Genomic DNA, 72,089 nt, shown 5'->3' with positions numbered 1-72,089 from the left:
TCCACCCGGCACGCCTCCCAGGGGGCAACGCTCTGCCCACCAGGGGGCAATGCTCTGCCCCTCCAGGGGGTCGCTCTATTGCGACCAGAGCCACTCTAGCGCCTGGGGCAGAGGCCGAGGAGTCATCCCCAGTGCCCGGGCCATCTTTGCTCCAATGGAGTCTCGGCTGCGGGAGGGGAAGAGAGAGACAGAGAGGAAGGAGAGGGGGGAGGGGTGGAGAAGCAGATGGACGCTTCTCCTGTGTGCCCTGGTTGGGAATCGAACCCAGAACTTCTGCACGCCAGGCCGATGCTCTACCACTGAGCCAACTGGCCAGGGCCCAGAAATATTTTTGAAAGCCTTTTTGAACTTCTGTGAAAACTCTGAAAATGTCTATCTCCCTTGGCCCTTTAATTTAATTCTGGAAATTCATCCTGAGTAAATAATACTAAATATAGAACAGTTGGAGGTAAACAGTAATACCACTTAGAAAACATGATAAGCATTCAAGATTATGAACATCAGTAGATACAAAAGGAAACAGGGTTATGCTGTTAGCCTTTTGTTTAAGAAATAATTTGTATTCACAGGACATAGAATTTTGCTATGAAGTTTGGGAGAAAATGGTTACACAGTATATATTTTATATGATTCTAAGTATGTGAAATTATACATTGAAGGGAATAGCTGGAATAAAATTCACCATGAATAAAGCTGGTTGCCTTAGGGTGATGGAATTAGAGGAGAAGTCTTCCTCGATTTTTCAACTTTAGCAACATGTCCATATTAAGCATGCAGTATTAAAATAGGGAGAAACAAAAAGCAAGTACAATTTTTAAAATGTTTTAAGGCAACCTCTCAAAATAATTTTATTTGGGGGAGGAGAGGAGGGGTGAGAAAGAAGCAAATTGACTGCAGTATTTTTGCACGGGGTGTGTGGGGGGGCACTGGAGAGCAGTAGCTCCATGAGGGAGCTTTATAAGGACTCAGCTGACCTACAAGACATTGGGGAGAGATGACCTTGAACACCTCAGACAACATTAAACTCCAGGTTACAGCTGACTGGAATCCTGAGGTTTTATTGGCCCTGAGCCAGTCTGCAGCCTGTTCTAACCACCCTAGTATTTTATAACATTGTAAAGACTGTATTGTTTCAAACATTTCAAAATTTTACACACAACCTGGCAGTCATCCAAAGCCATTTCCAATGGGCCAAAACTATCAGCAGCCACCCACCTCCTTGGCCATGGCTGTGTGATTAATGACGTTGGAACAACGGGGTCCTCCATTAGGATCATCTATGCTGGGACACCCCGGGACAAATACAATCTTTGAGACTTGTAAATTGTCTATACATTTTGCAGCTGATTTTTTTTTAAAAAAAAAACCAGAGATGAAACATTATTAGTAAGTCAAAGTCTGGTGCGGTGTAGCTTGAATTGGCTGAATGCAGCAGGCTTTAATTTAATAAAAAAGTGAAGGATGCTCTTTGTCACAGACACTGTTCTTACTTCAGGATATTTGTTATGGCATGTAACTTTTCTAAGCTGCTCAAGTTCCCCCGCATCACCCCTTCCCTTTTTTTCCATTACTCCCTTATACTGACTTACAGTTTATTTACCCCATGGGCTTAAAACTGAAGTTAAAAAAAAAAAACAACCCAGCCATAATATTAAATATTCTCCATTGATATGTTTTATTTTGAAGTGAACAACATACACATGACTGTGTTTAAATTCTTCACATCATAATTTTAAGAAGTTACTTAATATGTTCCAGTTCTATTCTAAGTAATGACATTAATTCACTTAATCTTTGCAACAGCCTGTGAGGTGATCATTGTTATGATTATCATTTTATAGATGAGAAGATGAAGGCATAGAAGGGCGAAGAATCTTACCCACAGTTATTCGCAAGGTTTCCAGCTGGTAGAGCCAGAAAATGAGCCAAAAAGAGTACATAGAGCGTCTCTGATTAACCAGCCACCTTTCTGCCTATGGAGCTTTTGAGTCTCACATTTTCTAACACTTGTCATCAGTGATATTAGATTTTTTTATGGTGAATATGTACCAAATCTGTCTTCACTACTTAATTAAAATAGAAGATAGAAAGTGTTCACTGAGAAAGAGAAATTTTCCCCAAACCTGTTATTCAGAGAAAAGCATGTCTATGTTGTTTTTTTTAAATGTTTATTTATTTATTTATTCATTTTAGAGAGGAGAGGGAGAGACAGAGCGAGAGAGAGCGAGAGAGAGCGAGAGAGAGAGAGAGAGAGAGAGAGAGGAGAGACAGAGAGAGAGAAGGGGGGGAGAGGAGCTGGAAGCATCAACTCCCATATGTGCCTTGACCAGGCAAGCCCAGGGTTTCGAACTGGCGACCTCAGCATTTCCAGGTCGACGCTTTATCCACTGCGCCACCACAGTCAGGCAGCATGTCTATGTTTTGATACTACTTGTCTTACTGGGTCTCTGGAAAACAATAGCTTTCATTTCTTGTTTGTTTATCTGGCTGAGAAAATATTATATCTTTGTTTCTCAAATTATTTTGGTCTGACTGATTCAATCATTACCAGAAACATTTATCACTATCCCTATCAGAGTTCTGTGTCACCTCTAGGAATGTTGTTTATGAGGCTGACCTTGTGGAAACTGAAGGGACTGGGCAGTCAGGAAAGAACTGACTAATTCCCATCTTGTTCACTATCTCTCTGGAGGGTGGGAAATGAACATAGGATTTTACTAGTGGCCCCTGAGACATTCCAATCATTTGAGGCCATAGCTTTCATTCAATTAGATAAACCTCGACTATGCATTTTTCAACCGAATTACAGTATATAATAAAAACATGAGCCACAGATGTCACACACACACACACAAAAAGACTAACACCGTCAAAAAGCCCCATCTGAACCCTTTATTCCAGCTCGGTTCCCAAGGTTGACAAGATTCATCAGAAAATTCATCTTTTGGTTTGGTTTGCTTTCCTGAAGGATCAGTTCATTTAGCATGGCTCTGCCACATGATACTCTCATTCATGCTGGGCATCTATGGTCTTGTTAGGAGAACCCTGGAGGACATTATACTAAGTGAAATCAGCCAGTCTCAGATGGACAAATCTTGTATAATTTTGCTTCGATGAAGTATCTAAAATATCATAGAAGCAGAAACTAGAAGGGGGGGGGGCAACAAGTTGCTACTCCACGGGTATAACGTTTCAGGTGTGCCAGATGAATAAATTCAAGAGATCTGCTGTACAGCATCATGCCCATGCTTAGCAACACTGTATTGTGCACTGAAAACAATGTGTCAACAGGGTAGATCTTATGTTCAAAGTTCTTACTGCGATTTAAAAGAAAAAGAAAGGCAAGACGTGGACTTGTCTCCAAATTAGATAGTGGAGGACAGGATGCTATTCCAAGGGTGCCCGGTAACTGTTTTCTCTCAAGCACAGTTCCCACTCACAGAGTGGGTGGCCTGTGGAGTGAAAAGAGGGAGGGTTTAGGTAGCAGTTAGGTGTGGCTTTACTCTGTTCCCCCCTTCTTAGTGCTGTGGCGATCCAAAAGGTTAAGCAAGATGCTGACACTTCCTCTTCTCATTTGTAACACCTCCCTTACGAGATTTTCATAAGGGTAAGAAATCATATTTCACAGTATGCAATAGTGTGTCTGAAAAATAGTTGGCCTTCAAGAAAGGGTCATGAGTATTATTTTATGTACATGTGGTTCCTTTGTCATCAACCCACTGGAGATAAGGATACGGTGATTCCTCTGCACGTACCGGGCACCTTACAGGAATGAATGAAGCATTAAGTATGGCATTTTATTATTACAGATGCTGTGTTAATAGGATAATTCGTAGTAGTACAGGTAGTAATGACATACATTATCAGTACTGTTTCTATGAAAAGATTGGGTTTGACATGATGAAGGAAATCATGGTAGTTTCTGAAAAAAAAAAAGAACTTATATTATTTCATTCCTCTTAGGAGGCATTTTCTTTTCCATATTTTCTCAATACACTCTTATCCAAGTAAACCATATCTCTGATGGAGCTGAAACATAGATTCAAGCCAGAACATCATTACAGAAGAGTCAAAGGTTTATACATACTGTAACATAATCTAGCCTTTAAGATACTCAGAGAATGGAAGGGATTAATCCCAACATCCTTCAAATGTTGATGTGGTACATGCTCTCTAGCAACAAGCCAGAATCAATGTTTAAGGTGCAGGCATAAGATAGTAACTCTAAACCTCTATTAACAATCCCTCATATTGTTTCCTGGCTTCCATTACAAGCCAGCTAGGAAACCAAGCTTCTATTTCGGTGGCTGGTGTGATTTGTAAGTTGTTTTTCCATAGTGATGATTTTGTCAGGTTCAACCGTACTGCCCAGAGATTTCGGCACTGGGAGCCTGAATGTATCTTGATGTGTTTGCTTGTGCTAACTCAGGCATCACCACTCACCAAATGAAAATCTTTTTGTTGTAGATGGAGCCTGAACAAGAAACTCACCCACTTGGTTGGATAAAGAACACTTTGAACATTTGCTTATTACAGCCGTCTCAAAACATTGGGGTGGGAGTTAAGCCCACAATTTTGTTTTAAATTAAGTGCTCCTAAAAAGCGTGAGACTAATAGCACCAATGAAAGCCAGTTATTTTTCTGGCAAGCAATATGCGAGTTTCCCCTCATCGCTAAGCCAGTAAAACTCAGCATTACTGTGGCAATTTTCCTACTGCTGCAGTGCTTGGACTGGGTCTATGCAGCACCGAAATAGCCAGATGAAACGTGAAAACTTCAGTTGGTCAATAGGTTGCTGCCAAATATTATCACATATTTTGGCATTGTGTGATGCCAAGTTAAACTCTATAAAGGATGTTACATGGATTCATAATATTCAGGATGGAACAAGAGAAGGAATATCAGATATCTTTTCAAAGGGACATCACAATCTACATCTGTAACTTTTTCTATTCCTTTTATTATAAACTGAAGCAATCCTTTTTTGGAGCCATCACAATTATGTACCCTGGGTTTTTAGACTATACCTCACACTTGCTCTAAGCAGCATACAAGATGATCATCTACCCATGTAAGATAGTCAACTTTCAGGGAACAGGATCTATCTCTCAACAATAATGAACACTTGTTGCATTTTCACCACATTTTAAGCACTGTGCTAGATGGTCAGACAGAGCTAAAAGGGAGGCACAGTTCCTGCTTTCTAAGAACAAATTTCATTGGGGAGACAGAATACATATGTACGAATGACCAATACATTTTAAGGTAAAACTATGTTTGCTAAAATAATGAACAAAGATTGCTACTGAATAGCGATTTTCAGCCAGTGTGATGCAAGAATTTTTTTAAAAAACACAAATATCTGGCAGTTTAGTCAGGGGCACTGGCCTCTTTTCCCTTAGATTGTCAAATACACACAAAAAAATGACAACAGCCAGCACAACCATAGCCATCCAGTGTGAATGCCCTATCTTGAACCATAAATAAATATATTGGTCATAGAGTTGCATCTTATGGTCAAGTCATATGATAAGGTTGCGCCTGATTGATTAATTCTTGGTACCAGAAGTTCTTATATACAAATAAAAGCACCTGAATTATTTTCTTATTTATTTATTTTCTTATATTTTTAGGTAAGAGGTGGGGAGATGGTGAGGCAGACTTCTGCATGTGCCCCACCGGGATCCATCTGGCAACCCCATCTGGAGCTGATGCTTGGGCACCAAGCTCTTTTTAGCATCTGAGGCTGATGTGCTCAGACCAACTGAGCCATCTTCAGCACTCAGGGCAATGCTTGAACTAATAGAGCCACTGGCTGATGGAGGAGAAGAGGATAAAAGGGAGTGAGGGAAGGAGGGAAGAAGCAGATAGACGGTCACTTCTCCTGTGTTCTCTGACTGGGAATCAAATCCAGGATATCTGTATGCCAGTGCAATGCTCTTTCCACTGAGCCACCAGCCAGGGTCAGCACTTGAATTCTTTAAAAGTCACTTTGGAACTAAAAGGAGTAGGTAATTGCTATTATTTGTGTGTGTGGAGGGGGGGTAAATCAAAATTATACCTAGTTGGTTTTTTTTTTTTGTCAGATCAGCAAAATATATATTTTTGGTGTGCCACAGAATTTTGGTAATTAGTTTATGTGTGCCATGTGATGGAAAAGGTTGAAAATCGCTGCTGTTAAATGTAGTAGAGAATCCACCCATCAGGGAGGGTAGCAGACACTACAAAGGCTTTGCTGAGGCTGGGAAGTTCAAATTGGGTCTCTTAGGAAATTGGGTGCCTTGGTAAGTAAAGACCAGAACATGGGAACTTAAAGCCAAGGGGAGGAGTAAGACATTCACGTGCTGATGCAGTTTGAGGACTGCAAATTTAAATCTCTGTAACTCAAACAAAGTGAAGCATAGGCTTTTCATAATAATAGCACTGGTTTCCCTATACTTTTTAATAATGCCTTATAAATAAATGTCCATTTAGAACACTAACCAGCAGTCCAGGAATTATATGTCATCAATGTTGGACCCGTTGTTAACCTTCCTATGTTGTGATTTGTCTTTTGTTTATAGGCTTTTTATTAAATTTTTATTTTGCAATATAGATTCATACACAATTGTAAGAGATCATACACAGAGACCTTTGCCCTAGCTTCCCACAATGGTAACAGTTTGCAAAACAAAACTATAGTATAACATTACAATGAGAATAGTGATACTGCTACAGTCAAGATACAAGACATTTCCGTAAAGCCAAGGCCCCCTCTCATTGCCCTTCGATAGCCACACCCACTGCCCTCCTGCCCCAGCACCCTCTTTAATGTAACTTGCGGCAACCACGAACCTATTCTTCAATGCTGTGTTTTTGTTATTTCAACCGAGTTATGTATAAATGTTCTAAAAGTATGATATATAACCTTTGGATTTTTTTCATCCAACATTATCCTTTGGAGAGTCATCAAAATTGTTGTATGTGCCCACAGCTATTCCTTGGTATTGTTTGCATAGCCATCCATGTTACAGATGCACAAATTTGTTTAACTGTTCACTTGTTGAAGGATATCTGGGTTGTTTCCAGTTTGGGGCTTTTCAAAATTAAGCATCTATTTGCATAAAACAAGTTTTCATTTCGCTGGGATGAATGTCCAGGAGCATCACTGTTAGGTCATAGGCTAGTTCTATAAGGAAACTGTCAAACTGTTTTCCAGAGTGGCTGTACCATCTTATATCTCCACCACCAGTGGCCAAGAACTCTTTGCTCCACATTCTCACCAGCGTTTGGTGTGGTCAAGTTTTCTTTCATTTTTCTTTTAGCCATTGGGATAGTGCATTTCATTACTGTTTTCATTTGCAGAGCCTTCCTGGTGTCTGATGACAAGTGTGTTAATGAGCCCCTTTGCCCTCAGCATGCCTTCTCTGGTGAGGTGTGTCTGCATCGCCCCCTTCCCTTCTGGAGTACCAATGACATGTGTGTTAGGGCTCAGGCTGTAGTCTCACATGTTTCTGAACTGGTCACTTACTTTTTCAGTCTATCTTAGGTCAGTTTTTCAGATTGGGTAATTTCAGATTGGGTTATTCCCTTACATTTACTAATTCTTTTCTCTGCCGCCTCCATTTTGCAACTTGTACATTTTGGGTATGATGGCATTAGCATCGTGATCTTATTTCTATCTTTCTGTTTTAAGTAGCTTTTTTGACACTGTGTTAGCAGAGGAAGGGAGAGCATGCCCCCTCATTACTGCCAGGAGATAGTTGAAGTTTACGGTTTTTTATATATTTATTTTTTATTTAATTAATTGTGTTTACATAGATTCTAGGGTCACCCCAAATGCATCCCCCCCATATTCCCCTCAACATCTCCCTTGCCCCCTTCCTTACAGCACTCTCCCCCCTTCCCTTCAGGTTTATCTCACAGAGGTGAAGTCTAGGTTTTAATCATCCTTTGCTTACAGGGCTGAGGGTAGGGCCACAGAATGTTCTATGTTTTTTTGACTAGAGTGTCACTGTCTAAAAGTGTTCTTTCTTGTGAAGCTACCCTTTTCTTCTTAGTCATTTGACCAAAGAAGTGGGTTTTTTATCAGAGTTTCCTGTGCCTGGATTTATTGGTTTTTCTAATTTTTTTTTTTTTTTTTGTCAAATGAGAGGTGGGAAGCAGAGATGGTCTCCTGCATGCACCCAACTGAGATCCACCTGGCAAGCCCCCTACCAGGCAATGCTCTGCACATCTGGGGCCACTGCTCTATTGCTTGGCAACTGAGTTATTTTAACACCTGAGGTGAGGTCACAGAGCCATCTTTAGCGCCCAGGGCCAACTTACTCAAACTGTTTGAACCATGGCTGCGGGAGAGGAGGGGAGAGAGTTAAGAAGCAGATGGTTGTTTCTCCCGTATGCCCTGACTGGGAATCAAACCTGGGACTTCCACATGCCAGGCTGATACTGTACCGCTGAGCCAACTGGCCAGAGCCTTGGTATTTCTACATCACTGGCTTCTTAGCTCCACGTCTGGGATACTCTGAGCCAAGAATGCATCCTTTAGTTGTTCCTGGGATTCCACGGTGCCTGGCCAATTGGTTTTTTCTTTCTACTATTCAGAATCTTTTTGCATTTGCTTTACATATATCATACACACACACACACACACACACATATCCAGAGTTTTTTCAGAATTAGGAATCTCTTCTACCTCTTTTGATCCAAAGATAAATGACCAAAACTATTAAACTGTGGTACTTTACAGATATGGCCTCATTTAAGCCCAGAACAACTCTTTATAGCTTCACAATTTCAAATTGTACTTTGCAAAACTCTCAAATTTTGATATTTATTCCCATTTTATGCCCCACAAATGCAAATATCTAATAAACATATTTATATAGATGGCCCATTACCAACTGAGAGTCATCCCATTTGAATATAAAATAAAAATCAACAAGTAGACCCTGGCTGGGTGGCTCAATAGATAGAGAATTATCCCAGCATGCCAAGGTTGCCCTGGTCAGGGTGTATATGAGAAGCAACCAATGAGTGTACAACTAAGTGGAACAATAAGTTGATGCTTCTCTCTCTCTCTTCCTTTCTCTCCCCCTCCCTTTCTCTGAAATCAATGGAAAATTTCTTTAAAAACAAAAATAAATCCATTTTTCTTATACCTTCAAGTCACTCAATTTCTTTGCCTGATGATACAGTTTCACATACCCACGTTCTCAGAACTGCTCCTGGGAATGTCCACTTTCGCTGCCCCCATCCACTTTGTCACCCAAATCTGCCCTCATCCCTCCCCTTGCCTTTTACCTCACACTTACGTGTTGCTTTTAATATCTTATGCCATTGCATTAGCCAAGGTCCTTAACCATGGAAATATTTTTCTTCATGTTCTCTGTCACCTTTGGATACCTGCTGTGATCCATTAATAATACACCAGCCTTCCTGAGCCAAAGAATCATTCAGTTTCTGAATCATCAATTTTCCACCTCTGTGCCTTGGCATATGCGACATAAAAGCCTGCCTTCTTATCTCCAGATAATCAATAATTATGGTCTTTGGAGTAAAAGATCAAAGAAATTCTTCTGCATAGGTTTTGCTGATTCTACCTAAATAGGCAAGTACTTTACTGCTGACCACACATCTTATTTCAATAACTTCCTATCATTGTTTTATATGTAGTACATCTCCTATGCAGCTCTTGGAGAATAAAACAGGCATGTTAGTTATCTTCATTTACTTCCTAAAAATCTCACCCCCCCACACATTGTATGCAGTAGTTGTTGAATGAATGAAGAAAAGGAAAAATAATTCACAAAGCTTGCTTTGAGATAGGATTCATCTTTATTTCCTGTCTCTCCCATGGCCTTTGTCTCTTCATAAATAAAACTTTCAAGCCAAATGATGTGCACATCTACTAAACTCCATGAGAAGATGTTGTCAAATGAAGAAAATGCCCTTGAGTTCAAAGGTCTCTTAATATATTTTTTTAATTTTTTTAATTTTTATTTATTTACTTATTCATTTTAGAGAGGAGAGAGAGAGGGAGAGAGAGAGAGACAGAGAGGAGAGAGAGACAGGGGGGAAGAGCTGGAAGCATCAATTCCCATATGTGCCTTGACCAGGCAAGCCCAGGGTTTTGAACCGGAGACCTCAGCATTTCCAGGTCGATGCTTTATCCACTGCGCCACCACAGGTCAGGCTAGTTCAAAGGTCTCTTAATAAGGATGAAGAGGCAACGTATAAAATGCTTTTTCTCTCAAAATTAAGAAAGGGCAACTGCAGTTCCATTTGTGAAAAGTGTGAGTGACGCATGATGCCTGAGATGATATAATCAGTGACAAAGAGCATCATCTTCCCACTCAGCAGCTTACACGTTGTCCCCAGGCAACCACAATACAGCCACATTAATATATCAATCCAACTATGTAATTTTAGAAGAGCACATAACCTCTAAAGAGAGTTGCAGACAAGGCTTTTGCTCAGTAGTGACTCATTCTAGTAGTTGACTTTTTTTCCTGGATTCAACCAAGGAAGTCTGAGTAAGTTTGCTTTGCCACGTCCCAGAGAAACCCAGGGTAACGCTCACTCAGCCTTTGCTGTGAACAGAGGCCATCAGATCACCTAAGAAACAGCAATTTGTGGACTCCTGCTTTTATGCAATGATGACCTTGGCTTTCACAACCCAAATAGAATGTGCCCCAGCTCATGAAGTCAAGGCAGTGTGGTAAACAGAGCCTGCGCCAACAGGACATCGTTTCAACATCCCCTGGCATATAAAACACATTTGGGCCGGGCACACACATCATGTGCTGGGTTTTGGTATGGATCATCTGCGAGTTCAGTGGCAGCTATGTCATCAATCCATCAGCCTCCGAGAAGCAGCCTCCAATGTGACTTTGTCAGCTCCTTGTTCGACTCCTGAAAAGTCCCTGACACGAGTCATTTTGGAACATAAACAGTGTTCAAAATGGTCTGGAAACAAAGCAGAGGCCAGTTGTCACCGGAAGGTGGGAAATAAAGCATTTTTATGATACTGTTATTGTTGTGCTGATGGTTGGTTTCCAATACAATGTTTCCTCTACCGCCCTGTCCACTTCCTTAAAGTTATTGAGCTACCTAAGAATCTCCAGAATCGCCTTCAGGTTCCATCATAAATTCTTGTCATCCTGCGTGGATCTTTCCATTTTTAGAATCTAGACTTCTATACCTCGCCACTAAAAATTGGTTGGTACCAGTTGACCAGATTGACCTTAAGGGTTCACCTTAATATCCAGCTGATGGACCTTGGCATTTTCAGAGTAAAGGTAAGTTTTTTCTCCTTGAACATCTCCACAGAATTGATTGCAATTGAACACACTCCGGTGGGGTTTCCTATAATAAACTAAATGGACATAGCTTGGAATGTGGTTTATGTATACAACCCCAACACTTCGGGAAATGAACACTTAGCCTAACATTTTAAGTTATTGGCTGTAGTAATCATTTAATGCCTATATTTGGTAGAAATTCTTCAATTAATATTGAATTCTTCAAGGTCAGGTACCAGGAATGATCTTTGAGCGTAGCATTATGCTGGGCCCGCAAAAATGTTTAGTAAATGCTTGATTAAATGGATTTGTTCTGGCCTTATGATAGACTCCCTGGAAAACCAAGTGGTTGCAAGTCACTATCATTGTTGACTAAAGTGAGTGGTACCTGGTTCTTTCTAATAATGCCTGAATAGATTAAATTTTGTGGCTAGCTGCCTTCAACAATTTTACCATCTCAGATTATTTTGCTGAAGAGTGATATATTTAGGGGGCACGTGCAGCTCAAACATCAACTGGTACAGTGATGCTGTCTTCAAATACCATGGTTTTGAAAAGCTTGAAGGATGTGAAGGTAAGGGCAGGTTAAGAGAAGGTCATAGCTCCTAGCATCACTTACCATATTTTTCACTTGGCTTCAACTCAGTCATTGGCCAGACACCTCTATCCAGGTTTGGACTCTAATGGCTATTTCTGACTGAAATGGTTGGGTAGGTGGGTGGAGATTATGGACCTAAGCTGTTCACATTCAAGAAATATGAACTTGGAAATTCAGGCTGTGCACCTTGTTTCATATTCTGCTTTTTAGTCTCAGCTTTTCATCTCTGGGACAGCTTTCTAAAGATGATATTATATCTCGAGGGCCTAATTCAGGCAAACATTAGCTTGAGATGGATAAAACAAATGTGAGATCTTGTAATAAATAAATAACACCACTTCATGTGAACCAGCACTCTGGGAGGCTTGAACATAAAATACAGTAGGCTCAGAAATATGGAGACCATAACCACAGAAAGAAAAGGTAGACCACGGTGAGGTCAGAAATATGATGTAGTAAATGACACAGACCAAAAAGCATTTGAAAAGAAAGCTCGGCCCTGGCCAGTTGGCTCAGTGGTAAAGCGTCGGCCTGGTGTGTGAAAGTCCTGGGTTAGATTCCCAACCAGGGCACACAGGAGAAGCACCCATCTGCTTCTCCATCCTTCCCCCTCTCCTTTTTCTCTGTCTCTCTCTTCCCCTCCCACAGCCAAGGCTCCATTAGAGCAAAGTTGGCCCGGGTACTGAGGATGGCTCCATGGCCTCCACCTCAGGTGCTAGAATGGCTCTGGTTGCAGTGGAGCAATGCCCAGGTGGGCTGAGCATGGCAAGAAAAGAAAGCTCTACTCACCATAGCAAATTCTAAAGCAGGTGATTTGTATTTTTATAAAGCTACCATGAATTTGTGAGACCCTGCACTGGACCACACCAAGTCACTCTCCTGATTTGAGTGAGAATACTTTTATTATATTGGACAAAACAAGTGCATTAGCATTTTTCTATGCAGGGGTGATCATTGGTGTCCATATATTATTACAGTTTTTAATGGTATTTCAGAATACAGTTGTCCATATCATAGTTCACTTTTTACAGTCTCACTGTATTGCAGACTTTTTAATTGTATCTATCTAATTTTGTATCGAGGATTTTTTGCTATATCGTGGGATTTTGTGGTATATAGGTATTTTTATATATTTATTATTTTAATTATTTTTGCAGTTAAATAAGCAAAATAAGTGTGGGAAAGGTTAATAACAATGTGGGAAAGGTTTATAACAGGGGTCCCCAAACTACGGCCTGTGGGCCGCATGCGGCCCCCTGAGGCCATTTATCCGGCCCCCGCTGCACTTCTGGAAGGGGCACCTCTTTCATTGGTGGTCAGTGGGAGGAGCATAGTTCCCATTGAAATACTGGTCAGTTTGTTGATTAAAATTTACTTGTTCTTTATTTTAAATATTATATTTGTTCCCGTTTTGTTTTTTTACTTTAAAATAAGATATGTGCAGTGTGCATAGGGATTTGTTCATAGTTTTTTTTTTTATAGTATGGCCCTCCAACAGTCTGAGGGACAGTGAACTGGCCCCCTGTGTAAAAAGTTTGGGGACCCCTGGTTTATAAGAATATGGGGAGGGTTTATAAAGCCCTAAAATATATATATAAATAATAAAATAAATATAAGTTTGCTACTTTGCGGATTTTCACCTATGGAGAGCCGGTTGCAGAACCTAACCCCTGCGACAGACGAGGGGCCACTGTAAGTAGAAATGTTGAGATTATGAAACATTTAAAATTTGGACCACTGTCAATAACATTTACTAAATAATATTAAGCCCTCATTTATCCTGGATATCATGAGAGAATAAAATGAAAATTATGCACTTTTTACAGAGCTGAAGCATACCTTTTTGGGTGAATTTTATTTTGAATTTGAAATATTTGGAATTAGAACCTTAAAATGTATGAAACCCTCCTCTATCTTCTTAAGGTCCAAGCTCTGGTATATATGAGTCTTCACTGTGAGGCTATCTTTACAATCCACTGGCCAGAGAAGAAAGGAAGGACTTGGACTTATATTGTGTTAGGATAGGAAATGTTGGTTTCATGTGGGCCGATTCCTGTCACTTTATCCATTGAAAGGATATTACATGGTGTCTAACTGATTTTATTCCACAAAAAAGTCTGTGTTGCTCTTATTGGTTATTGTGAGAATAAAATAAAAATGTACATAAATATATAGTGGATACATTAAAGCTAATATAACTTGATTTTTGTTGCTGGGAAGATTCCCTGGGAAGCATCCTCAAAGCAAAGCTTAGTGTGTGGCATGTTTTTATGAAGGGCCCTTGAAATAAACGCCTGTGGAAGGGAGTGAGAAGAGGGAGATGTCTGGTGACAACTCAGCTTTCAAAGCAGCTCTGGCTAAACTTGCAGGGAGCTCTGCAGCTAGAGTGGCTTTTTCGAGTTGGCCCCAGTTGAACATGGTGGCCAGGGTTCTTCCAAATCCATCAGTTACTGAGTATGGGCCACAGGAGAGCAGGGCCTTGGTGAGGCAGCTGCTCACACCTCAGGCCATCTTTAAAGGAGGGCGTGTTTGTAACAGGAATTGAAGGAGGTAGGGATGGCAGTCTTAGTGCAGAATCTAAGGTGGCACCAAAAGCTCAGTGCTCAAGATAACTAATTATTTAATACTATATACTACATAGTATAAAGTTAATATATATACTATATATAAATTTATATTATACTATATATACTATATATAAATATACTCTATAAAATATATAAATACAAATAAATCTACTTATATATTTATAATTTATATAATAAAATATATTTACACATAGTATATATATTTAATACTGTATATTTATATAATATACACATGCAAGTGTATATATATATGTGTATATATATAAAATTAAAATTTATGCAAAAAAACCCATAATGAACAAAATATTAGAATAGAAATGAAGACAGGCCATTGTTGGCTTGCTGGCCCTGTGATAAAGACAGTGGTCTCCTCTGGGATGGTGGTTCTCAAATCCCACCGTGTTAAATATTCACAGAGTAAGTTTCAAACAGTGAACAATATTGTGCAAATAGATTGAGCAATAAGACTTTGTATTTTATCATGTTTTTGTTTTTTGGTTTTTTATTAGAGAGCTCTTATTAACTTTTAACAGCTGGTTCAAAATATGCAAAGGTATTCTGATATGTGTATATAAGGCACACATTTATTTATTTATTTATTTATTTATTTGCTTCAGGCTCTAATAGAGTTCCAGAAACATTACTGAGCGCCAAGGCGGTCTGGCTTCTGACACAAGTCTTCCCTAAGACAAGATCTAGGTAGAATTTCCAAATGTCCTCACAATATCCTATATTGTTAAGTGATTGAAAATATCAGCCAACAACGAATTTGATGTCTAGTAAATAATACATATATTTGGTGGCAGATTTTAACCTTTACTTCAGGTAAATAGAGTGACCAAACTCATTACTCATTCGTCGGTTTTCCTCGCTAATATTTAATATATGAGGTACGGCTTGATATTAGACAAATGACTGACTTGGGTTCTATCTTTAAAAAATAAAAATAAAAAAGACTAACTGACTATGCTAACCACTGAGTGGTCTCCTAGAATTTTTGTTTCTTTCTTTGTGAACTGAGGAAACCATAGTAGGTAATTTTTCACATCTCACCCAACTTTCAGTTTTGAATATTTGATGACTGACACTTGTTAGGATGATCAAAGGCACACTTAAAGAACAGAAACTCTTTTGTGTACTCAGCAAATCCTTCAGAACTTCACTTCATAGAATTGTTGGTTACTGCCCAAAATGGCTTCAGCCCCCCACATATTATGAATTACTGCTGTTTATTTTAGTATTCCTGTTATATACTCATCTGGGTAGTAGCTGTTATAAATTGATGGTATTATTAAGCCTACTTCTAATGATCTTCCCCGCCAATCTGCATTACTTTCTTCCAAACTTCTAATCACTTTGATGTAACTGGCTATGGCCATGTTTACTAAAGAGGCAAGAGAGGAGGGTGCAAATGAATTCTGAAACAGCACCTATAACACCCTCCAGAAATTCACATAGTTAAGCAACAGACTCAAGATGCTGAGAAGAGAAATTAGGTGGTAAACAAGCCTGATAAAATTCTGTTTAGTGTTTCATTTCCTGTGCCTATCTTCCCCCAAAAGATTCTTTGCTAAGTGAACACCCATTGCCCATATTCTGAGAAAAGCTGGTGTAACTTGAACATGAATGACCCGTGAGTGAGAAATGCCACGGCTCTCTGTTGAGTGAAGTGCATGAAATCCATTGTTCAGGGTCCTCTTTGCTCCCTATTCCTTGGATTCACTTAGGATCATTGAGATGGTGAGGGAGCTAGCCTCGGATTTGCCAACTACCTAGGATTCAGCTGTCAGTTTGAGTACACAAAGCTAGAAAGTAACACCCAAATAAGTAAGAATTGGTGATGAATGGCTCCCGTGTTACTTGTGTTACCTGTGCTTGGTGGAACCGAATCCCCATCAGCCAGAATTGCTGCTTTCATTTCACTGGCCTCAAAATGTCAATATAGAGCCAGGAGTGTGTTGATCCCCCTGTTCCAATTCCTTAATCTGAAGAAGAGGAAAAATGGTTCATTTCACAAGTGGTTTTCAGGAGGAAGTAAATTCTCAAAGTGCAAAGAGTGATTGATTAATAGTGTTGAGTTTGTTTGTAGGAGAACTTGTCTGACTTGTTACTCTGGCTGTCTGAATAGAATACTTTGCAAAGAAAAGACAAGAAACACACACACACACATGCAGCAGTGCCTACTAAGCAAATCCTATTTGGAAGCCCACTATTGTGACTTCATAGACACATCATACACTACAACGTGATGTGCAGAACTTACTGGCCATCCTTTTTTTAACCTGGCAATGTCATCCTTTCATTAAATACTCATGTCATGTGTGCACTTCTGCTAGTGCTTCTCACACCTTCCAGAAAGGAAAAAAAAAAGTTATAATAGATAAAAAAAATTTCTGTTGCATAAAATGAACTTATTGTTGATAATCTTATAAATGTTAAATATATTATATATATTTATCTCTATCAGTTGAGTTTATATTTCATAGGCCAAAAGACTTGGGTAGACATACATAGGGGATTATGCTTCAATATGGTTTGTTTTTTTTTTCTGTAAGGGGACACTTTCAGCAGTGTGGTTTTCAGAAGTTTAAAGCTTATTCTCAAAATACCTTACTATATTAATAGGAGTCCATTGACTATACTTAGGAACGCCTTCCTGCCAAAATAGTTTACCAAAATGCCACAGTATGCTGCAAGAGCAAATAATAATTAGCATTCATTAAGCCGCATAAGTCCTGCCTTTAAGGGCTATAATTAATATAAAATATTCATATATTATTTAACATCAGATTATTTTTATTTTTTATGTATTGAATTTATTGAGGTGACATTGATTAATAAAATTATTTAGACTCCCGGTGTACAATTCTATAATACATCATTCGTACATTGTAGTGTGTGTTCACCCCCCATGTCATGGCTCCTTCCATCCCCATTTATCCCCCTTTACCCTCTTCTAACTCCCCCCACTCCTGTTTCCCTCTGGTCATCACCATATTATTGTCTGTATCTATGAGATTTTTTTTGAAGACTATATTTTAAAAGCCTATTTCTTAATTGATTGTTTGTTTGTTGGGAGTATAAAATCATATATAGTGACGTACAATACTTGCATTTGTAAGTTGTGTAGTAGAAAGTGTAAGTAAACTGTTGGTATTTCTATATGTGTTCATTTTTATTACATCTGTCTACCTATCTCTATAATTATGTAATTTAATTTATTCAAAGTGGCCTTTTAATACAATTAAGTGTCAGCATGATAATTACTTTAAGGTAGTATCACAGTATGTGAAAATCAGCATGTTTACCCAGTCAGTACCAACTGACCTCTAATTATTCTGATTTTCCTTTATTATTCTTTGAAATTCCCTATTCATTCAAGTAAATCTTACAAGTTTGAAAACATCATTCAAATCACATGTATACACATTTAATTTATACCAAATTCTGAATCAGTTCTCTCCCCCCCCCGAAAACAATAACACTGAAATGTGTTTGTTCTCCCCCTAAGATAGGCTCACACTCTTGGGAATGCAGAGACGAATCCTTACGAATCCAGTTTTCACTGACTCATATTTTTTGACAAATGTTGGTAATAACAGAAATGGAAGGATAAAATACTCTAGTGGAGACTTAGTTGTATGTGAGGGCTTTTTAAAAAATGTTTCCAGAGACCGTTCATGCAAAATACAATTCTACAGACACGGGAATCCACCCTGTCTGGGAGGAAGTGACAGAGGGCAGCTCTGAACAGCCACCTGGTGGGGTGCCCGCCTCTCCTTCTCTTCCCCAGGTGTCCTTAAGTCTTTTCACATCTCAACATCAAGTTCCTTCCCTGAAACATAGGCATCACAGGAAGTGCCTTTATTTCCTTAGGGACTTTGCAGGGAGCAAATGAGATAATCCATAAGACAGCAAGCTATAGGCCCCCAAGTCTCTAAAATACCATGAAACTTTGTCCACTAGGGATTCCTACTGGAAAAGTACAAAGAAAAAAGAAAACACCTTTTTCTGCAGACCATGGAGAGAAGGCTTGCTCTCCTCAATCTTTTTTACTTTGATTTTGTGTTTGAGTGTGTGTGTGTGTGTATATGTACACATGTGTTTGCAAGACCAATATATAAGTTAAACACAAGTGAGGCGAAGACAGGGCCTCCTGTGCTTACACATTTTCCAAAGTCTCAGTTGTAAAATATGATAAGTTATTAATCAATGTCTGTTTATTTTAGTTAAGGTAGCTATTCTCTATGGGATTTGTCCAGACCGTGTAGGGAAAACCCTTCAGGAGCTCTCCATCCGAAGGCCGCACATGCAAATTATAGCCAGCAATTGTGAAGGTCCTTCTTGGCCAGCTACAAACTCCCCCTGGCTTGGGAGAGCATGAAGTCTTTCGTGGGGATGTCAACAGTGATTTATTATAAGCAGAGTTAATTCTCCCTCAATTTAAAGGCCTTGCATACAACATAATAACCCCCCACCTCCTCACAGGGGAGCTGCTTAGCCCATGATTCTCCAGACAGCTTCACCCAGACACTGGCCATGGAGAGATGTCAACTGTTTTCTTTGGAAATTTTTGTTGCGGGGGATGGGGCACGAAGTATAATTAGTCAAGCATGGTTCTCACCCAAGAAAGCTTCAATGTGGGGGAAAAAACAACAACCAAGGTGTGTGTGTGTGTGTGTGTGTGTGTGTGTGTGTGTGTGTGTTCTGTATCTACATTAATATAACTCTGTGTGTGTCTCTATGGAACTTAAGGGAGCTTCTTGGCAGCTAAGCCAGAAGAAGTCATAAACTCAGACTTCTGTAATGAACTAGTTAGACTTTTACTGTACTGGGCTTGTTGCGCTTTTGTTCTTTCTGGCCTCATAAAATGAGTTGAGGTGAAGGAAACTTGGAGAAGTTTCAGAGATGGCCTCAGATAACTTTAAAGTTGGAAAGTGAGCCCTAAAAGCAATATTTTGGTAGTAGCAAACATGGAGAGAAGTGAGCTGACGGGAGCTTGGGACAGCATCTTTAATCACGTAAACTTCTCAGATGCCAGTAATCTGGTCTTCTCTAGTTTTGTTTTTACTTTTATTTTTTTTTAGAGGTAATAAGTAAAAGTGAAGAGTCTAATCCATAGTTGTCATGGTTTAGCTGTTGCTGTCAAAGTAATGAGTGCTTCTAATCTGCTTTTAGGATTTTAATCCTCATGCTAGTAAAGCTTTATGATTTTTCTTTGGGCTACGTTCATCTGTAATGAGGCAGACGTGTTCATTTCTCCCAGTCTCTCCTCTGTACCAGTTAAAATATTCAGTGTCTTCACCCAGGTCTCTGTAAGAAGGAGAACCTATCTGGCTCTTTATTTGAAGATATCTACATTTAAAAGCGAGAGATGTTGTCCTGCATGTTTTCATAGCATCTAGTCAATGATAAGGGGTATTTTTTTTTCCTTCTGAAAATGTTCAGTATTAGGTGGGTACTGGTTTTTCAGCATTACCTAACTGCCTTAGCCTAGAAGGAAATATCAATATGATGAAAAATATATATTGACATACCTGGTATTGATAGATCTATAACCATTGAAAACACTTTCAACAAATGAAAAGAAAGCCACTGAAGTCTTAGAGGGAAATCATAGAAAGATAAAGAAAGCATTGCCCTCACCTCCAGCCAGCAATGTTACCATTGCTATTGAGATGGTGAAGGAGGGACATTGTAAGTGTAATTTTAAAGTTAACTATATATCAAGGCAGGGTTTCTGAGCATCAATACTATTGAATTTTGGGAGCTGCATCCTTCTTCTGTCGGGCGCCCTTTGAATTGTAAGAGATACAGCAACATCCCTGATCTCTAACTGCTTGATGACAACAATCTGCTCTCACTCCACTCCACCCCCACTCCACCCTCTCACCCCTGTTGTCACTAACTCACCAACGTGTAACCACCATAGAAATCTCTGGACATGCCAAACGGCTCTTGTGGACAAAGAGTTTTATGGACAAAAGTCACCCTCAGTTAAGGGCCATTGGTGTAAGGAGATGATTCTACCCTCTCTGGGTTTCTGACTAAGGTGAAGTAAGAAATGCGGGGCTCAGGGTCATGACATATTTGTGTCTCAAAACCCCTTATATCAGTGGCTGTGATTATTGTTAGTGTTCGGTAGATACAAAGAGGAACACCAAAGAATCTGGAAATGAGAGAAATGGAATTGTACTCAGAGAGTTAAACCCTAACATGAGTGCATAGACATGCAGCCATCTGGTTGTTAAATTTCCTTCTCACTAAGCAGAAAGCTCATAGCAATTTTTCCTTAAATTGAGGCCCCATTAAGAAGTCCTTAGATTCAGAACACTTGCCTAACTATTGTACTTCTCGCACATGTTGTATCCGGATGGCCATGGAAGTGTCCTGGGCACTAAAATCTTTTAAACTTCGTTCCCAAATTCAGGCTGACCATAAGCCAGGGGTCCCCAAACTACGGCCCGCGGGCTGCATGCGGCCCCCTGAGGCCATTTATCCGGCCCCCGCCACACTTCCGGAAGGGGCACCTCTTTCATTGGTGGTCAGTGAGAGGAGCATAGTTCCCAATGAAATACTGGTCAGTTTGTTGATTTAAATTTACTTGTTCTTTATTTTAAATATTGTATTTGTTCTTGTTTTTTTTTTTTTTTTTTTTTTTTAATTTAAAATAAGATGTGTGCAGTGTGCATAGGGATTTGTTCATAGTTTTGGTTTTTTTTTTATAGTCCGGCCCTCCAACGGTCTGAGGGACAGTGAACTGGCCCCCTGTGTAAAAAGTTTGGGGACCCCTGCCATAAGCATTACAATGAAAAATTACTTGTGGAGGACATTTCGGCTTGGCATTAACCTTCCTAATCGGATCTTTCTTCATCTCCATTCTCCGTCTGCTTTTGCTTTATTCTCAGCTGAAATATTGGCTTTGTGAGGACCTCTGTTCTCTTAATAGATGCTAACTTGCTCTTATCCATGTTTTCTTTCTCTCTGAGTGACTCTCTCCCTCCAGTTTCCCTTAGTCTATGAGTGCAGATCCTGATGTTGCCACCTATTAATTTATTTTCACAGCCGTATTGAGTACCAACCACTTTTAATGCTGTTTACACCATTTTAGAGTTTATCTTTCACCATGTTATGCTTCTTGATGAAATTTCTTCGACTCCTGAGGGCTTGTGTCTAAGAACACATACATCACAGTTATTCTCCCTAACTCAATCATAAGTTAGACGCAATAAAAAATGGTTTTTGTAATTGTAGATTACAAAAACAGAGCCAGTCGTCACTAGGATGGTAAAATTCAAGGATGAAAGTGGAACACTTGGCACAGATGCCTCCTTGATTCCAAAAGGAGTAGTTTATGGTCCAAAGAGTGTACAAAATTCCTCTCCAAGTATCTTATGTATCCAGGCAAAGCCTAAAGCCTAGCGATTGTGTCTGATGACAAATGAGAATGTTGCTGTATGCATGCCCCTGGCATCACTTTATCAGAAGGAATCGGGGTGAGTGAGGCTGGCTGATGCTATTTCTCCTCTGAGTTTATGCCCAGAGACTTTCTACTCAGAAATTGTAGTCGCCAGAACTTTTCTGCTTCAGCCAAAGTTGCTTTCGTTACAAATAATAGAAAATCACTTATTATAGTTTAGGCTGAAAGGGAAATGTGTTAGAAAGATGCATACATCCAGAGGCAGGAAGTGTCAGAGTTGTACCCAGATGGTCCCTGTGAGGTCTCCTTCTGTGTAGACCCTTCAGATAGATGCTCTACCCTTCTCTACTCAGCTCTATGAGCTCTATGTCCCTGAAAATGGCCAGTGTGAATGCCATCTCATAGCTTTCTTGTCCTCTGAGTTTTTGTTGGATTCAGCCAGTGGGGTGAGGTTGGGGTATGTGATACCTTTCTATAGGTTCAACTCTGGTGACTTCATCTCCCAGCCAATGGCCATGTCTTCCTGAAATGAGCAGGTCCCTATGTGGAGTCACTGGACTCCATCATTCCAGCAGTAATCACTGATCTTCTCACATGCCCTTATGAAACCCTGTTAATTAAAAACTCAAATTGTCACCCTGGCCGGTTGGCTCAGTGGTAGAGTGTCGGCCTGGCGTGCAGGAGTCCGGGGTTCAATTCCCGGCCAGGGCACACAGGAGAAGCGCCCATCTGCTTCTCCACCCCTCCCCTGCTCCTTCCTCTCTGTCTCTCTCTTCCCCTCCCACAGCCAAGGCTCCATTGGAGCAAAGTTGGCCCAGGCGCTGAGGATGGCTCCATGTCCTCTGCCTCAGGCGCTAGAATGGCTCTAGTCACAACAGAGCAACGCCCCAGATGGGCAGAGCATCGCCCTCTGGTGGGCATGCCGGGTGGATCCCGGTCAGGTGCATGCAGGAGTCTGTCTAACTGCCTCCCCATTTCCAACTTCAGAAAAATACAAAACAAACAAAATGAAAAAAACTCAAATTGTCTCTATGTGAATGTGGCATCTGTTTTCTTCTTGGACTTTGCCTGATATAATCTCATTTCTTCATCTCTCTTTTACTCTGTGTCTAGTTCAGTCTCTTCTATATATCTGTAGATTGTGTGTCTCTCCCTTCCCCACCCTCTTTCTCTCTCCCTGCACATGACAGAGTTCCACCCTACCCCCTTTATATCTTCTCTGTTTGATGCTAACAGAGCTAAATTACATAGCAGTAATTAGTGGATTTTAGTATATTCCATTAGCTTTTCTAAACTCTTGAATTTATTTTCTCATTTACTTATAACAACAATGCATAGGTTCTATTATCATGCAATTTTATAGATGAGGACATTGAGGTATAGAGTAATTGAATAGCTCTTGAGGCCACATAACTAGAAATAGAATCAGAATTCTAACCTAGTCAGACCCAGATTCTTAAATACCATTTTGGTAGTATGGTGGTTGGGCTAGAACACCTGGGGTTGAATATCCAATACTTACTTTTTCATAATGAGGTGGTGGTGAGGGGACAAGATACCACAATTTGTATTCTAATGAGTTAGACCTTTGGGAAAAAACTCTCTGAATGTGGTACTAGATTAGGGAAGTAAAATCAATGAAAACATGTATTATAATCCACCAGTCTGACTGTACTGAACATACTTTCTGATATTCCTTTGAAAAAGTTCCCAGAGATGTTTAGAAAATACTGAAACTATTTAAATCTTGCTATTTGTAGCCTATTGTCCTTACATACTCTGACTCATATAGACTTCACTTAGAGCAGACTCAAGGAAGAACCTTTCTAATATAGAAAAATAATAAAAACATTATCTAGTTCCCCTTTCACTGGACATTTGATAAATGTCACCAAACTAGTAACTTCAGGTGTGGGCATGTATATCAGATATTCCAAATGAAGAGGGTGTTATGACCACAGCTGTTTTCCCATTGATCACATGGTTCCATGTGACTGAACGAGAAGCACAAAATTAAAATTGCTAACAGCATTTTATCACTCTATTGTCAACTTAAATGTTTATACCCAGATACTCTATGCAGGGCAAGCTGAAAGATGTTAGTTTTGATATAAATCTTTTAAATCTCATTTAGGGTATTTATGATTCTACCATCATGAAATGCATGAAGTGGGCTTAGAGACCCTGGAAAAGTATACTCTCCAATGATGTACAAGAGGATATGTCCGGAGAGCTTTAAGAAGTTGATGTCTTTGTAGTTTTACATAGTTTTAAATTAACTGATATATGGCTGTACTGCAGTAGAAGTTTAAAAACATTTTTTAAATCCTCTTTTATAAGGATGATGTCAGCTTGCACTTAGTAGTATTCCAAAAATAGCTTTAGGGAACAGTGAAAACTAAAAATAGTTTTAAGACAGAAAAACTTGAAACCATGCCTTTCTTTAATAAAATATACATGCATCAAAACAAATTATTTTTTTTTCTTTGAGGACTATTTTAATACATAATCTGCATGATAACTACCTTTTTGTTTCTAAGTCCTAGGACACAAGTGCCATGATTCATAGAGAATGGGTTTTATCTAGCATTGTGTTTCCAGCACCTTGCTTGGTGCCTCACGCAGAGTACACAGCCATTACTGTTTAATAAACCCATGGGGCGTAAATGCAAAGGCAATGGAATGCTCTCTGTGATACGTACATGTCTTTAACCATTTCTTGCCTCTGCGATGGTAGATAGTCTGTGAAAGTTATATTACAGAATGTGAAGCTATTTCATTCATTTCTCCACATTGGGTAAAATCGGAGGTTCAGTAAAAACTGAGAGATGATGTTTAGATGTTTAGTTGGGGACTTTTGACATTTAAATGATAAAACTCTTGTTTTGGATCCTGTCTGGAAGTCTTGGGTGATGCCTGATTACACTGTTATGAACAAAGTGAAATTTTCCAAAGAGGATGAAACTGCAAACCTACTTCCTCACTTTCTAAAAGAAGTTGCTTACGTATAACAAGATGAAAACAACCTGTAATTCGACAGGATGATAGTGAGGATGACACTGAACTTTTAGGCAACAGCAATGAACTGAAGAGAAGGCAAGACATGAGAGAAGACATGGGGGAAGGTGTTCACAGTGATGGGAGAGAAAATTGGTTGTGGGGAGGATTAACGTACCATATAAAATGAATATCCTCTGTTCTGCTGGGACTTTGGCTGGACTAATGGCCCATGCCAAGTTCTTTAATCAAAGAGGACCACATGGTAGTTGAGTGAAATTTGATGTTTTGCTTAGTTATCTCAGACATGTTTACTTTCATAGAGGGTTAGGGAAAGGTTGAATCAATAAACACTTTCTTTTCAGTCAGCGGACTTGCCATGGACATCAATAGTCATGCTTGAAACAAAACTGGTTTTTCTCCATGGGTGGAGACATTCCTTGTTCCCTTGAAGAAATGAGCTCAGTGCTGATAATTAGCTACATCAGCCATAGGCTTTGAGAATTTTCACTTGATTTCGAACAAGGTTTTGAGTAACTGGTAAATGAAAACTCAGGTTGTTTTCTAATCTTTATAGTCATTTTCAATAAGAAATAATAACATAACTGTGTAATTGTAATGACTTCCATTCTCTAATCTCTTCAGATTAAAATAAAGCATGATAATCTTCGTTATTTTTATAACCCTGGATCACAGTTGGATTTTAGGACTTTCATCCTGGTTTTGCCTCAATTTTTTCATTTAGGAATTTTTTATAAAAAAGAAAATTTAATTGTCTAATAGAGTATTGTCTTGTCAAGCTTCTCTAGTAAAATTAACACACACAAAAGAACAAATAAACAAACTAGGAGTTAAGAATCTAAAAAATAAGCAAAAAAGTTAAAAACGCAATGAAAAGAATGGAATTTTTTTTCCCTGAAAATGAAACTATCATGCAATGAAGGAAAACAATGACATGAAGCATATTTTTTTCTAACCCCCTACTTATTTATTCTTCCAGACTTACCCTACTTGTATGCTGATGACAAAAAAAAAACAAAACAAAAAAAACAACATACCATACTTGTATGCTGATGACAAAAAAAATTCATGCCCACATCCTTAATCCTGGAAGTCATGTATAAAACACATGACAAGCTTAGGATACTCTTGTCTTTCCCTGGCACGCATGTCTGCTGTAATACACCCCCATAACAAAGCCACTGAATGGGGAAGTTGAAAACAATACAATTTTATGGTGTTTGTAGCTTGTTTTTTCAAGAACTTTATTTTTTTAATCATGTCTTTGATAGCCAGTCATCATTATGAGCCCTGGGAGTTTAGTTTCCTGCAGACAAAAGCTTTCAGACTTCTCCTTGGACCTGGTCCAGCTTGACTATAGTAAGGTGTTTATTATTTTTTTTCTCCTGCTTTGCTTGTTAGGGACCCACAATATCCAGGTGTACATCCAGAGCTCTAGTTCTTCCCTTGTTCTCGAAACAGAAGAAAGTGATGAGGAAGTACTTAGGGAATTGTAGAGGCCTGAAAGCAGGTGGAGAAGCTGAGCTATAAAACCAACATTATCATCACCCATGAAACCAGACTGGGTGAATAGATTGCTTCTTCTGTGCTGTGGAGTCAGGTGGCAAAGGCAGTGAAGGTTGGTTAGTCCAGGTATCCAGACCAAGAAAGAACTGGAAGCAACTGATTAGGATGTGTGGGATGTTTGACACCTTTATCCCAGTAATAAAAAGAGAAAGACACATGTTGCTAAAGGAAATAGACCTGCTACCATGGTTGATGCCATCAGAAGTCAAAAAATGGTCCTGTATGGCATGTTTGAAGCAATATATTAAATGCACTTGACGTGAAAAATTTGAAGCTATCCTTACAAATTATTCTTTGTAAACATAATGATTTTACAGTTATCTTCATCTTCATTTTTACCTTTTTTTTTTTTAGTATAGGTGACAAATTGTGTTTAGAGATCAAGATTTTTATCTGGCCTTTATTAATTTTTTTCCACATCCCCTAATGAACAAAGGCTGCATTTTTGGGAGCCTTGGAAAGGTGAGAATAATGAGCTGGCTAAGGGGCTATGTAAGAAAATAATCACGGATAGATGGAAAGATGAATGCATGAAAATGTTTATGATAGCTTAAGAGTGAAAAATTAGACACGTTCTAAAGTTGAATTACTGAAAGTAGATCAAATAAATTATGGTATAGTTATTTAAAACAATGAAGTAGACCAATACACATTGATAGGGGGATACACTTACAACATTTTTTAATGTACTGTGGGTTTGTGTGTTTTTAAAAAATATAAACCAAAATGTTAGCAGGTTTCCCCCTTGCCCCCAAGCAATGGGATTATTAATGACTGCAAGCGTGGCCACACATTCTCTCGATCTAAATCCTCCTGTGAAATTGTGGAGTCTATTTCTCCACCACCAGACTCTGGTTGGCTGTGTGAATTGTTTTGCCAAAAGGCCATCGGCATAGGTGATCCACTTAGAAGCTTAGAAGAAACTTGTACATTGGTTTATGTCTTCTTGTGTCTCCTGAGAACTCTGTTACTGCCACCAGGAGAACAAGGCTGTACAAGTCAGCTGGATAATGAGTCACTTATGGCCCCATCACCACTAAACAACTCCCAAAATGGAGCCACATAGCTTACTGTAGCAGAGCCTCTCAGGTGAGTCCAAGCCAAATAGAAGTCATGGGATGGTATGTCATACAACAAGAACTGATGGATGCTTCTATATATGTGCACGTGTGTGTGTGTGTGCACACGTGTGCACATACACAAGCTTATGTCTCTGAAACGATATCAACAGAAGCAGCATTTTGTTTTAACTTGGGAGGTGAAATGATGAAATAATTTTATTCTTGTCTACCTGTACTTTTCTTTTTTTTCAAAATAATTATTTATTGGCCTTGGCCAGTTAGCTCAGTCAGTTAGAGTGTCATCCTGGAATGCCGATGTTGCAGATAGGGTCTTCTGTCAGGGTATATACAGGAAGCAAACAGTGAATGCACAACTAAGTGTAACCACAAATGAATGCTTCTCTCTCACTCCACCCTGTCTCTCTAAAGTCAATCAATCAATCAATCAATCATTATTTATCAACAATACATGATTAAAAACAAACAAGTAAGTATAAAAAGAAAAAAACCTAAAATTGAAATCAGACAATGTCAAGAACTAACCAGTAGGTATGGTTGGTTTCTTCACCTAATATTCCAAGTAAATTTTTCTTGACAGTTCTATTAACTAACCTGATGTGCATGCCACCAAATGTTATTGTAGAAAGGGTAGGAGGAATGATAACAAAAAATGCTGGTGAGGATGTGGAGTAACTGGAACTCTCATTTATTGCCAGTGGGTATCCTAATGGTACAGCCATGTAGCAAGAATTTGGTAGTTTCTTACAAAATTAAACATACTGGGCCGTATGACTCAGCAATTGGGCTCATTGATATTTGCCTAGAGTGTTGGAAACTTAGGTCCATACAAAAATCCTGCACAATGATGTTTATAGGAGCTTTATTCATAATTGCCAAAACTTGGAAAACACCAAGATGTCCTTCAGTAAGAGAACTGATAAATAAACAGGGTACACACAAACATTGGGATATTATGCAGCACTAAAAAGAAACAAGGTATCAAGCCCACCCCCCAAAAAAGCATGGAGAAACCATAAATGCATATTTCTAAGTTGAAGAAGCCAATCTGAAAGGCTACATATTGTATGAGTCCAACTACATGACGCTGGTAAAGACACAATTATAGAGAAAGTGAAAAGATCAGTAGTTGTCAAGAGTTGTGGGGGGAAAGGGTAATTGGACACATCACAGAGGAGTTTCAGGGCAATGGAAATACTCTCTGTGACACCATAATGATGGGTGCCTGCCATTATACTTTTGCCTAAATGTATGGAATGTACAACTCTAAGAATGAAGAATAATGAAGCTATGGACTTGAGTGGTTATGATGTGCCAATGTAGGTTCCTCAATTGTAGCAAATGTACCACTCTTTGGGAGGATGCTGAAAATGGAGAAAGTCAGGCAGATAAGGAGTATATGGGGAATGTTTCTACATTACTCTGTTTTGCAGTAAACTTTAAAGTACTCTTAAAAAAAGTCTTAATGAAAACAGTGCCATTAAAAAAGCATAGGAAAGATAGATTCAAAACATAGGCAAGTGTCATTTATGTTTCTCCCCATGTTTAGGTCTCTGCCTTCTTTACATCAAAGAAAAAACGGGAAAATTAAGATGACTAACGCAAATGACATTTTATCAGTGTCTATGCTCGTATTTTTCATTCTTTTGTTTCATCTATCATTTATATAAACACAAAACCAAAGAGAGAAGGTGTAAAAATGAAAAACGCTTTGAAATTGGATAGACTTGATACCAGAATGATATAAACAGGTGATTTGAGAAGATAATGAAATGCCAGGCATTAGGTTGAATGATAAAGGAAATTTTCAAAAGCAGGAAGGACCCTTGCAGATAGGAGCTGGGTAGACCTCATGTATACTGGCCCTTGAAAAGGGACACAAAACTTTCACACTCATCGCATTTTTTAAGGATGAGAGAGAATAAGGAAACCACAATTGAGATGCCAAGCAGCCTACCAGTGAGCCACAAATCTCTTTCAAGAGCAAAGCAGTTCAGTTTCAGACTTTGTATAATCAGACATTTTAAAAATTCCTGGAAGATTTAGCGTCTCATTCTTCTTCCTAACTTTCTTTTTATCTTGAATATCTAATGGCTACTTTACTGGCTCAGTGATCAATAATCAGCTCATTGAAGGAAAATTCCATTCCTAAGGTAATTTTGAACAGATTTATGTCCTTTTGTCTGAGCCCTATCTTGGTCACATCCCTGAGGCTTAATCTTTCAATATGTGTAAAAGATTCAGACTCTTTCTTTCAGAGTTTAGGAATGCACACTTAGCAGTTGTAGGAGGCTGGGATCTTGGAAACAAGGCTGAGTCTAATAGGGAATATCCAATTATTACTGTGCAAATGGAATGGTCAGGGAACAAATCCAGCCAGGGGAATTAGTGTTTCAACTCCTTTACTTGAGTCTCAAAATTTCCTTTCCTCCTCCTTCTTCTTTTGGTTATTGGGACGGTATTTGGGGGTTGGGGAGGAGGTCCATTGTGCCAAGTACCGCATGCTGTTCTGTTGGGAACATCTTGAAAACTTCACTGCGTGTGTCTGTTATGTCATAGTGTTTGTTTTTTCAAACAATCTGACATTTTGAGCTGACAGCCGCCTGGAAAGTTTGCCTTCCAGATGCAATATCTTTGAGCGCCAATTTCCATGTGGTCCCTTTCTGCCCCCATCTCCACCGTGGGCCAAGTCCAAATATCTCACTGAACACACTGGCTGTCTTCGCCGAGTGCAGTTGCTGATCAGGGTCGCTCCCCAGGAATGCCAAACCCAGTTTTCCGCAGACTCACCTAGCTAGGCTCCTGATGTCTGAACACTTGGCTCAGAATAAAGCATCGTTTCTTTTCTTGTAGGATCTTGCTTCTTAGGCCAAAACATCTCCTTTAGCTCTTTGTTTACTTTCTTGAACATGAAAAATATTAAACATCATGAGAAATCTCTTCCATCTCCCTTGCTGTAGATCAGGGATCCCCAAACTTTTTATACAGGGGGCCAGTTCACTGTCCCTAAGACCATTGGAGGGCTGGACTATAAAAAAAACTATGAACAAATCCCTATGCATACTGCACATATCTTATTTTAAAGTAAAAAAACAAAATGAGAACAAATACAATATTTAAAATAAAGAACAAGTAAATTTAAATTAACGAACTGACCAGTATTCCAATGGGAACTATGCTCCTCTCACTGACCACCAATGAAAGAGGTGTCCCTTCTGGAAGTGTGGCGGGGGCCGAATAAATGGCCTCAGGGTGCTGCATGTGGCCAGCGGGCCGTAGTTTGGAGACCCCTCCTGTAGATATTGTACTTCTGGTCCCAGCAAATTTGTTGTTGTTGCTGCTGTTGTTGGATGGTTTTTCAAAGGCATTCGATTTCTTCTATTATATATCAATTACGACCATTGTATTTAGAACTAGGAAAGAGATAAGGTGAAATTTTCTCAGATGTACAATGGGGATAAAATGGTGCCTGCAGAAAATATGCAAAGAAAACATAGACTATTGGCTGCTGAGAGCTGGAGATAGGACAGTCAGTAACTGTAAACATGACTAGGGTGCAGAAATATTCCAAAACAGGCTTATTTCTGGTGATTGTTGCACTGGACAATAATTGGATAGAAATCACCAAATTGCACATTTTAAAAAAGGGTAGATGTGCCTGACCTGTGGTGGCGCAGTGGATAAAGCATTGACCTGGAAATGCTGAGGTCGCCGGTTCAAAACCCTGGGCTTGCCTGGTCAAGGCACATATGGGAGTTGATGCTTCCAGCTCCTCCCCCCTTCTCTCTCTCTCTCTCTCTCTCTCCTCTCTCTCTCTCTCTCTCTCTCTCTCTCTCTGTCTCTCCCTCTCCTCTCTAAAATGAATAAATAAAAAAAATTTTAAAAAAAGGGTAGATGTCAAGATAGCTCCATCTATAATTGTTTTTTCACAAAGGAGGTGGGTGATACCTGCATAAGAAGATTCTTTTGATAAGTAACTGACATCATCTTCACAAAATATGCAGGGGTGGGCAAAAATAGGTTTACAGTTGTGAATATGCAAAACAAGAGTTGATCCTTGTATTATATACATATATTTATTTATTTGCAAGAGAGGCAGATAGAGTGACAGATAGGGACAGACAGACCGGAAAAGAGAGAGATGAGAAGCATTAATTCTTTTTGCTGTACTTTAGTTATTCATTGGTTGCTTTATCATATGTGCCTTGAGCAAGGGGCTCTAGCTGAGCCAGCGAGCTCTTGCCCAAGCCAGTGACCTTGGGCTCAAGCCAGTGACCATGGGGTCATGTTTATGATCCCATGCTCAAGCCAGTGACTCTGAGCTCAAGCTGGTGAGCTGCACTCAACCCGGAGAAGCCGGCGCTCAAGCTGGCGATTTTGGGGTTTTGAACCTGGGTTCCCTGTGTCCCAGGCAGGCGATCTATTCACTGTGCCACCACCTGGTCAGGTTTTTTATTAATTCTTGTATTATTTATTTGTATGACAACAGTAAACCTACTTTTTCCAACCCTAGACTTTAATAAGTGCTCTGTAGTATGAACCAAAATGGTTACTATTTACTTCTATGAAAGTCAATTCATTTCCAAGTGTCCTTCTATTCTTTGGCTATCATACACACACGTGCATGTGTGTACACACCTTAATCCCTGTATCTGATTCAGTTAGGTGACCCTGAAGTTGCATGAAACCCATTAAGACATGTTTCCCTTCAAGTTTGTCTCAACAGACTTTTTTTTTTTTTTTTTTTTTTTTATCAGACGGTGCAGCCCTATAAGTCTATCATTGGCATCCAAAGCCTTGCATCCCTTCCTTGTGGAACAAATCTTGTCTTTTTGAAGATTATGCATTATTTTTGTTAGGCTCAACTTTCGATTTTTCCAATATACCTGCAAAAGAGCCCCACAGAGGTAAATTTCACAAAGACAAAACTGAATCTCTCTAGTTTCCCACTCCAGATGTATTTTTTTCAGTCTGAAATGTCATAATTATCTCTGACCTCTTCCTTGCACCCCACCTGTAGAAATTTCCACAAACCCACTGACTTTGCTCTGAATGAACCTGGCACCAATGCCTCCCCTTTCGGTCCCTCTGCACCAACCTCAGTCTTTCCGCATCCTCGAAGGATTAGAGTGAGAAATGAAACAAACGCGGAGCTGATCTGCTGGCTCTTGGACTTTGTTCTGCGATATCCCAATTCCCTTGCCAGATTAAGGCCTCCAAATGTCAGATTTTGACATTTTTCCTCTCCCCAGAAACTGTGATTATTTAGTACTGCATTCTATCTACATCTAAAAATATTTCCAAATCTAAAAAAAATTACCATCTAAAAAGCCCTTGATGTCTCATGTGTTTTGGGGTAGGGTGAGCAGACAATATTGCATCCCTTTCTGAAAATACATGGTACATCATAGTGAGATAGAGGAGCCGGTAAGTCTTGGAGTAAAGAAACCTTTTAAATTCAGTTTAATGCAGAGTTTTCTCAGGTGTTCTGAACATGGAATATATTAATAACACCTCTAGAATCATTCTGTGCAGGACTATTGAGAAAATTATTACACTGAGGAATAGCATCTAAATACAAGACTCAGAAGAAGAGGAAAAAAGATTAATTTGTCTTGTCTGTAGTCCAAAATGGAAGAATTCGGTTACACCTCATTCCAACTTGTCCTTGTGCCTAATAATTTTAAATCTTAATTGCATCTTTGGGGTACTTTTATTTTTCTTCTTATTTTTTTATGCCCTTGAATCAATCCAAGACTCATTCTGGAGCAGGTGACTATGGTGATGGAACTTACCAGACTTCAGTGGACATCCAAAAGTATCTTTTGATTAAGTTCTCTAAAGCCCAGCCTGGTATAACTGTGCCAGAATGCAGCAATGCAAATATAAAGAATTGATTCTTACCATATATCCCCTCCTTTTTTAAGGTTGGACAGAAATACTTGGGTTTTCTTGGTGACTGCTCCATGCCCATGATCTATTATGATGTCAGCATCAGTTGTGAACATCCGTGTGGTCACTGGGCAGATCTCTGACAGGATAAAATGGTGTCTAATGCTAAAAGCAAATCCTCATTACTACTTAATCTTTCTAGGAAAACAGTGTCACACAAAAAACATTTGCATCTATAATTGGCATCTTTAAAGATGCTTGCCATCTGGACCTCGCTCAGTTTAATTAGTCATTGCAGGGTGGTGGTTCTCTTGTAAAAATCTTGCACTGCATTAACCTTGACTTTTCTCACATTGATGTTTGAAGCCCCTTCTTTGCTTTCATATGGTGGAGTGGACACGTTTCCATTTAATAGGAGTCCACCTCAGGGTTCATGAGCCAGACGCTTGTTATTTGGCAGGGCCACCGAGCCCAAGTCTATAAACTGTAGCAGCCAGGAAAGGTTGCAGGCAGCTAAAAATGGCAAGAGAGTAGGAGTCATGGGACTCACTCCACCCTTCCTTTGGAGACTTCCAAACAGCATGGTAAGCGAGGACTGGGCAGGGTAGCTGAGGGGAATAATATGTAGTAATGAATCTGAGCACAACTTGGGACTGGGTTCATGCACCAAGACCTCTGTCTTCAGCTGTGGACAGCTACTCAAAGACTAACTACTGAGCAATTTTTGTACTAAACATGTTTTTATGGCAAAGGTAGAAAATTAAAAAAAGAAAGCCCTGGCCAGATAGCACTGTTGGTTGGAGCGTTGTCCCAGAGTACAGAGGTTGCTGGTTTGATCCCCTGGTAGGATCAGCTCAATGTTCCCATCTCTCTCTTTCTCCCTCCCTCTCTCTCTCTCTCTCTCTCTTTCTCTCTCAAAAAAAAAATGAAAGAAAAGAAAATCAAAAAAGAAAAAGTGGCTTTGACTTAAAAGTGGTGCACCCACTTCTGATAGCCCTCTGTTAACATAAGCATGTTGTAGATTTAAAGGATGAAGAAATAGACCTTGTCTATTTGGAGAAAGGAACATCAAAGTCATATGACAAAGGACATGAGAACAATAAGGGATGAAAAATTGGGGCTGTCCATTAATGGACATGTATTCATTTATCAGAAACATTTTGATCAGAACATTTCTACTTTTTCAAGCTTTACTTTATTAGGATGTCAAATTGTGTATAGATATAAAAATGCCAAAAATATAAAATTAAGCAAGAGAAGCTATTGAAGAGATAGCTTTAGAGTTGATTTTTGCCGTACCCACAGAAGAGCTAGAACTAAAGCCTTTTCTTGTGTATCATAAATTTTGTGCCATTTCTGTTAAAATATCATTTGGTTTTGGAGATGTCAAAGAATTATATGGCATCATTCTAAGAGGTATGTGGGATTTATGGCATATTGTAGCCAGGTTCTGCCAGGGATTCCTCTAACCTTATTTTCCTTCTCCCATTTCCAATTTTCTTTAATGTCTGCATTGTTTTCTTTAGAGCCAATTCTAATAGAGCAAGTAGAAGAGAAATAACCACCCCATGGGAAACTGGGCTGGCTTCTCCCTATCAGCAATAAAATTTTTTAAAGTGCTGTAGCTACAGTTGAAAAACTTGAACATAATGCATGAGTTAACTATTCTGAGCCTCTCATATCAAAGACACTGCTCCAGTTACAGAAATAAATCTCAAATACAGATTCTATGGACTGTAAAGAAATGAACTCTTATCGCAGAACTCACCTCACTTTGGATATTTTTAGGCAAGGGTAAAATTTTCCTCTCAGTAACTCACGAACAAGTTCACATTAATTATGTTGTAAAATCATGAGCACAAAATAAATTTCCGTCCCAAGTAGGCAAACCACTAACTGTACCTGTCTCCTTGGGTTGGTGCAGTTCTATGAGACATGAAATTTCAGTGTCTTGGAATGTCTCACGCAGAGTGGGACAAGTTGGGCACCCTATTCACTAGTGTGCCCTTGGAAACAATAGTTGATCATCCAGCAATGTTTTGTATGAGTCAAGCAAATTTTGTTAAACTGATTATGAAAGTATTTTATATGTTTTACAGATGTAGTCATTTTATTCCATTTTCTATAGAAAATTCTAAATTATACTACTTTATTTTGTTGCTGAAAGTCTAAACTGAAAATTAGAAGTTAGATATGGCTTCTTTCACATACATGCATTTTAGCTAAAGAAATAAAAATAAATACATTTGTCTAGTATAACCAGCAGAAATGAAATGTCATTGTTCTCAGTGATTATAGAAAGCCATAATTTATCCGTTTCTTTTTTCTCTGTTAAATAAAGGAGTTATGTGATGATTTCTAAGATCCTTCCAGCTATGATGTTCTAGCATTCTATGCCTTTTAAGAAAATGCATCCTCCAGTAAAAGAGATGGGTCCTCAGAGTGCAGACTGACTTTTAAAGAGTTAAATAGTACCATAGAATGCTGCCATTTTAATAGAACATTTTAAACCAGTGAAATACACTAACTACTGTTATTGTTTATTTTCTTTCTAGTCTAGGGAGATTTTTTTTAATCTGCCAGAAGGGACCATCAGGATTTGAGCCTTAACATTGTTCTTAAAACTTGAATTTGTTTTTTAATTAGAGTTAAAATAAAAATAAATGCTCACTTTCTAGAGCTATGTAAGTTAGGGAAGGAAAAAAAAAGGAACTTCCTCATCTGAAAAGATTTAATGGTAATCTATGATATAAAAGAGCATTTTGAAAAATATAAAACAAAGAGCTTTCAAAGTGGTCAAAGACTAATGTAAAGTGATATATTTCAGACCGGAGAGATGGTGTAACTTACTCCTGTCATAGCTGCCTGTTTATTGTGTTTGTCTGGTTGGCCTGGCAACCAGCTCATGCCATTTCACTCATTTTATAATGTTCCTGTAAATGTTAGGTAGGCCTGGATTTATTATACACTGTCAACACCTAAAATGGAACCCACTGCTTAACATAGTTTATTTGGCTGGATGTCTCTGCCTCCTTAAAAAAAGAAAAAGTGTGTGTGTGTGTGTGTGTGTGTGTGTGTGTGTGTATGTGTGTGTGTGTGTGTGTGTGTGGTGTTGAATTAAAAAAAAAATCTGTAGTGCCTCCAACAGAAATGTAGCCCAGGCATGAAGTTGGGTGGCGTGGATGGTGTCAAAGGAGCATTTGAGCTCAGGAGCCCTTGTGTTGTTGGGTGGGGCATCTGACTCATGCTATTTGTGACCTAGGTTTAGAGGGACAGAAGACCAAGAGTCATGTTATTGCTGAATTTATCATCCTCAATAAAACCAAATGGCCAATCACTGTTGTCCAGAAAGGTCTGTGAGCTGTTAGAGGATGAATCACAAGCCTATTGGAAGGTGGACAGATTCTTTCCTTCTTAGGAACATGCTCACTTCATTCATCGGCTCTATGACAAGGCAGGTTGGATGGGGACCCAAAGGATATGATCCTGGAGAGGCTATGTTTTTGGGTAGCCTTCATCAAGTTAATAAATACTATTTAAGATAGTTGGAACATTAAGGTGAAACAGATTCAGAGAGCCAAAGTGGTTTAGGAATATTAAAGGGAAATGTGATACTCTGGCAAAAACTAATGGCGGCGGTCTCAGCCCAACAGTGATGAAAATTACAGACAGGTAACTCTCCTGCCTTCTCTAGGTTCACCACACTTTGGATCCACATCCTATTTATTCGGTGCCCTTCAGGAAGGGGGAGGGGCTTGGCCAATAGTTATAGGGCTCTTTTGTTGATAGCTCTGTATAGTATCAGTGAACAAATCATTAAATCCTATATTCTTTTGGCTACCTGGATGAATAAATTCACTCTGTTCATTTCTGTATCCATGTGCATTTTAAATAGGATGATTGAATGTCTAACCTGAAAACAAAGGTGAATAGAAACTGTGACACCCTCTTGTTAGACTTGGAGTAACATCCTTCTAGCCTTTTTCCTAGGTACACATCCAGTGGTGGGATTCAAACAATTTAACAACCAGTTCTCTGCCCTAATGACCATTTTAAGTATATATAAACAAAACAATATACAGGCCTGACCAGGCAGTGACGCAGTGGCCAGAGCATGGGACTGGGATGCAGAGGACCGAGATTCAAAACCCCAAGGTTGCTGGCTTGAACGTGGGCCCATTAGCTTGAGCACGGGATCACTAGCTTGAGTGTGGAGTTGCTGGCTTGAGTGTGGGATCATAGATGTGACCCCACGGTCACTAGCTTAAGCCCAAAGGTCACTGGCTTGAAATGCAAGGTCTCTGGATTGAGCCCAAGGTTGCTGGCTTGAGCAAGGGGTCACGGCCCTTCCCCACTTTCCCCACTCCCCATCCCTCACCCCTCCACCCCCAGTCAAGGCACATATGAGAAAGCAATCAGTAAACAACTAAGGTACCACAACAAAGAACTGCTGCTTTCATCTCTCTCTGTTCCTGTCTGTCTGCCCCTCTCTCTGACTCTCTCTCTGTCTCTGTCTAAAATATATATATATATCAGTGTGTATATATATATATATATATATAGAAAGGTGGTTTATTATTTCATGCATTTAATAAATAAGAACAATGAAAGAGATACACAAAACTAGATTGTTATGAGTTTCATAATATTAATAAAAAATATTAAAAAATACATGAAAATTCCTGACAGAAAACAAAACTGCTATTTAAGATATTTCCATATTGCTTCTTGATTGGTCCTCACTTGCAATTTTCTTTACTTTTATCCAAACATCATTGGCTGTGTGATTTATCCCTAACCATCTTTTCATCATAAGGTAAGATCCCATTTCTTCACCTATGGAAGGAATGAACATTACTACAGGTGCTTAGAATACACTGTTGCACAGATGAATGTTAAAAAAGAGTAAGGAATATAAGTTTGTGATTTCCATATTGGGAAGCTGCCCAGGTGCCCACCTAAGAGAGAATCCTGAATACAAGTGCCATTTTAACAACTGGTTCACTGAACTGAACAAAAAATTAGGTATCAGTTCTGCCGAATTGGCGTGAACTGGCTGAATCCTACCACTGTATATACATCTAATCATTAGTTTAAAAATATAGAAGAGTATTATGAAAAAATATTTCCATGAGTAGTCAAGTGATTTGAGAACCAAAGTTGTTCTAGGTAATTATGATTTTTTCTTGTTGAATAATTATTGTAAATATAGCTCAAGGTAGTTTGGGCTTAAAATGATCTTTTAGAGAAATATTTTGAAACAGATCAAATCTATTGATTAAATTGTATTTTAATCCCATCCTCACATACAGTGGCCCAAAGTGTTAAAAGAGGTTTTTATTTAGGGAATACAAATAAACAAAATTAGATGATTTGGGTTTTAAGTTTTACTGCATTGACTAGAATGTTTAGAATAATGGAGGTAATGATGTATATCCCTGTCTCTTTCCTGACTGCCATGGTAATTTTTCCATTTGTGTTTTAGTATATTGTCATCCATTGCTTTTTATGATACTTATTTTATTATTATGCAAATGGGTTTTATAGAACTAATAATTATCTTAGATCTATATGGAGAGATTTGTCCTTTGACATAATCATGAAATGTGTTACATAAATAAAATTATTGATATTAATCTACATTAAATCTGGGATACACCCTGCATGGTCATGGTCATTGGAAAATTGCATAAAAATACGAGCCTTGGGTTACTCTTTTTCCAGTGCACCTCATGCCCAGTCTGTTAGTAGGTGCTTCATCAACATTTGTTGAGTGAATGAATATTAACTAAATTTCCAAGAAATGTCAATTCTTTAGAGGATAAAATAGCATTTCTTATAAGAAGATTCATAACTCTTCTAAAGAATTTCCACATAGGTTATATTTTGATCACATAAATATTCATTATAAAGTTCAAGTGACTTGGTCTGCTCTAGCCATTTTGTCTTTCAGATTGTTTCTCTTAAATGTTTGGCCACCTCACACCTGTGGTCTCTGCTCTGCTGATTCCTCTGCCTGAAACACTCTACGTCTAGAAATACACCTGGTTAACTGACTTCCTTCGTGGCTGCATGCATGCTGTCTTCTCATAGATGTCTACCCTGCGCACTCTATTTAAAGTGCGACTATGGCCCTGGCCGGTTGGCTCAGCGGTAGAGTGTTGGCCTGGCGTGCGGGGGACCTGGGTTCGATTCCCGGCCAGGGCACATAGGAGAAGTGCCCATTTGCTTCTCCACCCCCACCTCCTTCCTCTCTGTCTCTCTCTTCCCCTCCTGCAGCCAAGGCTCCATTGGAGCAAAGATGGCACGGGCGCTGGGGATGGCTCCTTGGCCTCTGCCCCAGGCACTAGAGTGGCTCTGGTTGCCGCAGAGCAATGCCCCGGAGGGGCAGAGCATCGCCCCCTGGTGAGCAGAGCTTTGCCCCTGGTGGGCGTGCCGGGTGGATCCCGGTGGGGCGCATGCGGGAGTCTGTCTGACTGTCTCTCCCCGTTTCCAGCTTCAGAAAAATACAAAAAAATAAAATAAAATAAAAAAAAAAATAAAGTGCGACTCACCCGTCTTGGTATTTTCTACCATCCTCTGTGTTTTTCATAGTCTCTATCAATTTCTAGCCCCTTATATAATTTGCTTACTAATTTATTGTTTGTCCACTCTCTGATTTTATTTCATTGATATATTCCCCACATTGGGAATAGTACCTGGAATATAATATAAATAGGCACGTGATAGAGATTTATTTACAAATGATGTTTGACAAAAACAGGCTGCAAGCAGGAACTGGCACACTATGGTAACAAAACACAAAGATATGCTAATAGCAAGCCAGTTCAAATCTTGGATTCCCTTATTTACTAGCTCTGTGACTTGAGGCAAATTACTTAAGTACTCTGAACCTTGTATTTCTAATGTGCACAGAACAAATAACAATTTTCACTGCATAAAAATTCCTGTAAACATCAGATAAGGTACATGGATATCAATCATCACAAACTCTCTTGTGCCCAGGTGACACAAAATAAATGTTAATTCTTCTTTACCTCAATGCATGCCAAAATTGTATTTAATCCTTTAAAATTACATAATAGAGTATAGTAATAATTTGCATAGTATGCAAATTGAATTAAAATGCCGTAAGTGGAAATGTAATCAGGTAATGCGTTATCATACTTTATCATGAGGGGAGATACCTTTGTATTCTGGGGGACCCACAAAACAAGTCTAATGTATCACATATCATTCCTCCAAGTGTTGGAAGCCAACTGGCTTATTTTGTCAACCCTAAACAATTCTGTTTCTTGGAAAACATCCTGTATACAGTTTGTCATCTTGATTATTCACCATTCTGGCCATACTCTTTTAAGCATTTGCTTGCTATTTCACATCCTTCCAAAAACTGTGGACCACAAGTTTCATTTGAATTATCTTGAGAGTGCAAACAAAATCAAACAAAATAGTTATAATGCCCTCCCCTTCCCAGATGGAGATTCTTATAAGTTTATGTAAGTGCACCATCACAAGCTCTTTGTCCAAACCAAGCCAGCTATAAAAGCTTGATTTCTATTTGCTCTGAAGCCTCATATGATGTCATAGAACATGCCATTTAATCTAATTGGAGAAAGGAGCTTGTCACTTCCTACCTCCTGGTCCATTCCATTTGGGTTCTTGGTAGCTTCTTCCAAAAACATGATAAAGAAATGTGTGCAACTCTGCAGTAATGACCACCTACATAATGAGATCAAATCTTAATTCTTGGTGACAAACAGTAAATATACAGGTAGTTTATTTAGGCTCTATTTTGAAATGACTAAGTAGCCTGTGAAAACAAAGTTTAACAGGCTCATAAAGGTATGCTGTCTACATAACTAATGTGGACTTTGTTTTTATGTTGCCTATTACAGACTATAAACAGTACAGTGGAGTCTATCTTTTATTCCATAGAGTTGTAAAATGTCCTGGCTGTGACAACATGTATACTGAACACACTTTGTAAAGATGTTGCATTTATTTTATATTTCAATGAAAGCCATAAACGGTTCAAACAAAACAATGTAAAATGCAGACATTCACATTACACTTGAAATGTACTTAAAATTCAATAAAATAGAGAGGGGTTTGTATTTTAATATATATACACTGTGAAGGAGAACTTCCCTGCAGCAGAATTTGCACGTTTAAAGTTGAGTCAGTCTTCGACAGAATTCCCCAGCAGCGCGGTGGCAGGACGATGTCAGTGGAGTCATGACTGCCCCTTTTAATTATCTCACAATTTGCTCACTGGTTTTGGTAATTGGAACAATTTGCTTGCAGAAACCTGTGAGAAATCAGATGTTAATTGACTTTGTCTTGCTTAATCAGCCCCTCAAGAAACAGGCTTCATTTTTCTTGACTGTTCTTAAGCTTGTGTGCTGGCGTCCTGGGCTGCAGTGGAAAGAAAGAAAACACACAGGCAGTTGCCTTGGTATCGAAGGGCCAAATCTGATTATGCTTTCAACTCGGAATGGAGAGAGTCCAGGAATTAGCAGAGGGGCCTAGAGAAAATACTCAGAAATGGGAAATGACACAAAACCATGTTTTTTTGCGATTTAGATGTGACACAGTAAAAAATAATAAATAAATAAATAAATAAATTTAAAAAATGATAATACACATTTAAAACCAGGGTTCAAAACACATTCTGATGCCACTGCTGTGATCTGGAGCAATTTAAAAACAGCCTGGTTTACGGGAGTGACACATCTGTTTGGCTGTTTGGGATCAGCTTGGGTCAGTTTGGCATCCTTGATTCACCTTCTTGTTTGACATAAACTTCCCATGATCTGCTTGACCTTCCTGCCCTGCCTCTCTCAAAGCCTCACCGCTCCCCACCCCACAATAAAGAAAGAGCGCTGGGTTATCTAAAATCTGGTGGATTGCATTTTTTTTAAAAAAAAAATACAACCCTGCAGTTGCCACTGTTTTTCTCTACCCTTGATTCTGATGGGGAGGGTTGAAGGATTGGGCAAAATATGAAGTAGTTAAAAAGTTATTATTTCTTTCTATTCGAAGACCCTATTCTATGTGTTAGTCACTGTCCCTTATCTGAGTTATCTCAGATCTCTCGTCTTTCTCATGGGAGACAGGTCCTCTTTAATGCTTCCTGTGTAAGTCCCAATTCAGCCACTTAGTGGATGCAAGTCTTTGAGTAGCTGCCTTTGTCCACATCTCAGGTCTTTTTAATCAGTGCTGTGTGATGAGCTAAGGTTATAGATTTCAAAATGTTCAACACCCCTTGCATTCCCAAATTAATACTAGTTGAATCATGGTGGAATCTCTCTTTAAAAAATGTAAAACATTTGGATGGTATGTTTTTCGGAATTTTTTTGTATCTAACTTCATGAATAAATGAGCTTTTCCTTTTATTATTATTATTTTTTATATTCTTCTCTTTTTACATGGCCTGCATACCAAAATGATAGTGGCTTCAAAAAAATGAGTTGAAATGTAGGCTTTTTTATTTTTTGGAATATTTAATAGGACTGGACTAATCTTATCCCTGAGATTTTAGAAAAACTCTCCTGTTAAATCCAGTCACCATGGTATTTTCTTTGTGAGAGTTTATTTTAAAGGTATGTATTTGTTTCAGTGTACTTATAGGGATTTTCAGGATATTCTCTTTGTGTTCTAAAATATACAAAATTATAGCTTTTATCTAATCTCTGATTGATTGGTAAAAAGTTGTTCATTATGCCCTCTCTTTAAATCTCTGTTATGTGTGTATTACTGCACCAACCATTCCTATTCCAAATTCAATTTTTGATCTTGAGAGAAATTTATTTGCCAGTTTTTTCCCTCCCAAAATATGATTTTTGGCTTTGTTGATTCCTTTATTAAATCTTTCTTTTATGTTATGATAATTTATGCTCTTACATTTACTGTCTCCTTCCTCCTATGTTTTAAGGATTACTCACTTATCTTTTGTCTAATTTGTAATAATAGATGTTTAGCGCATTTATTTTCAGATTTTGTTTTTTCTAAAACTATGAATCTTCCTTGAAGCTCCTTTTTTGATACATTCCACAATTGTTTTTATTTTTGTTCAATAATTATGTCAAATTTCCATTGTTTTCACAGGAGTGCATTTATTTATTTTTTTATTATTCAATGAGAGGAAGAGAAGCAAAGACAGATTCCCACATGCACCCAGAGAAAGATTCACCCAGCAAGCCTGCTAAGGAGCAATGCTATGCTCATCTGGGGTGCCTGAGGTGAAGGTGATAGAGCCATCCTCAGTGCCGGGGCCAACTTACTCCAATCGAGCCATGGCTACAGGAGGAGAGAGAGAGAGAGAGAGAAGCAAGAGGAAGAGGGGTAGGGAAGCATATGGGTGCTTCTTCTGTGTGCCCTGACCAGGAATTGAACTCAAGACATCCACACACCAGGCCAATGCTCTACCACTGAGCATTTTTATTACCAAATGTATATAGATTTATTTTGTTTTTCTTAACTTTTAACATAATTGTGTTATTTACCAAAAACAAGTCTGATATGTTACCTATTTTCTGAAATTTATTGAACTTTGCATTATGACCTAGTAGCATATATTCAGCTTTTCTAATGTTTTAATATATGGTTAAAAAGAAGTTGTATTTCTCCAATTGTTAGATGTTAGATGCATAGTTGCATGTTTGTTCATTAAATGAAGCTTATTATTTGTGTTGGTAAATATTCTATGGATTTAAACTTTTTGTTTGTAATTTATCATTGAGATGGGTATGTTGGAATCTCCCATTATGATTCTTTGAAATGAATTTTTTCATTTCTTTTTACAGCTTTATCCATTTTTGATTTATATTCTGAGGCTAAATTAATAGATGAATAAACATTTCATTTCTTTATCTTATTGATGAATTGAACTATTTATTATTATATAGTAGCTATCTATTTCTGATCATATATTTGTCTTAATGTATCTTCTGTGTAACGTTTAGTTGTTGGCTACCTCTTGGTTAGTAGACCCTCAATGTATCTTTTACAGTCACTTTATTTAAAAATAATCTGTGTCTTTATGCTATAAAAAATGTCTTATCAGAAGCATAGGGAACAGGGTGGGTATATTCTGAATATATATTTATAAACTGGGAATTTTTTAAGTACAATTTTATTACCTCTGTCTTTCAAATGGCAGGTTTTGTCCATTTACCCTATCAATATAATTGAATGCATTTATAGGTTCTAACTTTATTATTCCAATATATTTCTCTTCTTTTTTCTTTTTATCTCCTTTCTTGTATTCATTAAGATTGGTTTGGGTTTCTTTTTAAGGTGTTGTAGTTTATTTTTTCTTATTTTTACACAGTAATAATATTTTTCTGAGTTTTGGATTAATCTATCTCTACCCTTTTAGAAGTGGTTCTGGAAATTATATCATGAATATGCAATTAAGCCCAAAGATTAACATTTAAAATTTTTAAACTGAAGTTAGAACTTATCATGATATTACTGCTCTTTTAGAAATCCCTTCTGAAATATTATCATGCATATTTGGTTACTCAAGTACAAAACTTAATATTTTTATTTGTTTTTTACAGAGATAGAGAAAAGGATAGATAGGGATAGACAAACAGGAACGGAGAGAGATGAGAAGCATCAATCATCAGTTTTTTGTTGTGACACCTTAGTTGTTCATTGATTGCTTTCTCATATGTGCCTTGACCACGGGCCTTCAGCAGACCGAGTACCCCTTGCTTGAGCCAGTGACCTTGGGTCCAAGCTGGTGAGCTTTTGCTCAAACCAGATGAGCCCACACTCCAGCTGGCAACCTCGGGGTCTCAAACCTGGGTCTTCCACATCCCAGTCCAATGCTCTATTCACTGCGCCACCACCTGGTCAGGCCAAAACTTAATATCTTAAATCCTCTTTTCAACCCCTTCTTTCCAACAAAAAATATAAGGATCTCATAAAGACTTGATATCCTCTAATTTATGTGCCATCCATTTCCTGTATTTTATTGCTGTCATTCAAAAATCACTTATTATTTTAAGTAGTAGTATTAATATTATTCCTTTAAACAAGATAATGTTTGTCTAGATTTAAAACATGTTTACTATTTTTTTCTTACTACTGTATTCATTTTTCCAAATTTTGATTTTCTTCCTACACATATTTTCTTCTCCTTAAAACATATTTTCAACTCAGTCAATTAGTGAAAAATCTTTGTTTTAATCTGACAATATAATTATTTTATTCTTGTTTCTGTAAAGATGGATTAGCTTAGTATTCTAGTCTAGTTGGATATCTATGTTCTCAAGTTCTCTATTCTGAAGTTTCCACTGATGTTTTCTTTCTGCCATTACTTTTGGGAAACCTACTACCAGCCCATTTCATCATTATCAGTGAGGTGTCATTTTCCTCTACCTAATATACCATAAATTTATAAATTAAGATTTGATTTATTTAGGGATGCCAACCTGTATTCAAAGATGTAGTCAACTTTCCTTCCCTATTTGGTGGTAACAAACATACTACAGAAGACTATACTTGCACATATACAAAGCCACAAAACTTGAACCATATAAAAAAAACTATTACATGCCTTATTTAATTTTATATAAGTAGATATTTAGTATATTGGAGTATAGTATGTGTGTATGATATATAGCTTAAATATTTTTAATGTGTCATTTATTTAAACAAGTAAATAGTGGAAATCATAAATAGCTCTTAAATATCGGGTGCTGTGTGGATGTACTTATTTGGGGGTTTCTGTAGCTTAATATTATGCCCAGAAGAATTTTTAAAAAATCATCACCCTCATGTAATGCTGTATGAACAGGCTATTAAAACACTCTTGAGCCACAGCCAAGTTTTGCACTACAGGGTTGGGATAGTCTGAATACGCATTTGTGAGTTGGGTTCTTAACTAACTCAAACCTCAGCACGTTGTATGGTCGTCCAGGACATTCCTTGGCTATTTATATTTGAAGTATAGCAACTGGTTGTAGAACCAACAAGCGAAGAAGGGTATGAAGACTTTGGAGGGAGTTCAGAGAAACAGAATGATGATTAAAGGTGAGGAAATCAGACCTTTGAGGAAAGATAAAAGGAACTGGGTTTCTGTAGCCTGAAGATGAAATAACTGAAAAGATACTTAATAATAGCTTTCAACTTGATGAAGAACTCTTAATAGATGGTGGTGACTAAGGATCCTCTGTTTCATGAAGCACAGCCAGAGAATCTAACTTCTGAGTTCAATATGGGAATATAGGTTAACCAGAACTCATTGTCTAATAAAGACAATTGTTTAATACTTTGACTACCTTCATAGCTGGCCCAGAGACCATCACTCTATAGGTACAAAGAATCTACCATCCTCAGTTCTCAGGCAGAATGAGCTAGGTTTCCATAGTACTTTGCATGTCACTATTATAGCAGTATCTCCAATTCTTCAAATACCCCAATAAGTACCTAATATAGGGCATCCTGTGATTTACTTCTTATATGTCAGTGCCTGCCAACTAGAGGTAAATTGAGTTGGATGAATTGAGAATTACTCTATGACTATTATCATTACTGTGCCCCACCTGTCATGGGAGACTGATCTAACATACGGAGCTGAAACTGGAGTATTACAAGGTCTTCATTAAAAAAAGGTGGCATTGAATTGGATCTGGAAGGATACAAATAATTTTTTTTTAACTAGCCAGTAAAAGTTACTGGGGAAGGCATAAGTCTGAGCAGAGAGAGGAGACTAAGAAATGGATAAGTCTTCCTGGTGGTGTTCATGTGCGCTGGGGAGTTGTGCAACTTGAAACTAGACAGAATGGAGCATGGTTATGAAGGAACATGTCAAGCTGAGGAGTTGGGATATTATGATAAAACTGTTTCCCAAAGTATGTTATTGAAAATATTCAATTTAAGAGATATTAATGGTTTCTACATGAAAAATAATTTTGCCATGTGCAACTAATTTTGAATAATGGGAGTGTTAAGTAAAACAAATCAGGTTTTTGCATTGGAAGATTTTTTTCAAAACAGTCATATGCTAAGAAGCGATGTCCATTTCCTGCAGAGGCCCAGGCCGACTTTCTGAAATGTATTTCATCTCTTGACTCTTGTTGCTGATCACATCACCAGCGTGGGCAACATAGATAAACACAAGGATGAGATGCTGAAAATGAATAACGTGATCAAGGTGATGTTTAAATAAGATTATTAAGTGAGGATACACAGGGCCAGATGAATGGGAAAATGGGTCCATTTGTAAGGGTACTTCAGTTGAACAGACATAAAATACTAAGAGTTTGAATTAGGGTCTTTCAGTGAGACAAGCAAGATAGCAAGATAGGCATGGATGGTAAAGAAACACCATTTAATAAGCTTAGCAAGTGACTGGATTAAAAGGTAGGAATCCAAAAGAATGAGTGAATACTAACTCCAAAATTCTATGCGTGGGTGGCTAGAAACATGGCGGTGCCATTGACAAAGAGAGGGCAGCCAGCCAGCAAATACATTTAGTTCTGTGTGTGAGGTGATAGCAGGGAATTGACTACAACATTTCACAGACTCACATGGCCATAAAAGATCTCACAGGGCTTTAAGTTCATGTTTTTGCAGGCTAGTAAACTGGCAGTTTACCTGTCTCAAACCACCTGGACCTTTACTTAATTCTCTGTGAGGAAAGGAAGTATAAAATCTTATCCTGGGTAAGATTTCACCATGCCATCCAAGCTGACATCATTTTCTCACCTCAGTTCAGGCTTTCTCTTTGCTCCTCACAGTGATGCACACCCTTTTCAAGATGTCTTCAGATACTGCTTTCCGTATACAAACTTGATTGAAATTGGAAGTAATTATAGAGTAATTTTTCAATCTTCTCCCACTTTTTGGAATCCTGGAACTTATCAAACCATTATAAGTTAGCACTTAAAAGTTATAATGATTAGCCTGACCAGGCGGTGGCACAGTGGATAGAGCTTGGACTGGGATGCGGAGGACCCAAGTTCGAGACCCCGAGGTCGCCAGCTTGAGCACGGGCTCATCTGGTTTGAGCAAAGCTCACCAGCTTGGACCCAAGGTCGCTGGTTCGAGCAAGGGATTACTCAGTCTGCTGAAGGCCTGTGGTCAAGGCACATATGAGAAAGCAATCAATGAACAACTAAGGTGTCGCAACAAAAAACTGATGATTGATGCTTCTCATCTCTCTTCATTCCTATCTGTCCTTATATATCTCTCTGTCACTGTAAAAAAAAATTGTAATGATTAAAAACTGGCATAGAGCTATCACATTTATTAGATAATATCCTAAATACATTAATATTTGGAAATTTATTGGAAAATAACACCATTAATGTTCTTAGTATGGCAAATTTGTATTTTTTCTTTATAGTTTTATAAAAATATGACCCCATTCTTTTTGTCAATAGTGATTACAGTCTAAAGGATATTGGACCTAGGATAGTTAAAGATATATTCTTCACAAGGTAGAAGAATCATAGGTATTTAATATACTTCATATACAATCCTCAGGGCTCACATACAATAAAAATGCCTGACAAATGATTATACAGTCAATTCATTTTTAAGCAATAGTCTGCTATTGAGTATGAGCAACATAAAATAAAAATGATATTAACAATTAATAAACTAGTTGACTGAATGTTTTATGTAGCTCTAGAAGATTTATTATTTTAATAGATGACCTTGAGTAATATGTGTGCTGGATTAATTGCAAGTTTAATGACACTAAGTTGAAATCAATCACTCTCTCTTCATCATCAAAGACAACACATAAAGGAAACAAAAGATAAGACATAATTTCCTAGCTAACTGCCCAGTCATATTTAATACTCTAAAAGAAACCAGCACTTTGCAGTGTATATATAATTGGGGGAATCTGAATAAATACTATGCCCTTTTATTGAAGAGGAAGAAGCTGTCTTAATAGTTTGCATGATTTTCAGGATAGCATGTTTATATAAATAGTGTGTGAACAACAACAACAAAATGACTACTGTTCTTCCACATATTCCATTCTTGATTGTCAACTCCATTCCCCCACCCTGGGGGTCAGGACTCCATGTTTTGTCACAGCCACCTACACATGGGGGCGCTTTTTGCACTTTGACTCCTTCCTGATTCTCTCTACCTTCCTTCCTCAATAGTGCAGCATTGACAGTCACCTAAGTGTAGCTCAGTTTTACACAGAACCAGCACCAGCAAGAGAGTCTTTTTGGATGCAGTTGGAGGAATGACATCTGTCTGTATGTCTGTAAGAACTCTGAGCCTTAGGAGCCCAAACAAACATCATCTTTCAACTCCACCATTCCTCCACGATGGGTGTCCCACCTGTTTATTCTTTTAACCTGGTGTCTGGTTTTAACTACATTTCACCTTTGGCTTGCCTCTTCTCTGCCCAGCTGAACTGGTGTCCCTTGTCCAATTTATAAACTCAGATGGATTGTCTTTGTTTAATGTTTTCATATACCTGATTAAAAAAAAATCAGTTCTTTCTAGAATTTACTGTGGGGAAGCCATCCATAGCTCCTCTGATGGCTGAATCCACTAAATGTTAAAGTCAGCCAAGTTCAGAATCAAGCTAATTGGGTCTTAGCTCCTCTCCCATCCAAAGAAAAGGCAATACTTGAAGGCTGAATTAATTATAGTCCTCAAAAGTTGGACTTCTGTTTTGGTGGCAAAGAAGACAGTGAGAGGAAATTCCTTAAACTTTGACTCTCCTCAACGTGTAGATTTAAAACTTTGGTCCCAAGGTTTTGAGTCTCCAATCTGACATTCCTTTACACTCCGAACATCCTGCAGAAGCATTCTGAGGCACGGCAGGGATGTGAGTGAAGCCAGAGTAAGTCCACTTCAAAAGGTCTGCAGAGCTAAACGATAGAGAAAACTCTGAGCTGCAGAGAGCATGTGATTAGCAAGAGTGTTTGGCTGTTTGCCATCCTGGGGGCAGAGTGAGAAATGGACCCAAGCAGAGCTGCCTGCCACGTCTAGGTGGGCCACCTTCGCTCTGCGTCCAGATGACAGAGCAGTCCCTTTGAAAGTTGACTAGAAGAAAACCATGCCCCCTTTTCATTGCAGAAAGATTTTTAGCTCAGCAGTTCTCTGCAGTGTAAAAGTTACCATGCTATGAACACACACACACACACACACACACACACACACACACACACTCTGACTCACAGCACAATGTAGCACCCAAATCCTCTCTGAATAAACTGATCCAGCCACACAGAAAATGCTACACAATTAAACTCAGCTAAAGAGCAACACCTATTAAGAACTCTGGTGCATTTTTTTTATCAGTGTGCTCTCCATATCAGCACCCTCTCTCCTCATTTTTTCCCCTATGCCTGTAGTTTAAATGAGAGACTTTCTTTATATATTTAGGAGAAAGTCAGTTTGTTGGCATAGACTAATTCAGACTTCTATAATCTCAAGGCCAGGCTTTGTATAACTTCATTCCTGTGCTCAGAAACATGTAAAAGAACAGCAACTTTTGATTGAGTTCAGTCCTGGGTGAATAAATGAATCCCCACTCTCAGCGGGTTAGCAGAGTGGGGCAAGGAGGGAAGAGAAGAGTTTGCTACTGTCAGGAGAGGGTGGGGCAATATTTTAAGAGTTGGGAAAGTGCAAAGCAAGACTCTTTTTCTTCTTTCTCCTTTGTGTCTCCTCCCCATTGCTCTGGGTTTGGGAGTGCAATATAACAATTTAATGACACAGAATTTGCAGTCTCAAAAGTTACTGCTCAGAAAATATTATCTTTTTGCCAAGTTTATCCTGGAAAATGACAAGGACCCCCTCACAGACAAAGCAGAACCTGCAGTCAGTGATGGACATTTTTTAAAACTGTAGATATGGATTAATTTATCATGTAAAAAATATATTTGTATTTCCAAGTGCCAAGGGTGGTTTTCAGTTTTACCTTGGATGGGTTAAGTGGTAGATGGTAAAATGTTCTTGGAAAACAGTACAGAAAACATTTTTCCCCCAATTTAATCCTCTTTTTCCATTAGCTCACATTATTATTTATGACATGGTTTATCTTTAATGTGTTTTTATCATTATTTATCTACACTCAGCATTGACCACTAACAATGTCATAGTAATTTGTTCTGTCTCTTTCTAGTTACTCTATCCCAAGCCATCCTATAAGCCAATCCTTACATACGCTAAACAAAATGAAATAAAAATCCAATATGCATTCAGCAAAAATTTTGGTAAAAAAACCCCAAAAAACCTTGGGATGAAAAAAATTTAAGGTTGACATGCTGGCAGTTTAAGTTTTTAACATATTGTTGACTAAATATTTGAGTGTTTCCTCTAAAGTATCTTTCTAAAGATTTTATAATGAAATCTCACGAGCATTCATCTAATCTGATCAGCACCATCTAACCTGAGGATTGATGTAATAAGAAGAAAATGGCTACTCCGTCACATAGGGCAGTTTGACTATAATACACAAACATTTTTATTTACTTTTTATTTTATCTGTTCTTTCCATTTGAACCTCTTTGTTACAGTGTGTTTTAGATCATGATTTTTATATTATTATTTTTTTATTATTAAATGTCTGAGGAACTGCCTGGTAGATCTGTAACTGAGACTTGCTTTTAGCAGATATGTGCCCTGGTGGTCTTGTTTTGGTATTCATAAATATTACAGCCAGACTTTTAATGGACATTCTAAACGAAAATAGAACTCAACTGCTAAAATTTAATTTTCTGCATAAAATAAAAGAAGTAGCAAGAGACTGAAACATGGGCTGAGGCTGGGGGCTCTTTGGGGGAGCTCCCACCAGCTATATATATATATATATATCACCATGTGTGGCTTTCATTTTCTTGGTGCAAATTGATTTAATGTGCAACCTTATTAGATTAATCATATCCCTTTGGAAGAAATGATCTTGCCAAAGAGATTTTGTTTAAGTCTGCTCCTCTGCTCTACTCTGGCCTTTGTAGTAGTTTTTGATCATTAAGAGCAAAATGGAAAAAAAAAAAAAAAGCTAAGGCTATATAGCCAGACACAGCCCTTTCTTAGTAAAAACACGATCGTTATCCACCTTCGCCTACAAAAAGATGACACATTTGAAAAGTGGGGCATCAAGAGCTCAAATACGGCTTTGTTGCTTCCTGTTGTTTTCTAAACTGGCTTTTACTTCTGTGTATTCTATAATAATACAGTTGAAAATCCTGCCCACATTGGCACTCAATAATATTAACAATCCATTCCTCTTAAAATGTAGGTCTAGGAAAGCATGTGTCTATCCAGATAGATGCTGATATCTATTTTTTATGAAAGATGAAGCTGTATCATCTGTATTTTCTGTTTGCCTTGAGAGAGGGTAATCCAAGGTCAAGCACCATTTTTCTTCTTGCAAAAATGTGCAGCCTCTGGAGCTTGACTGTCTGGGTTCAAATCCCAGGCCTTCCACTTAGCTGAGCGACCTTAGGTAAGTTACTCAACCTCTCTGTGCTTCAGCTTTCTTGTTTGTATATACTTTACACTGTAAAGGAAGTAATATCAGTACCTTTGTTTTTAATGTTAAGAGGATGTTATTAAATAAATTAATTATATACAATACTTGAAAGAACACCCAACATATTTAATGAGTATTATTATTATTATAGGGTTTTATTTCATTAATTGCATATGATCTCTCCTATTTTTGAATACACTATTTAAACAAATTTTAATATTAAAGCCTTCATTGAACTTATCTTGCATGCAGATTGTCTGAATTAGTGTAACAAATGACAAATATTAATCTATTCTAACAATAAAATGACAATGTATATTTAGTGTATAAAATTTGGAATTAAAGTGAATTGCAAAGAAGAAATTAAATTTAAAAATCATCATAATTCTGTTCAATAAAATAGCTTTTACTTTTTATTGTATTTTCAGCCCCTTTCTCAACTATTTTATTGCTGGATTTATTATATATTATATATCCCAATTTTTTTTTCACTTACAGTATATCAAAACTTTCTAAAATCATTGACTATTCTTAAAAGTATCATTTTTAAGGTCTGCATAAACTTTCATTGTATGATCACTCTAATAATAGCCCCAACAAGTGGGTATTCCGTGTAAGGGAATTTTTTGTAAAAGTTAAAGTTGCGATTTCTAATGAGAAAATGATGTGGCATCATCTGCTCACGAGCTGAGTCGAATGAGCACCTTTTTAGTATGGGCTCCCTTTCTTATAATCCCTAAGTAGTTATGAAAACAAAAAGAAGTGTTCTCAATTTCCCCTGACTCTTCAAATCCTTAGGTTCTCGGGCTTCTGGTCATATGAATTTTCTCCACTCCTGGTAGAATTTTATATTGGGCAAACCTTGCTCATAATAACAGATACTTAAATGTCATAATGCAGCACAGTGCCGAATAGCTTAGGGCTCTGAGCTTTCTCTCTGCCGCTTTGGGTTTCCCGAGAGAAGGTGTTTCCCATCACAGAGGCTGACGGTTCCTTTAGGCTTTAAAACATAAACTAAAGATTTTGAGTGTTCCCTAAAAGTTGTCCAGGTTGCCCAGTGGTCTTTTTAAAGAGCTGCCAACAGAGCTGTTGGCAGGAGGAAGAAGAAAATACCTTTTCCTGGACATTTATGGCTTTCTAAATTTCATCTTTGCTGGGTAGCTCAAGATTGATGAATATGTTTTCTGGGTTCTAAATGTCAACATGCGTTTTGAGTATTGTGCAATATCTGGAAAGCACTGATGAATTAAAAAGCATACGTACTAAAGTAAGAGTTATATGACAATGATATGTGACTAGGGCTACTAGGGCTGTGACAGGGCTGGACGCAGCAGGCAAAAGTGTGCATAGAAGCTTTTCTGGCGATGCCTGAGCCAGCTTCACAGTGTTGGTAATGCTTACGTGGTTCTGTGAGGGATGTTGCAGTAGATGGGGCATGCAGCGTGGTAACCAATGCTACAAAGCTTAGTGGCTCTGCCTATCAAAAACTTGCCATCCCTGTTAAGTCTAGTGTGGATACTCTTGATCAGGTGGCCCTCCTGGATCTTGTCCAGGTGATAAACCAGAGAGCCTGGCTCCCTCTTTTATGATGTATTCTACTGCCCAGGAACTTGGAAGCTTTGGGTGGATCTTTGGTATCTAACTGATAAGTGGGCAATGTAGAGTATGGAGGATCATAAAGTTTGAGTAAGGCCAGTCTTGCAAGTGCTATTTAACGCATCTGCCTACGTTGATGGCACTCGCCAGAACTCAGTCACAAGGAGATACGGCTGAGCTGTGACTCTGGGAGAAGAAAAGATTCTTCTCACAGAGGTGGGGTTTCTATACTGACAGCAGACAATTTAGGTTATTCTAAATGCATTTATATATTTTTAATTTCCTTCTCAATTTGAGGAGCAAAAACATAGGATGAAGAGAGAAATAAAAAGATGGGGGATCTTTCTACAGTGAATTGATACATATTTAACATTTCTATGTATTGGGTTTGATTTCTTTCTTGACATATTTCTCAGTTTGGAATTCAATTATGATTGTTATTGTTATTTTGTAATTTTTTCTTGGAAAAGAGTTTTAGGTCACTTTCTCAGAATCTAATATGTTGGTGAGATCTATATGACTTATATGAAATCTATATAACTTATATGAGAGCTATATGATCTCAAGCTTGTGAATTGTCTGAAATTTACCTTGGAAGTCTGGGCTTAGTGCCCAATAGAATACAGAACTGCTTTTCGCTAAGCAAATAATTAATCAACCTATCGATGAAGTGAGTCCCGGGAGAACATTAGTCTCTAGAGGGGATGATGAAAAGACTTACAAATAATGTTGCATATGTCAGTGATTTCTGGGAGTGTAAGGACGAATTGAAAGCTGTCCATCCATCCAAGGGCATTTGTTTTAGATGCAACTTCTTAAGTAAATTAAATAAAGAGTTCAGAATAAGATTAATTGTTGAGATTATTGAGTTCACATGTGAAGCCTGCTTCTTAACTTTAAGCTGTTCCTTGCAGATGTCACAGAAAGGGTAAGGAAATCTTTATGTATCATCTATTTTTTTTTTCTTTCCTGGATGGTATAGCATGTAATTCATGATCTAAGGAACAAGGGAAATGTCTAGCTTTCTACTTCCTGGCCTCTTGGTTTAAAACGAAGGTCCTTAACAGCACTTTTGTGAAGGGTGGTGTTCTGTTTCTTGAGGTGCGGCATGGGAAGAGGTGGTGGCTGGTTAATATTTCAAAAAAGGTAGCAATTACCTGATAACATAGGGAGCAGCGTGGACTGCGTCTTGTTCCTGTTCATTTTGGAGGTGCCAGGCCTGCCGTGGACACCATCGTCATTATGGCCTCAGTGGGCTGAGGTCACCTTGGTTCATGTGTTTTATACATTGGTAGACTTCTCCTCATTACTTGCCAAACAAACCTTTTTATTTTTGCACACGTTTCTGTTGACGTTGTGGTTTCTGAAATTGGATTCTGGCTCCTGGAGGCCCGAGTTTCCACAGCAACTGGAGGCCTTATCTGCTACTGGTTCTTGGCAGCCAGACAACCAGGCCTTTCAGTTTACTTTGGGCTTTTTTTTTTTTTTTTTGCTTTTTTTTAAAAAAAAACTTTTTTTCTCCTTCTCTCCTATTTTTCCTACACCCTGTCATTTAAACATCACATAATTAATTGCGTACATCCTGTGCCACATGCAATTGCCACCGCTTTGAAGTCCCAATAGATCATTTTATAGAGCAGTGGGTACCATTTTAAAACAGGAAAAATGATGGCGACCTGGCGCCAGGGCATGGCGGAGCCGGCTCAACCTACCCTCTCCAGGTATGATAAAGAAATCTGGGCACCTTCTGTTTGTTTTTCTGCGCGGCCTTTCCAAACGGGGCTTTTCAATATATAGGAAAGACCTCAGGACTGAATTTGTTATTTTTCTCTCCGGAGCTAATTCCTTTTCCAAAACCAGCATGAACTGCCTCATTTGGTGCTGAGGTGAGGTTAGCTTTTTTTTTCTTTTAAATTGGAAAGCAAGCAAGCAAAGAAGAAAAAAAAAGGGGGTCTGATTTCGCATCATGTCATTTGGAGGCTGCCATGGGCCCAGCGGGAGCGGAAAAGCAACAAACAAGAAAAAAAATACGGACATCCCCCGCCCGCCCCTTGATTTAGACGCTTTTAAAGTTTAGCAACAATAAATGATCTCATCGCTTTATTAATGTTTTCTTCTAAATAAAAAATAAATGTAATCATCTGCTTCAGTGAAAAGAACAAATTTATTGGCATGAGGTCTCAAAATCTTCACAAAAAGGATATATTCCTTTTTGGAAAGCAGACGTTTAGGTTTTGTGCAAAAAAAAAAAAAAAAAAAAGACTCAACTTTTTTCCAAGTTTCATTAGCTTTCACTTTTGTTTATAGAGAGAAATGTATGAATATATATTTTTGTACTCACTTTCTATATTTTATTGGCCATTTTGGTTTCTTATGAGGGGAAACACACCCGAACAATGATCTCTCCAGAAAACAAGTGAATCCCATGTTCTTTGCAAAGTAAATATCGCTTTATTCTCTTTTGGTGTAGAAGTAAAAGATCAGTATCGCTGGAATTTCATCCTCAAGACCCTAGATCTCTGTTCTCATCTTCCTTTTCCGGTTGGCGTCTTTGAGCTCTTTTCTTCTTCCTATTTCGTGGAATGCCCGGAAGCCGACATTCTTCCACTAAGGCAATTTCAGAGTTAGACCCTCTCCATTTCCTGAACAGTTTCTAATAGTTTCCTCATCCAAACTTATTTTCCCTGTGTCCCTTTGCCTCAGGGAATTTCTTCTTCCTGCCAGAGCAAACATGAGGAACAAATTCTACTTAGTCCTGTGTGGCCTTGGGTCTTAGGATTTAGGCTTCAAGCACGAACATTTTTAGAAAAGACCTTTATGACCAACTTACCTAAAGGATTACACCACACCCTCCACCCACCCATCCAACCCCCATCTATTCTTGCAAGCTCTTTTATTATCTTTATATCATTGTATGCATTTATTTATGCACTAAGATAATGATAGTGTTGTAATTGGATAGTTGGCTTACTCTCCAATACTTCTATAACATGAAGTAGTTTATTCAAGAAATGTTCACCATGCTATGCCAAAGGCCCTTGGAAATATACTAGTAAATAACTGACCATAACTTCTTGCTACCCAATGGTCTGTTTTCTAGAGACAGAAAAGCATGGAAGAGTAAAGGTGAGTCAGAGTAATATAGAGGCAGTGATAGCATAAGAAGTGCCAGGGCATAATGTTTGCTAAGTGTGACAGGCAGCTGGAGTCTTGGAGGATCAGGAATAGTTCCAGGCAAAGGTGACATCTAATATTTAGAAAACATGTTTCAGATGGAAGGAATAGAAATCCCAAGGCCCCAAACCCCAATGCCAGGGAGACTAGGGCATCCTGGGAACATTTCCGTTAGTTCCGAATAGCTGGGACAGAGTGTGGAAAAGAGGGAAAGTAACTGCGGCAATGAACTAGGCAATAGAGGTTCTCTGAGACCATGCTCTGGGGATCACTGACTTGGTTCAGAGAGAAAAGGGCATGGGCAGATATTTGTCTGAGAGATTAATCAACAAAAGGGGGCTGGAAAGAACTTTCGAGAAGCATGGGAAACCATGAAGGATACAGGAATGCCAACCAGATGAGCCAAGATGAAGGTAAAAGTCATCCAGCAAAGTGGCTGTGGAGAAAGAAAGAAATATATAAATCTTAAGAATGGTTTAGGACAGGTGTGGCCAACAGTTTTTGCCCCCAGGGCCAGATTAGAAAGAAAACTTTTTTCACGGGCCGGATGAAATATTAAAATTAAAAAATGTTAAATACAAAAATGATTTGTTTAAGTAAACAAAGTTTTATTATGTAATTTGTTTATGAATAAATGTAAGTAATTTAGTACAACAAATTAACAAAAAAACTAATGTGACATGTTGAGGCGTTTTGCATCACCTATTATCATTATTTATTTATTTATTTTTTTATTTTTCTGAAGTTGGAAATGGGGAGGTAGTCAGACAGACTCCTGCATGCGCCTGACCGGGATCCACCCGGCATGCCCATCAGGGGGCAATGCTCTGCCCATCTGGGGCATTGCTCTGTTGCAACCAGAGCCATTCTAGCGCCTGAGGCAGAGGCCATGGAGCCATCCTCAGCACCCGGGCCAACTTTGCTCCAGTGGAGCCCTGGCTGCAGGAGGGGAAGAGAGAGACAGAGAGGAGAGGGGGAGGGGTGGAGAAGCAGATGGGCGCTTCTCTTGTGTGCCCTGGCTGGGAATCGAACCTGGGACTCCTACACGCCAGGCCGACGCTCTACCACTGAGCCAACTGGCCAGAGCTACCTATTATTTTTTTTAATATCTGGCTCTATACTTGTAGTAGCTATTCTTAACACAGCCTCCAAATGTAAATTATTCAATCTTGATCTGTTGTACTTTTATTTAGATTCATTAAAGAAAAAGTTTGTTCACAAATATAAGTTGAGCTGAAGATTACTAAATATTCCTTGTTAAGTTTTTTTTTTAATTTCCATATTTTCCATATTCAATTTCTTATAAAAATTGCACAGATGAGTACAAAAGTTGTAAATCTTTATAATGGAATTTTTTTAAAAATAAGGAAGTATAGCAAATCCATTCAACCAGTTATTGGAAGTTAACCCTAGCTTAGCCACACGCGGAATTCTTTTCTGCATATTACTATCTTCTTAAACATCTCAATTTCTAATAATCAAAGACGCTTCTGCTTCTGAGTAGCTGAGGTTTTAACTTTCATTGTTGTACAATGGTTAGATATCGTAGTTTATGTATAATGATTTAAAAGTACCACTTATTTCATTTTCACAGTGCGTCATGTGGAGAATATTAAAAATTTAATCACGGGCTGCATAAACTCATTATGCGGGCCGAATCCGGCCTGCAGGCTGTATGGTGGCCATGCTTGGTTTAGGAGGTATAATAATGCTCGTTGGATAGGAGAGAACACAGAATCTCATGGTTTAGATTCCTGGTTAGATGGTGTCTACTCAATTTACATGAGGGATTCTTTAAAGAATCATAGTAGATAATGCATACAATTAAAAAAAATCAAACATATTATGATGTTAAGAAAAGAGGGTATAGAACCATCTATACAGTGAGACTGTCACTATGTTAACGAGAGAGACTTTCTTTTTGCTCAAGGTTTGGGAAGCCAATGGGACATTTGAAAAGGCTATTTTGACATGAAGATGTGTTCACACGGCCTTCCTCAATTTAATATAGATATGTGATTCCTGAGCAATGTGCAAAACAGTTAACTGCATTTTCATCATTAGGCTGAGTCCATCACTTAGCAGTAGGAGGATGAAGGATGGTGTAAAGTTTTAGCATCAGATTATATAAATTATAAAATTGATAACAGATTTATAGGAAAAAAAGATATGGATTTGAATTTGAGTGACTAAACTAATGCTGAAAATAAGGAGGCATGCTATTACTAGTAACCCAAGGGCAGTAGGTACAGACACAGTGGGATATATGCTCACCTTAGTGGGAGGTCTTCACTGTGTATAAAATGAGATAACATTTTAAAGTTTACTTAACCTCTGGGTTGGTTAATTTTATGTGTCAACTTGACTGGGCATGGGGTGTCCAGAAATGTGGGTAAACATTGTTGTGGGTGTGTCTGTGAGGTTGCTTTTGGATGAGCTTACCATTTGAGTCAGTAGACTGAGTCGAGCAGGCTGCTCTTCCCAGTGTGGGCAGACCTCTCCAGTCCATTAAGACCTGAATATAATAAAAGGCTGAGTAAGAAAGAATTCTCTTCCTCCGCCTGAGTGTCTCTGAGCTGGGATATTAATCTTCATCTGCCTTCGGACATGGGCTTGGACTGGAACCGACACCATCAGCTGTCCTGCTCTCCGGCCTTTGGACTCAAACTTGCGTCCATTAGCGCTCCTGGATTGGCATTTCTCAGCCACTATAATCACATGAGCCAATTCCTTATAAAAAAAAATCTTTTTAATACCACCCTATTGGTTCTGTTTCTTTGGAGAAGCCTAACTAAGGCAGCATCCTACCTCCTACATAGGGGGTACTCCATGTTACACAAATCAGTATTGCAGCCGCAAAATGTCTGCAACTCTCCCAGATGCAATTCTAATTGAAATGACTGTGTGACAGAATAGGTGTCTATTTGACATTGTATTTTATTTTTTATTTACTTATTTATTTTTGTGAGAGGAGGGGAGGCAGAGACAGACTCGCGCATGCACCCCAATCAGGATCCACCTGGTAAGCCCACTAGGGGGCGATACTCTGCCCATCTGGGCCATGGCTTTCTTGTTCAGTAACTGAGCCATTCTTTTTAGTGCCTGAGGCTGAGGCCACGAAGCCATTCTCAGAGCCCGAGGTCAACTCGCTGGAACTAATGAGCCTTGCTGCAGGAGGGGAAGAAAGAGAGAGAGAAGGAGGAGGGGGAGGGATGAAGAAGCAGATGGGCACTTCTCCATGTGCCCTGACCAGGAATTGAACCATGACATCCACATGCCAGACCGACGTTCTACCATTGAGCCAACCAGCCAAGGCCTATATGACATTTTAGAGATGGAAGTTAATTTCCATCTCTAATTTAGAAGTTTTCTAATTTAATCATACCATTCTAATTCCCCAGCAGCTCCGCATGAGTTTCTGCTTCTCTATAACTTCACTACATTTACCACACTTGATTTAGTCAGTCTTTTATTTTTGTTTGAAGTTTTTTTGTTTGATTAATTTTAGAGAGAAAGAAAGGGAAGAGAGGAGGGAGAGAAACTTAATATGTTATATAATTTATTGATTGCTTTCATTAGTTGACTCTTCCATATGCCCTGACCAGGGATAGAACCTACAACCTTGGCATTAGAGGGATGACTCTTCAACCAACTGAACTACCCAGCCAGGGCTTAGTCAGTCTTTTAAGTTGAGTGATTCTGATAGATGTATAGAATTGCCTTACTGTTATTTTAATCTGCATGATTCATGATGTTAATTACTTTTATATACTCATAGCTTATTCTAATAACTTTTGGGATAAAGTTATTGGCTTTGGCATTAAATAGGTTGGCATAAACACTCTGCCTTTAGCATTCTCACCTACAAAATAAGAATAGTACTCATCTCTATATCATAGCTTTTGTGCTAGAAGAAAATTAACAGGAGGTAAAGGTGTTCTAACAGAGTGCCTGACACATGAAAACGACCCAGCAAACACAAGGAACCAAGACTAAAACAGATTTAAGAAGTTGGAATTCTGCTCAACATGAACCCTATGTCGACAATTTTTGAAAAATATGTTAAAGACTTGTATTTACTCTTTATTTCCAGAAATACAAATAGCTCTACATAAGCCAGACAAACTGCTGAGTCTGCCTCCCAGGACCACTGCTTCCTGGTTGCTTAACTTTGTTGCTTAACTTTGAAAAAAATTACTTAACCAAATTACTTAAATTTAGTGTCTTTCTATATAAAATGTGAAAAATAATAGAATCTAGCCTATAAGGTTGTAGGAATTAAATGACATGATGCATACAGAGCCTTCAGGAAAGAGCTTATCTTTGGTTAATATAACAGATGTTGACTACATTCTTACTGTTACGTACCAAGAGCTATGCTAAAAATCAGGCTATGCTGTTGAATGAGGTTTTACCACTTTATACAGCTGAGTAATTATTTCTTTACTTTTTTTTAATGTATTGGGGTGGTATTAGTGAATACAATTATATAAGTTTCAGGTGCACAATTCTATAACCTATCAGCTGAATATTGAACTGTGTGTTCACCACCCCAAGCTAAGTCTCCTTCCTTCCCCACTGATCCCCCCTTGAGCCTCTTCTCCCTTCCCCACCACCTTTTGCTCTGGTAATCAACACCCTGTCGTCTGTGTCTATGAGTTGTTTCCTTAAACCTTTTACCTTTTACATCTAGCCTCCCAAAACCTACACCTCCGACAGCTGTCAGTCTGTTCTCTGTGTCTATGAGTCTGTTTCTATTTTTTTGTTGTTGTTAGTTTATTTTGTTCATTAGATTCCTCATGTTAGTGAAATCATATGGCATTCATCTTTCTCTGCCTGGCTTATTTCACTTAGCATGATACTCTCAAGTTCCATCCATGCTTTCACAAAAACTTTTCTCAATGCTTGTCATTATCTAAATGTAACTTGTTTATTTGTTTACTAATTGATTGCTTCTCTTCCTTCATTAGAATATAAGTCCCTTAAGAAACAACCTTTTCTTATGTATTCAGGGCTGGAACTTCAGCAATGAACATAATGCCTACCCCAAAGAGATAATCAATAATAAATATATGTATTTATTGTACCTTTATATATGTTATATAAATAAATAAATAATATAAATAATATAAGGTATATGTGTATGTGTCACATAGCTTTCTAAAAGCGTTATCTACTCAATAGCACAAAATAAATAATTTTAATTGATTTCAGTAGTGGAAATCAACAACTTAAAAATGATGGTCCTACTTTTGAAGTTTTAGTAACAAAGGCAATGGATTGACCTGGTACATATGGCTAAGCAGTCTCAATGAAGTGCATCTATCTTTTATAACAAGTGTTCTTATTTAATGTTCCTCAAACAGAAAAGTTTTCTTAGTTTCTTCTAAGCTTGAGAAAAGTAATAGATGGTTCCTATATATTACATATGATATAGTCAATGATTTATTCAAATGTCAATGGCACATTTCTAACCTAAGAAGTATTTTCAGTCTGTGTAGTTTTTTGTATTTTTCTGAAGCTGGAAACGGGGAGAGACAGTCCGACTCCCGCATGCACCCGACCGGTGGGATCCACCCGGCACGCCCACCAGGGGCCACGCTCTGCCCACCAGGGGGCGATGCTCTGCCCCTCTGGGGCATCGCTCTGCCGCGACCAGAGCCACTCTAGCGCCTGGGGCAGAGGCCAAGGAGCCATCCCCAGCGCCCGGCCATCTTTGCTCCAATGGAGCTTTGGCTGCGGGAGGGGAAGAAAGAGACAGAGAGGAAGGGTGGGGTGGGGGGGAGGTTGGAGAAGCAAATGGGCGCTTCTCCTATGTGCCCTGGCCGGGAATCAAACCCAGCTCCCCCGCACGCCAGGTTGACGCTCTACCGCTGAGCCAACCGGCCAGGGCCTGTGTAGTTTTATTAAAGACTGGCTATTGGAAGAAACTTTCCCCAAAGTGCAGAGCCTGGCTATGGACCCAGACTATGGATCGCTTCCCTGAATGGAACTCTGTGTTCCTCTGCTCGGTCCAATGGTAACCAATGTATAAAGAGGGAAAATAGCCTATACTGTTTATTAAGCATGTATTATGTACCTGAGACTATGCTAGATTTTCTTTAATATCATTTTTTTTATTAACCCTAAAATGTAGATTGTATTATCTTCTATGTATGGATTGTCAGGGAGGTGAAATTACTTACCCAAGATGACAACTAAAAGGCAGAGGAGCTAATATTAAAGCAAACCTATGTGCTGTTAAATTCCACTATACTAACTACTGTTTGAAATCTAAGGTTTGGATAACACAGATCATGCCCCAAAATATACTACTCACAAAAATTAAGGGATATTTCATAGATGAAGTTATAAAATATCCCCTAATTTTTGTGAGCAGTATAGGTTGGCTAATTTCCATAACACTGGCAAAAATCATTCATATCAACCAATAAGTACATATGAATTGCTTGTATCTGCCAGATACATCGTGTGTGTATGTGTGTGCGTGTTATATAACATGTACATTTATGGACTTTCCAACCACTAAGTAAGATCAGTAGTACAAGATATATCAGGGAAATTCAGGTTTATTAACTATGGCATGTGGATGTTTAACACGTGGCCATATGTTTCTCACAAAATGTAACTTATAATCTGAGCGTTATAACTAAACAACACACATCATTGGAACAATTTTTTTCCCAGCAACAGTCTATATCCCATTTCTTTCTCAGAGGGTCTGCTTTCATTTCTGTTTCCACCCAGGGCTCACTTGTCTCTAGCAACACCTCTTTTTTTTTTTTTTTAAACAAAACCTGGAAATATGGGGTGTTATCCTGAGGCTGAAATATTCCATATTTTTCTTCCACAAAACCTTGATTGGCAACAGTCAGGGATTGTCTCTCTTTTCCAATTGTAGCCTTGAGCCAGGTCCAGAATATTCATGAATAATTCACAAATAATTAAATTCTTTAGGTTTTGTTCTTATTCACAGGAGCAGAGTCATTTGGGTCTCCTTATGGATTAGATTATCCATCAAGGTTATGATTTAAGCAGTCTCTTTTTCAGATGTGATTCCCTGAATGTGTGGGCTGATAGGACTCCGAGCAGCACAGGGTCTGTGTTTTCTTTGTAAATAAAAGCCTCCAAAATTTCAACAAGTCAGCCCTTGTATGCCACACGAAGAGATTGATGACAAATCACATTTTTTCTCCCCTTACTGCAAGCATTCGCAATCACAAATGCACTTTCTCAAAACATCGATTCACTTTTCATCCAAACCTTATGAGATATTGGACGAGTCAGTTATCTCTTCAAAGAGCACAACTTCCACAATGGAAAGCGATCAGTTTGAATATTCATTATTTTAAAACTCTTTCAATATGGAGAACATTTTAAAAACAAAAATTCACTTTTTTATTAAAGCCAAAATAACACGTCAGTCAACAATCTACCTGACTATGCATTAGGAAACACACATATACTTACATTGTGCCTCTTCAGAATCACACACAGAAAACAATAGAAGCAAGGACAGAGTTTAAAAGATAAGAGTTAATAGGTAGGTAATTACATTAAAAGAATACATAATTATAAAATTCAGAATGTCAAGTTTAAAAGGCATCTACATCTCTTCTTGCACAAGAGGGATTTAATTTACATTGTCAGACATAAACAGCTGCCAAAAATGTGCTCTGCCTTGGTCACCATTCCTGTGTTTATAAAAAATGACATGCATTCTTATCAGGTCATTAGACCTTCACCCAACCTGGCTACCCACTGACTCAACCAGTTCTTTTACTGATTGACAAACTATAAACAAAGTAACATTTACAAATTTTTGGCTAGGGCCCCTTTGTCTTTTATTTCCTATGCTTCTGAAATTAAGTTACTACTCTTGGAGAGTTAGTGAGTCCGGGTTCTGGTGATCTATCTGTGTGAGTTACCTTTGGAGTAAATGTCGGCTTTGGGTACTTTCTATTCTAACTATTTCCCTCCTGTCCTACCAAGCTTCCCAAATTTCCACTCTTTTGCATTGTCCTTTTCAATTAAGGCTTTGCTACCAAGAGCTAAAGGGTAACAAAATAGTTTTATTAATATCCTAGCTTGGAATTATCTGATTAGTTAAATATGAAGAAAGATGACTACTTCTTTAAAATAAAATTATACAAAAAGATACTCTGATTATAGATACATAATTCTGCAATTTGAAAAAGCCTTATGGCTCTAGCAGATAATAGAATGTGGCTATAGACATAGATATAGATGTCGGAACTATAGATATAGATGAATTCATAGACTTAGATAGTATGTAGATGAGGATGTATGTGGGGCAGAGAGCGTGGTGAGGAGACAGTGGCTGATATTAACATCTTGAGCAGTTTCTTCCCAGTAAAGACTCTAAAAAGGATCTAGGAAATTTTAAAACACATTTAAATGCTTTGTTCACCTGCCCAATCTATTGTATAGAGTTAGACCTTTCTTATTAGCAAACAGATCACAAAATTACTCTTGTTATTCTGGTTTATAACTACTATAATTGGGTTAGAAATATTTCCCTGTGGTCTATTGTATTTTTTTTAATTTAATTCTAAATGTATATTTTACAGAATGACTCTTCCTGCCAAATGTTTGAAAGTTAACTCCAAACTTGACTGAACCACTTGCTTCATATTTTCTTAAAATGTAGCAACATTTGAATGTGTTAAGGAAACTGCTAAATGTTCCACAAAAAAACTAAAAACAATATTTAACATCTGGGAAAATGCATTATATTTTCCACAAAACTGCTCCTTATTTACTCCTGAGTTATTAGTGGAAAGGTCATACATGTTGGAGCTTCACTTTCTGGGTTTGAATCCTGAGCTTACCACTTACTGGTTAGTAGTGTTACACCGGGCAAGTGACGTTATTGTACGTGCTTCAATTTCCTTATGTAAAAAGGGATGGGTACTGATAATTCCAATTTCATAGGAACCACTATTTCAATTAACTGAGCTAATATTTGTAAAATTCTTGCCATAGCTCCTGCTACATAGCAAGGGCTCTTTAAGAATGTGTTAAATAAATTGCATTACCTTCTAGACCCCCAGAGCTAAAAACTAACAACCTGATAGTTTTTCTAGACTTTTTTTTCTAAGTTATCTTCCACAGCTAATCATCCTCACAGCCAAGTTCTCTTCTTCATTTTACTTCTATTGCCTTAGTTTAGACTCGGCCATTTCTCACCAGTAGCATGAAAATCATGTTCGAATAAATCTATCTGCAGCCTCACCCACACCAAGCTTTAATAATGCTGACATGGTTATCTTCTTTCTCTGAGAAATATCTGACTAAATGTCTTCTAGTCATGAATAATTTGGCATTGATTGACTCCCCATTTCCTTCCCCTTTGAACATAGGGAGTTGTTTCTGTACCGTCAAATAAGATTTGGGGGCTGAAGGAGATCCCCTTTCTCTGGGCTCGTGACCCTGACAGCAAAAGCTTCCCCCTTTCCAATGTGCTGGTCTTGTGTACCCCATTCTCACTCTTAGGATGAGTGTGGGCTGCATGGACTGGTGAGCTGATGACAAGGATGACCGCCCGTGTAGAGTCAACCCCCCTTGGAAAGCGGGCCATATTAATTCTCCTTTAACCATCCAGGTTAGTAATTCTCCAGAGACAGAACCAGCATACGTGCGTAAACAGATTTATTCTGACTGTTTGCCTCACATGGTCATAGAGGCTGAGAAATCCCTGCTGTCTATAAACTGGAGCCTCAGGAAAACCATTGGTGTAGTTCCAGCCCACGTCCAAAGAACTGAGCACGAGGGGAGCTGATGGCGTAAGTCAGGGGTCCCCAAACTTTTTTCACAGGGGGCCAGTTCACTGTGCCTCAGACCGTTGGAGGGCCGGACTATAAAAAAAACTATGAACAAATCCCTATGCACACTGCACATATCTTATTTTAAAGTAAAAAGACAAAACTGAAATAAATACAATATTTAAAATAAAGAACAAGTAAATTTAAATCAACAAACTGACCAGTATTTCAATGGGAACTATGCTCCTCTCACTGACCACCAATGAAAGAGGTGCCCCTTCCAGAAGTGCGGTGGGGGCCCGATAAATGGCCTCAGGGGGCCGCATGTGGCCCGCGAGCCGTAGTTTGGGGACCCCTGGCGTAAGTCCTGGTCCAAGGAAGACCACTGTCCCAGCTCAAGCAGGCAGGCAGGTAGGGAATGAACCACACCCCTGGCTGTTTTCTGATCTATTAAGGCCCTCCTTGAATCAGAAAATGTCTCCTCATCCATTGTGGTGTGGGCCTGCTTTACTGAATTCACCAATTTAAATCCTAATCTACTACTTTGGAAATCCCTCACAGACACACCAGAAATAAGGTTGAATTCATGCCCCCCCATGAGGCAGTAAGGTTGACAAGTAAAATTAACTGCCAGGGGCCCCTTTGGAGGAGGGTTTCACTCTTCTCAGAGTGTTCCACTGGTGCAAGAGTGAGTCTAACGCCAGAGGAAAGATGGAGAAAATGTGTGTTGGCTTCCGGTTTAGGCTGATTTTTTTGCCGTCCAATCTTAATGAAAGTAGAACAAGTATTTGGAGTTGTAGCTAACATCTGAATCTATTTTTCAGTTTGTTTATAATCCAAGAGGAAGTGGTGAGTGGTATGATTAATTGGCCATCCACAGAAAGCCAATATTAGCAATATATCCAAATTAATTTATGAGAACTTTTGCTTCTCAAAGATGTTATAGCAAGCACCCTTGCTTACTGTTTTAAGCTGACTGAACAGTTCAGTCCAAGATTCTCAAATCAACATTAGGACTTTTGATACATTTAAGGCTAGATAACTTTCTGCTGTGTGAAGCTATCCTATATATTGTAAGATGTTCGGTAGCACCCTTGACCTCGACCCATTAGATTCCAGTAGCAGTTCTCTAGTTGTGACAATAAAAAAATATCTCTAGCCATTCTCATATGTCCCTTTGGGCACTGGTAAAGTACCCCTGTTTTAGTCTAAGTACCTAGGGAGATACAAGAGAAAATGGAAACAAGCAGAGAAGACATGGCCATGGCAGAAATGTGGGGGACATACAGGATCTCTTAGGCTATCAAATCATTTCGAGATCTGCAGGCTTAAGCAGCACAAGAGAGTAGCTGGAATATTTCCTACAGTCACCGAGAACATCTTTTCTTTCCCATGAGTGGCCCATCATTCCTGGAGATTGTCTTCTAACTTAAATGGGTGCTATAGAAATGTGTCTGTTCCTGTGCCCTTCACCTCATCTTCTTAATAATGTCTTCTTTGAAATGGGTAATCCCGGATTCATCTATTACTGAATGACCTTGGCACATTTATTTAAGTTTCATCCATAAGACGGGTATTTTAACAATTACCAACATCAAATGACTTTTAGATTAAAAATCATTACACACGTAGTCTCCAGCTAAGTACTTAGCATACATGAAGCATTCAGTACTATTATTGTTCTGACCATTGTGTGAACAACCACTCCGTTCAACACACAAAGAAACGATGTGGACACTGGAGTGTATAACCACTCTGTCTAAATCGTTGGTCCTCAATCAGGCCTGAGTTAGCCACCTCCCTCTCCATGGGACAGTTGCAATGTCTGATGACATTTTTGATACAACTGGGAAGGGGGTGAGGGTGCTACAAATATCTACTGAGTGGAGACCAAGGATTCTGCTAACATTTTTGGGTGTAGAGGATAAACCCCACAGTGAAGAATGAGCAGACCCACAATGTGAATCATTCTTCAGTTGAGAAACCCTGGTCCATGAAAGGGAATTTCACAGGCACCCATCAACAATCTCTGGGCAGTCGTATTATGAATCCTGCCGCATTATTTGCCATTTTATCTTTTTGATCCTCACGTATGTTTTAGTCATGATATGCTGTGAATATCAAGCTACCAACTAGATGTTCAGTCCTGTTTGGCTATTTATAACCTTTGGAAACAGTTTCTTTTTTGATATATTTTCTCGAAATTATTTTGTCCAGTGTCCGGTTTTTTGATAATGAAAGGAGTAAAAGAATGAATTAACATTGTAGAGGCCTCAAGTCTGTTTTAGTCCCAAAATTCCTATTTGTTTTTATTTTCTCCCAAAACTCTTTTGTGTCTAATGACCTCAAATGGTTGAGCCCAATGTTGTAAACTAAGCATGCCGACTTTGAAAAGAAGTGTGTCTGCAATTGAACGTGTTTCAGAAACCGAAACCCTCCTCTCCCCTCTGTGGTTTCTTCTGGGCCCCCCCCTGCAGACTGTCTCGTTATTGTGGGAGAGCCGTACCAGAATGGTGGCGGGACGGAGTTCCTACTAAAACTTCCTGGGGAATGCTGACGGGAATCCAAGGCAGGGAAGGTCTGCATTGTGCTTCTTTTTTGTTCCCCCTCCCCTAAAAATAAGGGAGACTAAAAAGCAATAAAGCAAAAGGCATTTCCTACAGGTAGCCTTAAATCATTCAACACGGAGGTCTTCGGGGAGCTACCCGGTTCCTCTTTCCTTTCCAGAATGAGCTTTCTGGCTAAATGTGCCTCATCCAGCCCTGAGTGTCTTCGCCTGGCTCTCCAAGGGCTTTTCTCCAGACTTGTCCCTGCAGAGCAGTCTCCTCACTTCTTCAGAAATGGGTCTTGACCCATGCATCACATTCAAAGACTTTTGCAATTGCTCCCTCGTGGCGGAGGCTGAGGGCTCTGTTTTGCTTGTGATAATGTGCTAATCTCCAAGACCCAACATAAATCCTCTTCTTGCATTGTCATTTGTCAAAGTCACAATATGGGGTGGAAGAAAAAAGAGAGAGAGAAGGGGTATGGAGTTGGGGGGGGGTAGAGTAATGACAGAAAGAAAACTTGGCCTTCATTTTGTTTTCCTTCGTGCAGAACTTCTCCCTCCCTTCTTCTTAATCTGTAAAACATCTGACAAGAGAGGGCATTGCAAACACAAATAAATAAATACTTCTCCAGGGCGCTCCTCGATTTTTTTGGGAGGGGGTCAACATTTCAGACAGAAAGTTAAATATAAAGTGTAGTGAAGATAATTTGCATCGAAGTTCCAAAATCGAGGCTGAAAGCTTTATGAGCCTGATTACTACACAGACTCCCTGCTCGTTCCAATAATATCAAGTTTGAGAGTTGTGTGGTGGTGCGAGTATATGTCATTGGCAGCAGTCTGACCAAGCTGATGTCACAAATAAGGCTATCGGCCCTGGGGCTTTCCTTATGAGTGTCTTTTAACCTTTTCCTGGATTTGCTACAGTGAAAATATTCAGGACAATAATACTAAACAAGGTAGTGTTTTCTCTCATCTGTATGAACTTGGAGAAGAAGCAATGTGCAATTTTTGTTGTTGTTGTTTAAGAGGTTTATTGAGGCATCACTTACCTACTATAAAATTCACTTCTTTTAAGTGTACAATTCAAGGATTTTTAGTAAATTGACCAAGTGTGGAAGCATCCTTACATTCCCATTTTAGCACACTTTCATCATCAGTATGAGGTCCCTGGTGTTCGTCTTCAGTTGCTCTCCCTTCCCAAGACCAGTCCCTGGCCACCAGTCATCCACTATCTGAACCTATCGATTTGGATTGCTGGGCATTTCATAGAAAGGGAATCACACATCATATAGTCTTTTGTGTCTGGCTTCCTTCACTCAGAACAATGGTTTTGAGACTGACCTATGTCATAGGGGTCCTTATTCCTTTTTTATTAATGGGTAGCATTATACTATATTTCCACATTTTGCTTATCCATTCATCCATAGATGAGCCTTTATGATGAAATTGTTTTTGGAAAATATTAGCAATGGCAGTGTGACAACACGATATTAAATTAGAGAGCTTGTTTAAAAAAAGGAACATGTCCAGCCTCTGAGGCAAAAATTGTTCACGACAGAAGCCAGGCAAACCTTACTCCAAGTTCTTTGTCTATAGGTGGAGGCTTCCCTCAATATGCGCCTCCAGGAAACCAGAAATACTTATGATAGTCCAGAGCGCAGTGAAAACTAAGGAAGTTTCAGGACTTAGCTCATGGCAAAAATATCATTGATAAAACTGATGTCTGTTTGGTCAGTTTTACCGTTTTCTCTTACTGCCTATATATGTATATAATGCTTTTCTGGGAGTTCAGGGCTACTAATAAGCAGAAGAGAATGTCTGAAAGTTCGAATGAGGTTTGAAACCAAAGTGATGGAACGTAGGAGGCTCTGGGCTTAGGATATCATTTTTAGCATACTTAATGAGATAGTTCAATCCATGAGTGATAAAACCAGACAGAAAGTTTGTCCATTTTATTGATGTTAAATATTACCATGAGAAAACCAGCTCACCAAATTTCTGAAACAGAACTTCTAATAAGGTAAAAGTGATCATTATAGGTACTGACATTTTTGTTATTAACATTATTTTTG

This window comes from Saccopteryx bilineata, chromosome 6, assembly GCF_036850765.1.
Source record: "Saccopteryx bilineata isolate mSacBil1 chromosome 6, mSacBil1_pri_phased_curated, whole genome shotgun sequence".
In the NCBI taxonomy this organism is placed as follows: domain Eukaryota; kingdom Metazoa; phylum Chordata; class Mammalia; order Chiroptera; family Emballonuridae; genus Saccopteryx; species Saccopteryx bilineata.
Note: the sequence above shows the minus strand (reverse complement) of the source record.